This window comes from Vitis vinifera, chromosome 14 (assembly GCF_030704535.1).
Source record: "Vitis vinifera cultivar Pinot Noir 40024 chromosome 14, ASM3070453v1".
NCBI classification, from domain to species: domain Eukaryota; kingdom Viridiplantae; phylum Streptophyta; class Magnoliopsida; order Vitales; family Vitaceae; genus Vitis; species Vitis vinifera.
Window position 1 is genome coordinate 25,219,581 of NC_081818.1, and position 60,948 is coordinate 25,280,528.

General features: G+C 36.7%; 7 protein-coding genes across 13 annotated transcripts; 3 read left to right on the forward strand and 4 right to left on the reverse strand.

Moving 5' to 3' along the window:
- Positions 1–2,881: 2,881 nt before the first annotated feature.
- LOC100263422 (GRAS family protein RAM1) lies at positions 2,882–4,975 on the reverse strand. The gene is made up of 2 exons (XM_002274798.2): positions 4,091–4,975; positions 2,882–4,003 (listed from the first exon to the last, which is right to left on the reverse strand). Exons 1-2 carry the CDS (start codon positions 4,973–4,975, stop codon positions 2,882–2,884), a joined length of 2,007 nt encoding a protein of 668 aa, XP_002274834.2.
- A 3,919-nt stretch (positions 4,976–8,894) lies between these two features.
- Positions 8,895–10,262, forward strand: LOC100265200 (pollen-specific protein-like At4g18596). Its single transcript, XM_002272559.4, has 2 exons — positions 8,895–9,197; positions 9,301–10,262. The coding sequence occupies exons 1-2, from the start codon at positions 8,993–8,995 to the stop codon at positions 9,636–9,638; spliced, it is 543 nt and encodes a 180-aa protein (XP_002272595.1). The 5' UTR covers positions 8,895–8,992; the 3' UTR covers positions 9,639–10,262.
- A 2,112-nt stretch (positions 10,263–12,374) lies between these two features.
- LOC100242912 (actin-related protein 2) lies at positions 12,375–20,930 on the reverse strand. The gene is made up of 15 exons (XM_002272449.5): positions 20,636–20,930; positions 19,902–20,012; positions 19,356–19,490; positions 18,656–18,727; positions 18,463–18,541; positions 18,126–18,175; positions 17,156–17,259; positions 16,971–17,039; positions 16,828–16,891; positions 16,461–16,529; positions 14,918–15,001; positions 14,189–14,247; positions 13,864–13,930; positions 12,927–13,010; positions 12,375–12,751 (listed from the first exon to the last, which is right to left on the reverse strand). Exons 1-15 carry the CDS (start codon positions 20,675–20,677, stop codon positions 12,671–12,673), a joined length of 1,170 nt encoding a protein of 389 aa, XP_002272485.1. The 5' UTR covers positions 20,678–20,930; the 3' UTR covers positions 12,375–12,670.
- Positions 20,931–25,127: 4,197 nt separating this feature from the next.
- LOC100246265 (large ribosomal subunit protein eL8y) lies at positions 25,128–28,586 on the forward strand. The gene is made up of 7 exons (XM_002274741.5): positions 25,128–25,297; positions 25,624–25,674; positions 25,776–25,977; positions 27,673–27,842; positions 27,947–28,075; positions 28,166–28,258; positions 28,355–28,586. The coding sequence occupies exons 1-7, from the start codon at positions 25,295–25,297 to the stop codon at positions 28,484–28,486; spliced, it is 780 nt and encodes a 259-aa protein (XP_002274777.2). The 5' UTR covers positions 25,128–25,294; the 3' UTR covers positions 28,487–28,586.
- Positions 28,587–30,698: 2,112 nt separating this feature from the next.
- On the forward strand, positions 30,699–42,080 carry LOC100256726 (uncharacterized). Of its 3 annotated transcripts, none has more exons than XM_010662424.3 (11): positions 30,699–31,046; positions 32,167–32,229; positions 32,429–32,523; positions 35,071–35,922; positions 36,043–36,142; positions 36,390–36,494; positions 36,641–37,441; positions 37,550–39,856; positions 39,941–40,013; positions 41,104–41,237; positions 41,448–42,080. In XM_010662424.3, the coding sequence occupies exons 1-11, from the start codon at positions 30,971–30,973 to the stop codon at positions 41,777–41,779; spliced, it is 4,938 nt and encodes a 1,645-aa protein (XP_010660726.1). In that variant the 5' UTR covers positions 30,699–30,970; the 3' UTR covers positions 41,780–42,080. The 3 variants fall into 3 exon arrangements, with proteins under 3 accessions (XP_010660726.1, XP_002274725.3, XP_010660728.1); XM_010662426.3 differs by having other exon boundaries at positions 30,719–31,046; positions 39,953–40,013; XM_002274689.5 differs by lacking the exon at positions 32,167–32,229.
- A 4,420-nt stretch (positions 42,081–46,500) lies between these two features.
- On the reverse strand, positions 46,501–55,073 carry LOC100267007 (pentatricopeptide repeat-containing protein At5g14080). Of its 4 annotated transcripts, XR_787605.2 has the most exons (4): positions 53,864–55,073; positions 53,215–53,638; positions 52,646–53,054; positions 46,501–47,058 (listed from the first exon to the last, which is right to left on the reverse strand). XR_787605.2 is itself a non-coding variant. In XM_059742846.1 (3 exons), the coding sequence occupies exons 1-3, from the start codon at positions 54,866–54,868 to the stop codon at positions 52,726–52,728; spliced, it is 1,758 nt and encodes a 585-aa protein (XP_059598829.1). In that variant the 5' UTR covers positions 54,869–55,073; the 3' UTR covers positions 47,182–52,725. The 4 variants fall into 4 exon arrangements, 2 of the variants coding, with proteins under 2 accessions (XP_059598829.1, XP_002274670.1); XR_787602.3 differs by having other exon boundaries at positions 53,215–55,072; XM_059742846.1 differs by lacking the exon at positions 46,501–47,058 and having other exon boundaries at positions 47,182–53,054.
- Positions 55,074–55,641: 568 nt separating this feature from the next.
- On the reverse strand, positions 55,642–59,682 carry LOC100248040 (ACT domain-containing protein ACR6). Of its 2 annotated transcripts, none has more exons than XM_002271988.5 (7): positions 59,281–59,682; positions 58,441–58,486; positions 58,190–58,304; positions 58,026–58,093; positions 56,823–57,425; positions 56,463–56,567; positions 55,642–56,379 (listed from the first exon to the last, which is right to left on the reverse strand). In XM_002271988.5, the coding sequence occupies exons 1-7, from the start codon at positions 59,325–59,327 to the stop codon at positions 56,041–56,043; spliced, it is 1,323 nt and encodes a 440-aa protein (XP_002272024.1). In that variant the 5' UTR covers positions 59,328–59,682; the 3' UTR covers positions 55,642–56,040. The 2 variants fall into 2 exon arrangements, with proteins under 2 accessions (XP_002272024.1, XP_019080912.1); XM_019225367.2 differs by lacking the exon at positions 59,281–59,682 and adding an exon at positions 58,568–59,214.
- Between the last annotated feature and the right edge of the window lie 1,266 nt (positions 59,683–60,948).

The window sequence follows — 60,948 nt, forward strand, 5'->3', positions numbered from 1 at the left end:
TTTTTCTCTCTTTTCTCAAGTCGATATTGCCTTCCCTTCGTGTCTGCTACCCGGGCTTCCATGTAGAAAGGAAAATCCTTCAACACGTAGTGTTCATCGAGCACCAGTATTCTGGGTGCAAAACGAGGAAGGGTATGGACAACGTACAACTCTAAGTCTTGGACCAATGCTAGCAAATTCTGATTGGTCAACAGGGTCTCATGATTTTGCTAACCAGAAAAAATCACAAACTATTTGTTCAGCCAATCAAAAAAAGTTTTGTCCACCCACTCTACCAGCTGATCTCTCTTCCATTTTCCTGTATACACCAAATAAGGCATGTCAGCAACAATCCTATAATTATAAATGAGAGAACAAGAGAACAACAATTTTCTCTACCCGGAATCCCCAACGAACAATGTGGTTTAAAAGCACGAGTTGGATGCTCATATGAACCAGCCTAAGGGCCTGAAACAACAACGTGTCCTTTTGTCACGCTCTTGGTGGAATCTGGAAGTCTGGTCACCAACTGTAGTGACGGAATATGAGCACACAAACTGAAAACTTTTTTCTAACTCATCTTGATTGAGTAGACGAACAGAACCTCTAACAAAGAAAGGTTTAAGTGGTATAGCATATTCAGGATGCTACACCCCATTAGTATCCTCACCGCGTTCGGATAGAGGAAGGCTGAGGGAATCTTTGTAAAGTGGAAAAACGACTTGAAGAGGGAAGGAAGAAGAAAACGGAGCCCAACATTAAACTGCTCCTTGTTGAAAACGATAGCATTAAAGGACTCATCCTCAGTTGACACAGGACCGCCATCCATCAAACAAATAGCAATCCCACACAGCATACGAAAGCGCTCCCTAAACTCACGTTCAGTAAGAAGTTCGATGAGTTTATCCTCATTCGTCCGTCTGACGCCTTCTCTTAGCCGGACATTTTTTTTGGTTTTACCAACCTCACTGGTAGAAGTAATACCCCCTCGTGCTGATATGCTGAAGTGATGGGCCGAGTAAGATCTACACGACATAACGACCGAATGTTAGAAATTAGTCACTCGGCCTTCCTGCTTGTAAGCGATACTTCAGCTATGTAGAGGCCAGCCTACACTAGCTCAAAGCCCATACCCGGACAGAGCCATTAGCTCAGCCTGCAGGGCAGACCCTAGCTAAGGGTCATTCTTTTAACCATACCCCACATGGATCTTGAACCAAATAAAGGTCAGAAGCCTCAAAGAGCAAACGCTACCAAGCTTATCACCGATGACAGTCTCTCTTACCCAGAAAAATATCGGAACGACCCTACATCCTACCAATTGCAACACTCATATTGCGCCCCAAAAAACCACAAACTCAAAATAATCCCCAATAACAACCAGATATGCTGTGAAAATAAAGAAGTCAAATACGAGGGAATAAAGCCTTACCTCAAGAACACCACTGACAAAAACTAGGATTGTGTAAGAAAGATGTATGGCCACCGAAGTTGCAATGAGAATAGATTGCAAATGCTGCCGGAAAAGATAAATGGTGAATACAACAAAAGGGCAGTGGCTAGAGTTGCAGGTTGCAGAGAGTAGGGAAAATAATGGCAGAAGGAAGAAAAACCTTAGAAGGGTGAAACGTCCAAAAGGTATTCCCAAAGGTTTAGGGTCCCTTATTTATAAGGGACCAAAACCCTAGGGATCCCAAAAAACAACCGTTAAGGGACACACCCTGAAGTGACACGCCGCCTAACAAAACACCTTGGTGGAAGTAGCCCTCTTGTAAACATCTGACACGTGTCTCACCCACACTAGGGGACTCTAAGGGACAATTTCAGCTAGTCTACCCCTGCCCGAACACAAGCGTAAGTGCTGAAGGGGGTATTGTAGGGGCTTTATCCCACACGTCCACCCACAAGTACTTCCACGCGTCTGTCCACATGACATCACCCCAACTAGGCCACGTGTCAGTTCTTCATCACTACCCGAACAACCTCCAAGGCATCCAGAGACATCATGTTCAAACTATTTGCGCTGCTAAAGCGGCCCACATCTCCTTGATAGCCTCAAATCTTCTCTAATATACGAGACCATGGTTAGTTGACACCAAATTGATTAATGGGACTCTTCCCATCCTCACGTCTGCTTCAATAGATAGGCATGCTCAATCTCAGGCCATCAACAAGGTTGAAGGGACAGTAAGTTGTGTTATGACGTGTCGTCTAACACAACCCTCAACCGCCTGCAAATGTGATGATTGTCTTGTCACTACTGTACAACCATCGTTACAAGGGTCAACTCAGCACTACAGAGTCTGGCTCCATATTTGAACATTATAAAAACCTTACTGAAAGAGAACGGAGAGGATGACACTGTGAGTTCTATGATTGTTCTCTCTCTCTCTCTCTCCCTAGGGGTCTCTATTCACTCCAAAAATTTAACTTGAGCTTCGGAGGGTGTGTCCGGACAACCCGTCCAGACATCTTTGTGTAGGGAAGTATAAAGCCTAGATTCCAGTACCGGAGCGGGAGCTTTCTCTGCCTCGTCTAAGGGAGGAATCCATCCTCAGTTGACCAGATTCCGATATCAACACATTGGATATGGCCTAGGGTTTCAATTTTCGACCCCTTTCTGCAGATTTGGTCAAAAATTCAGAATAATAGAATCCAAAGGCTATTTAAATAAATTAATTAACATTTGACCTAATCCTAAGGTCATTTTCTTACATTTTAAAAAACAAAAGAAATAAATTAATTCTCTTTCTTCCCCACATACCTTGCTCTCCTGTCTGTCTTCTCTGTTGGCATTCTTTTAATGGGATTTTGCATGGGTTTACAGGTAGACAATATAGACTATTAGCTAGGGAAACAAAAACCAAAGACACATACACGTAAAAGGAAAAACAACAAAGGATCAGCATCGCCAAGCCGAAGCAGCAAGAATGGCTCTATCTTGCCACCCCAAGAGCAAGCAGCCCTTGTCCTCCGTCAACCTGTATCCATCGCATGAGTAAAGTCCCAACAGTATTTTGGATTGTGTCACCGCATTTGCACTCAGTGGTACCCCCTGAAAACCCTTCCCTTCCATTAGTTTCCTCCACTTCTCCAACCTCTCGTGCCTCATCACCCTCTCTGCCCCCTCACACGCCACTATGTTCCTTATCACTGGTGCGAATATGTACTGCTCCAGCTTCGCCCTCTGTGCGGAGTCTGGTGGGAATGTTGCATCCAAGGAGTCGAAAATTGCAGAGTAATAGTGTAATGCTTCCAGGAATCTGCCCAGGAAGTAAGGCCCGTTATGGCTTGCTTCTTGTTCCACTATGGTTACGATATTGGGCGCTTGGTCTCGGATCATGGCCAGCAGGTTCCCCAGGAAATTTGTTGGGACGCGGTGGAGGCGGTTAGCGGAGTTCACAGCAAGAGCCTCGCCGACCCGCCGGTTGAACATGTGGGGCTTAAGGTCCTCGAGTTCCTCTCCAACCGGGTGGAACTCAAATGGGACATGGAGAGAATGGGCTAATTCAGTTAAACAACGACCCGTCTCCCTCACGCTTTCTGGAGAGCATCCGACGCCTGTTATACGGAGAAATGGAGCGCCACCGGGTCGGGCGGCTAGGGCCTGTATGAAGGCTGGCCACTGGTATCCTTGGAGGATATCGAGGTCGATGACATGAACACGTTCTTCAGCTTCAAAGGCTTCAAAAATGGCTTGGTTAGCAGTGAAGTGGGCGAACTTGATGTAGGGGCAGGCTTGATAGAGAATCTGGTAAATCTTGAGGATTTCTAACGAGTTTGGTGGGAAGGGATTGAAGGGCTTTGTGGTGGAGGTACTGGGTTTCGGGGTTAGAGTTGCTGCAAGCCTTGCGCTCAAGGCTTCGGTGAAGCACGAGGCTACTCTTTGCATGGAGTCTCCAAGGGGAGTAACCACCCGATTGAGGTGGTGCAGGTACCTCCTTGCCAACATGTAGTCCTCTTTGGCGACTGCTTCTGCGCAAGCAAGAAGAAAGTGCACCAGTTGGAGGCCACTATCATGTTCCTGTACAAACCACTTCAACAAGTCAGCAAAACAAAAGAGAACAGAGGATTATCTGCTGACTTATTAAGTTTTCAGAGAGAAAGATACCTGCTCAGACCCAAGAGGATGAGGCACCATCAAGCCATGGTTAGGGTTCTGGATCTCCTGCAATTGCTGCTGCTTCTGCTGAAGTTGCTGCTCTTGCTGGTGTTCTTCTTGCAGTTGCTGTGACAATGATGCAGTGCTTGACATAGAGCCCATCTGATACATATCTTTCTCCTGGGTTAGTTGAGAACCTCCAGTGGCCGAGGATTCACTCACTGGTCCAGAAAACCTCCAAGTGTTCTGAAGTGGCAAATCCAACGCTGTCGGATGAATTGTTATTGGCATATCCAGGTACTGTGCCAAACTTGAAGCACCGGAAATTCCCACAGCCGGTATCTTCATCATGGGGTATGAAGATGCTCCAACTCCATCTCTCTGGTAATCATCCAAAAGACTATCGAGAGGTGGCAGTGAAAGGGTATCAGGCTGAATATACTGATATGTGGGAGAGTTGAAAACCTTATGGAGTGGACTCTGTCCTTTCCCTTTGTGGGTGCTGCTGAAAGATCCTAGTTGAGATGAATTGCGAGGAGGAGAGCACCCCAGAAGGCTCTGCCCTTGCATTGATTGAACATGGTTGTAATTGTAATTCATTGGTGAACTCCTGACCGGGGACGAGATCATGAAATCAGAGTCGAAGTGATCAGTGAAAAAGGCCTCCCACATTGAACTGTCAGGTGACTGGACTTCAGCATCTCCATCCACATCAAACTTGAGTCCATGCAAGTTGAGGCTGGACGGGGCCAAGCTGTTTGATTCCAAATCAGACGAGAGAGGAGCCTTTCTTGACTCCAAAATCGACTTATTCGGGGAAGTTGGCTGCTGCAGTTTCGTGCATGAGCTCTCGCTGTTCAGAGACCCCATGCTTCCACAGAGAGAATTGATCATGCTTTTCCCGATCAGAAAAAGCAATTGTTCCCAGCACCCACTGGCCAGAAATGAGAATTCTCACAATACTGTTCAGCTATCTCAAACCGGAAGAAATGAAAACTTCAAATGCTCTCACATTAATATCTTCTTATAGCATAAAACCATAGGCCTCATGCTATAGAGGAAAAGCAAAACCTGTGGATCTCTCTTCTTATTTGGCCTTTTAGCCTCCTTGTCCACATTGCCCGAGAAAAGGAAAGAGATTTACAGACAAATAGCATTTCAATTTTATATGTTTGGAGGTATTTGATTTGAACCACCTCCATTGTTCCACCTCTACTAAGTTTAGCTGTTTTCTATAGGTGTGGTTTGTCATATTGGTACCTGCTTTAACTGTTTCTGGGAATGCCTCAGATTTGGAGTAGAAGAAGACAATTTTGTTGGTTGGGGGCCCACTTTCCTTGGGCCGGCCCAGCTTGGAACAAGGCAGATGGAATGAATAGACTTTTTCTTGTATGTATAATAGTATGAGTTGTGAATTTGGTATTGGTGATTGGTGTTTGGTTCAAAGAGAATCCATTGAGTGGAGAAAACCAGAAGAAAATTGAAGTTAGAAAAAAAAAATGACCTAATTGGACTTGGGAGATGTGGTGCCAAAATGGTAAAACCACTCCAACTATGCATAATTACAAAAGGGCACATTAGCCCTTTTATGCTGAGAAAATTATTGCTATTCAATATGAACACACCTCTTCCCAACATTTTTGGAATATGCTAGGTGCATGACCACCTAGACATATAGTTGGGTACAGGAGAAATGAAATATCACACCAAGGTCTTAGGGTCTTAGGGGCCACAAAATGTAACAAAAATGTGAATCAAAGGCCAAATATGATAATATCAATGAGTAAAGTCCCAGTTTGCAAGAGATTCTGCATGGAATTTAAGGGAAAGTAATGGGCAATAAGTGAAAAGGAGATGAGGATGAGATGCAGGAAAGTAGGAGGAAGAAAGGAGACAAAGAAGAAGACATAGAGGAGATCGTCGGATATGGCGTCGGTGGCGCCGCCTACTCCTTTGGATTTGCCGAAGGAATGAAGCGCTTGTCTCCACCCCTTTCCCTTCCAAGGCGGCATCTCTCTGTCTCTCTCTTTCTCAGTCAGGGAAACCATATCCACTCCACCGTTGATTTCAGTCCCATGTCTCTTTGCTATTTGCGGGAGCCAATGTCACGATGTGGCTTCTTCCAAATGTAGCTGTGCCCAATCACAATGATTTGGTCTTCCTTGTTCTTTTCATTTTTGTGTCAAACACATGTAGCCATGGATCCATGCATAGTTTCCTCCTTCAATCCATGAAAACATACGTTATTAATGCTCGTTTATTTTCTTCACAAGTTTTAAACGTTGTTTAATGGCTAATCTAGTTTCATTTTGAAACCTCGACAATATCATGAACTTTTTTCCTCAGCTATTTAATCAAGTTCATCCCATGCTGTGATGCCAATTGTAACTTTTAATGTAAATATCTTCTTTCTACACTATCAATCGGTTTTTACGATTTTAAAAACTATCAACACGATTAAGAAGAATACATTTAGAGCTGATGCAAGATATCACAATTATCTCTTTTTATAGACACAATATTCTCAAACGAATAACTGTTATAAGGTCGGGCAAATAGTTTTGACCCGAATCAAGGATCGAGCTTAATAATATTTTTCACGACTCATTCTCTTTTCTATGATGTACATTAAATCCCCAATGGGTTTCAATTATTTTAAAATATATTTACATTATTAATATAATGTCAACAACTTCTTTTTCTCATCGGATGCCGATATTACACGTTTCATTCAAGTTTCAAACATTAGTTAATTAAAAAATTCATTCATTTAATCATTGTCTAACATCATATATATAGGTCACATGATAAGACATGATATCCTTATGGCTTCACACAAGTTGTAACCAGTAAAATTTAAACAAGTATTTTAAATAATTGCTAATCAAATTTTGTCTGCAGATACATGATATGATTTGTAATTCTTTAATAATCAAATATAATAATCATTTGTGTCCTTTCAAAGAAACCCCAAATCAGAAAGTTTCTTGTCACGAAAAAATATCACCACTCACCCTCAAAAAGATTAGTCGGATTCCATTTCCCAATCACCGTCTATCATGCCACTAAGTGTGAATAATTGGTGGCACAATTGCGAATCCATCACATCCAGTATAGAGTTTTATGATTGTTAGTTTAGTATTATCCTTGATTTTTTTTTGCACCATTATTGCTACTGCAACTTCATCTTCTTCCACAGCAATTCAATGTCAACTCACTTGTGACATGGCAGAAGCTACTGTGATTAGAGGGAGGGAGAAGTACTTATTTATATGTTGTGTCAAATGATGGGGTCCTGTCCAGTAGCAGTGGCTAACAGCGGGTCTGCAACCTCATTAGCAAGAAGAGAAAACATGTACACAGTCTTGGTATACTTCCTTGATGGGTACATGCTCAGCCCGGAATGTTGTGATTTCTTATAAATGTTGCCTGCTACAACACTGCTTTGAACACCATTTTTTTGTTACTTGTACTCTGTTCTAAGGGCAATTGCAATCTCACTCCAAACTTAATGCTCTTTGCGAATTGTTTTGAGTTTTGGAGTAAATGACTCCAAGGCCCAGAGGGAGGCTTCTACTTTAGTCATACCTTGAATCAATAGATTGGTGGCTGCAGTCAGTAGTCAGTAGTCAGTAGTCAGCAGATGAGCATTAGTTACAGTGATAACTGATAAGGGTCAATGGTGATGGGTGGGCTTGGAGAGTTGACATTAGTAATGGGTTTCAGTTGCACATTTCAGAGGTCCAGGAGTCACATGGATTCGTTAATGCGATGTTGACATTAGATTGTGGGAAATTGAGATTGAGGCCTCAATATAAATGTGAAGGAAACCCTTCAGAACAAGGCCGGTCACCAGCCCACTTGCCTACTGGCCATGGTACAAATTTTTCATGTACCATTGACCAGCGTTGGAAGGAGTCTGCCCAAGGCTAAACTGAGCAAGACCAGCTTTTTATGACTCATTTTGGAATGCAGCTGCTTTTGAGCAATATCTCTGAACTGGAATTTTGGTAGTATGACTGATTTTACCCAACCCCAAAACAATAAACAAATCCAACTCTGCCTCCTAACCCAAAACAAACTGATGTTTCTTCATATAAAACCCCAGCAACTTGAACAGAAATAGGCATAGAGCTTTGCTTTTCTTAGTTGATTAGCAGGGCTTGCACAATTTGGAACAGGATAAAAGCATATGTAGCAACCTGAAAACCGATTCCTAATAACCAAATATGGGAAGAACTTAGTAATCAAAGCTTGAGGCACTTTGAGATGTGTATAAAATGGGATGCGGAAACTACTGGAAGACGCTATAAATGTTTGAGAAACATGGAAACCAAAAATCCTGACACACCATATACTTTATCCTTGTGGTCCAATTTGATTGCCAAAGAAGACAAGGAAAAGATCCAAAACATGGAGACTGTTTTGGCTCAAACTAACTTGTAAGATTCCAAGATTTGTTTTGTTATTTATTGCTTGCTTATAGCTTTTCAGCAATATTTTCATTCAACCAGAGAGGAGAAGGAAAAAAAGGGGGAAGGGGAGGGGAGAGTGAAAATAATTTATGTTATGTTAATGCAAACACCCCATTATGTGGTAAGTCTTTAAATAGTTAGAACTTCTATTTGCTAAGCTACCAACATGAATCTTGGAAAGAAGCTACACTCACATAACTCTCTTTCCTTCCCTCATTCCTTCTCTGTCTTAACTCCACAACCTGCCAAAGGACATTCACATGTCTTTGTTTGTTCTGAAAAGTTAAATGATGAAGTCCCTCAAGTCTTTAATTACAGTTGGTTCTCCACCAACTGCTGCTTCTCATTATCCACACCAACACATCATCTCCAACTATATAATGACCCAGTGGAAGCTAGCTACTAGAAAGGGTACTAGTTATTCATACAGAATCATATGTGGAAGGGTCTTGCTACTCTCTCACGGTTCTTTACCATGGCTCCAGTGATTCTGTTTCTTCTTTCCTCTTTGTTTGCTCAGTCACTATTTTTGAAAGTTGAACCAGAAAAACCGCACAACTCCCACATCACTGTAATGGGGATTGTTTACTGTGATATCTGCTCCAACAACACATTCTCCAGAAACAGCTACTTCTTACCAGGTGATAAATCTCAAATACCCATAAACTAGTTTCAAATTTTGGCTTCATCTTTAGAGAAATATAGGTTATGATTTTTCATTTTTGTTCTCAACTGTCTAAGCAGGTGTAGAAGTTAATATAGAGTGCAAATTCCAAGCAATTTCACCAAGAACCACAGAACAGATATCATTCTCAGTCACAAGAACCACAGACAAGTTTGGTGTTTACAAGTTGGAAATACCATCAGTTGAAGGAATTGAATGTGCAAGCGATTCAGCAATAGAGTCTTCCTGCCAAGCAAGCTTGATGTGGAGTTCATCTTCTTCATGCAATGTTCCTGGTCACAAAACCACAACTGATGAAATTGCAATTAAATCAAAACAAGCCAACGTCTGTATTTACAGCCTCAATGCATTGAATTACAGGCCATCAGAAAGAGATACTGCCTTATGTGGAAATTAGAGAGAGGACTTTCTCAAGCTCAAACCCTCCTCTGCCTCCCTTCCCTAGTTACAGACTTTTCCCACCATGCTTGCTTAAATTCATTTGCTTCAAAATGCTTTCCACCAGACCACCTCTTATTTCATTACCCTTCCCTTCTTTTCCATATTCCCCTCAATCTCAACTCCAAACCACCATCCTTGTGATCATCATTATGCCTCTTACTATATATAGCCTCATCATGGTCCTAGAAATCCAGAGCCTTGGATATCCTTTACATATATATATATATATATATATATATATATATATATATATATATATCCCTTCATCCACTCCATTTATGTACCATAAAAGCTGGGGATTAGTGAGATTTCTTTTCAATTTCATTTACAGCATTAAGCAAGCACCGTTCACCTAACCCCATCCCTTCCTTCCACTTCAACTACAAAAGTGGGATTAGTGAGATCAGTTCAGTTTCTTGACTGCAGTGCTTGTATAATTACATGAGCTACACTACTTATGCTGTCAGAAAATGTTAAGCCTGCACGGTGTGGAGTGAAGAATTTGTAAGTTTGTCTCTGTGGAGAATATGTAAGGTTTGTATGTTCAAGCAAACTTGATATTTACTTCTTTTTTTAATGAGTCTAGATTGTTGGGACAATTCATGAGATTTATACAAGGAATGTAGAAACAACGGAAGAAGGGAACTTACAAAAGGATGCCCAAACTCCCAAGAAGAAGAATGTTTTACTCTTTACCATTTCACCCACACCAGATTCACAAAGCTTTACAAAATTGCTGTAGGTACCCCCATCAGAGTGGTGTCATGATGACTATTTTGTCTTGAAATGAAAGGAATATGGTGAATTAGGTAGGATGGTGGTTGGAATGGTGTAGATTTACTCTTATCCAAGTCTAGGTAATTACTCTAGACTTGCTCTCTTCAATTATTATGGACACCAGTTGTCAATGCCACTTATGGGCCCAGCTGTAGTACATGAGCCCTGCTGATGCCTCCCATCCATAATCTCCCTAACGGCAGAAGTTAGCAAACCCAGAAGCACATTAATGCTTTTCCTCTCCCTCCCATGAGATAAGAACAAGAGCACTTCCTTCTCAAGCAAAGTCAGTGGCCCTTATAGGATTGGTTCTCCCCATCCACAGTCTCTGGCATGGAAAGACAGCCTAGACCAAGTAGTGATCAGAAGTGTGGATGCAATGAACGCCTAGCTATTACTAGTTCAAAAAATAGCGGGTTTTCCAGTACTTCACCTGCCTGGTATAGAGAATTTGTTAACACAATTCCGTTGCAAGAGCAGCCTTCATAGTGGTGGGTATGTTTGGTCTGTTGATCAGCCTGCAACGTTAAAGCTTCACTTCAAGCTCTCCATACAAGGGCTTCAAAAATAGTACACTAGGTAAGACACCCATCTTCCATGGCTTTCATCATGAGTTCTTCAAGCTTTTCAGTGCTAAAACAAGAATGACAGTTACTCACAAATTCCATATCCCCAACCCCATCAAACATACAATGGTTCATGCAGAGTCCAAAAACAAATTTGTTCTCCAAACTCCACAACCTGAATAACAAGTCAAAGAAAGAAGATATATACATGGTGGAGTGAAGATGCAAAATGCAGCAGAATATGATTATATTTTTATATAGCCCTTTGAAATGGAATGTTTCTTGATTCTGAGAAAACAGGCCCTATGAGACGGGACCGAGAGTACACATAGAAAGTGAAGGGAAACAGAATTCTGAAAATAGTGGAAACAAGGACGGTAACGGAAATCTAAGCAATCGGGAACACGTGCCTTGCACGTAAACAAAATCCAAAATTGAAACATGGTCCCAAGTCCAACAAGGAGCCTGAGGCGAGTGGGGGAGTGATAGCCGGTGGACTGGCATCCCAACTTTCCTTATTCGAGCTTTTCATATCAAATTAAACCATTATTAGACCAATAATGAATCAGACCAGTGCGTCTTTGTCTCCCTCATTATTGTTCTTCGATCAACAGGAAAATCAGGCCATTTCTGTCTTTCTTTCTTTCTTCACCATTATAATATTGGATCAACAAGAAAACAGAGGCCCCATTGCTTTTTCCTCCATGACTATCATTGGGTTAAAAAGAAAATAGTCGAAGTTGGATACAATCATACAAGTATATGACAAATAAAGACTCCATTCAACCAATAATCACCTCTCAAAATGGATGATGCACCAAGCTTATTGGGCCATTTTAAGGGCCTCAACTCTTGACAATCATGAGTTATTTGCTTACCTTCCGCTTCACGTACAGCTTATGAGGCTTGGGTCTCCCCAATAAAAGCCTTAAACATGGTGCCTATCATGAAGACAACAAACATATAGGAGCCTCATGTCTTTATAATGGCTTTAAAACGTGTGTACCCCGTTAAAAGGTGCGCGTACCATATAATGGGATTTCAGAGTATAAACACAACATTCTCTCATTTCCCAATCACTCTCGTACGAGTACATCCTTGCATTCCACAAAATTTTGATACCACTTAGAACACTCAAACTCTCGTATCAAGGTCAAGTATCAACTCTAATACCATACCACCTACTTGTTTCATCCTATATAAATGTTGTTTGTCTTGTGTCAAATTAATCCTCACAATTTCATAACGCATTTACTCGATTAAAAAGAGTCCACCATGAGAACAAATTTTTCATGAGAACAAATAAGGTGAGTGAAGAAGAGAGAAAAAAGAGAAAAACAAAGTCATCCTCGATCCAAAAGATAAGAAGGCTGAAAATCCAAAAAAATTCAAGGGCACACAACCAACATGGGTACAACATGGCATGGCGTTGGCAATCATTAACTGGAACACAGCATGGACCACTGAAAACTTCCCAGTATGTGTATGGACCAGCCAGCTCCACAGGGATGTGATTGTTGTAAATGAATGTAATCCTTACAGATAGGGGCAGCACCCTTAAGATACAGATATCAGGCTTACCTTGCTTCAGCCTGTACCTATTACAATAACTCAAAACAAAGAGATGGCATACTGCAAAGAAAAGTCATGCAGCGCCACACTTGCTAAGACAGGCAGTGCCCTCTTCCAAATAGTCTTGTCTGCTAATCCAAAACTCTGGTGCATCCTACATTGGTTCACCAGCAAAATCAAATAAATGATCAAGCAATTAAAACATCAAAAGGTCGGTTTTCTGCTGGCCAGACTTGAAAGCAGGGAAGAGAAGATTTAGTACAGCATAAACCCATTCAGTTAAATTATGGAGCAGAAATACAAGCAGTAAAGGTTTGAGCAAAAGGCACCTTCATAATTCCTGCAAGGACTGCACCTCCAAGGTACACCATATGCTTTCTTCGTGGTGGATCCTCTATCCGCAATCGCAGTTTCTGTTCCTCACCAAAGCAAAACATTCAGAAAAAAAATTCAGACAGAAAATTATAGAAGTGAAACAGCGAGAATCAATATATAATCCCAAATTGTACAAGTGAAGCAGCCAGAATCAATACTTCAAACCAAAGTAAAATCATCAATAATTTATGAAAAAGTTTACTGCTACAGAATGTAGAGATGAACTGTCATTAAGTATGCTAGCCAACCATAATAAGCTGCAGCTATGTGTTATCATAAGCCATAGGATCATGTGCTGCAGGCAAGTCCATGAGAAAAAGAAGTCCAGAATTTGGAGGCTTAGGAATCTGCTGCATGTCTTGACCTCTCAAAAGTTTATCTGAATGGTTAAGGCATGAATCTAGGCATCCACTTACTTATGGACAAAACCAAGATAGTAGTTGGATACTCAACTTGAATCATGAGTTAAGCAGGATTTGCAGTGAAGGTGCTAAGATGCATAAATGTTTTTCAATCTTCATCTTATTTATGTTAAGAGGAAAAACAAAAGTACCTATAGAAAAAGGTAAAAAAATAAAAGTAAAATTCTAGGCAAAGAAGCCCTGTTGCGCTGAATGTCAGAATATCCAAGACGAAGAAGGGAAATACCATTTAATTTCTGATGTATTGACAGCATGAAACTTCATTCATGCTTAGAATTCCATGGATGTTTTTTCTATTTCGCTAAGTAACTTACATATCAGGCCATGTTAGGTTAGATACAAAGAAAGGTCAACAGTAGAATATAAAAAGTTCATTATTAAACTATATGAAGACGACGAAAATCAAGAATCTGATGCCTATTTACTTATTTATCTTCCCAAAGCATAGCACAAAGTATTTGGAATTTACCTTCAACCCATCTTTGTTCCCCTTCAAAACTACTTCAAGATAACGATCTAGAATTTCTTTCTCCAGACTGTAGAAAAACGAATACAACTTTACTAACATCCAATCCATAAATCATGAAAAGCATAGCCATTATTGTAAATGCAGTAATACACCCACAAGAAATGATGTGTTTGGCTTGGTCAAATATTCATTATCCTTGAATAAGTTGGTCAAATATTCATTATCCATGTATATGTAATAAGTTGCCTCACATATGCTTGTGTCGTGTATGAAACCAGAACAGAGCAATAAAATATTTGATGCAAAGAGGATGTTAATACACTACCGGCTAGGTAATCCAGGATACATAGTACTTCCCCCACTTAAAACTATATGCTGGTAAAGCTGCAAAAGACAAAATAGAATAGAGTAAACAAAGAGATACCAACAAATCCACATTGACAAAAATATAGCGAGAGAATAAAGCATGCACACAGCCACATGGTTAAATAGCCTGCCTCAACTGATGCAGGGGATGTAATCATCAGATCTTCAATTGATGGGACATCTTTACGATGGTCAACTTAGAAAGTGCACAGGCAAACAATCCTAACCTTTGGTCAATCAACTTCAATATATGCAGGATATATGCAGGCATGCAACATCTAAAAATAAGACTGTCAGATCCATTCTACATGCAGGGTAAAGCACATAGATCCACTAAAGAAACCACAGCAGATAAGAAAATACACCAATTTGTGATGGCAGTATCCAAGATCTGAAGCCTATACTACTTAGAGGAAGATCGGGATGAAAAAAAATGAAAGAAAGAAAGAAAGAAATCTACCAAAGAAACTGATGGAAATTTAAAGAAAATACCAAGGTCAGTCCTTGTATAAGTTTTGTTGGAATGAAATAATAGATTATCTAAAGCATAGTTCCTTTTTCTAACTTTTATCACATTAAAATTCAGTTGAAACCAAGAGCCATTCATTCCACAATATTTAAAAATTTAATGATCAATCACAGAAAGACACACAGGAAATATTATTTTTTTTAGAAATGATCTCAGTACCATCATACGATTGTCAATATCCATTTCTTGGATACAGCGAAATACCATGTCTGCCATTCCATCACCTTCAACATCTATGAGTTCCTGCAAGAAAAAAGAACATCTAAACACCCACAATTCTCTACCTATTCAAAACTATTACTGTGACTGCATGCCTTCATGGTTACAGCCTTACAGGATAAAAATCTGTTAAAGAGCTCCAGTAACCAGAATTTAAGGGTGAGATGGCTCCAATGAGATTATGAATGCTTTTATCAGAGACTGTAATAACAATAATATTAACATGCACCAGGGTTGCCAACTTCAAAAAGAATACATAACTATCATAAGTTACAAGTCAAAGCCTTTTATGATGGAAGAACTTTCCTTTTTGATAGGTTGTTCCATAATATTAAAAAAAAAAAAAAACCTGAGGAATAACATATCAAACAAAAGAATTTTCCTTAGTAAAAACTATCAGGAGTTACTATAGTAATCAGCTTGGTAAGCATGTGTTTGTAGAGACCCTTTGATCTACTAATTTGATCTCAGAGTTTCTCTGCCTCAACAATTTAAAATAGGATAATTAGAAAAAATAGCAACAAAAGTGTAAGCTTTTTTCCCCTTTTCAGGAGCAGAAATAAAAGTGTAACTAGTGATGATACTCATCAACTTTAGCATATTAATTTCATGTTATTGAAAGTGTATAGACAATGTCACTCTGCTTCTTGTTAAGGTCACCTCTAGGTTTTATCTATGGTATAACTCATCAAAAAAAAAAAAAAATTACCAGTGGTATAAGCACTGGACTAAACCTAGCCTCATCACAACAATGAAGGGTTGGTCAGAAGCAGTTTTTCACTATTGAGCACTATCTAGGGCCATATATCCTGAAAAATGTGTATCAACTGCATTTAATGTAAACAATTACTGCCTGCATTTAATGTATTGTAAACATGAAAATTTTGCATACATTCAAGACAAATACAAAAACATTAAATGATTTGCAGTTAGAAAGGCAAGCTTGGTTTCCTATTCATCAGGCATTTGATATATTTATTTGGTTGCTAAGTCATTGCAGTTTAACAGGATAAACCTAATTTGATGCATATGGTCCATATTACTGCTAACATAAGCTCTAATAAATTGTCAGACTAACAGTAATTGCAATAATTGTCATCCTGTAAGATACTCATGCGGTCAGTTTGCACTGTATTGAATGCCCAACAAAGTAACATAAATGATTATCTCTTAAACAAATAACAACTGAACTATAGAAAAGCATTACAATAACATAAAAAGATGTAGCATATAAAGACAAAGGAGTATAACAGAAACTATTTTCTTTTTTACTTTTTGATTGCAAACGACAGAAAAACTATTTCCATGATAACCCTCAATAGGATGTGCCATGACATGGGCAGTTTAGCATTTATGTGATAAACCGCTAATACTAAGATAGACCCAGAAATTGTATAGAATTGGAGCACTTGAAGATAGATTGAATATATAGAACATAGAAGAATATATAGAACACAGAAAACCAAGGGAAATTCAAGCTTACTGGAGTAAAAAGTGCTTCAGGGGCTTGAAACCGTTCAGTGCCAACTTTAATGACCCTTCCATCTGGCAGCTGATTAAATAACCAATGACTATAAGAAATTAAATGAATAATTATTTATTGAAGCTAAAATGTTTTAAATCCACAATCACCAGTAGAAGACTACAATTATGATATTGCTGGTATAATATTCAGCATGGCAAGCATACATGTATCACTACCATAAATAAGCAGATAAAAACATAAATAATCCTAGGAAGTTTAGGATCAAAGTTTCTTCACTTATGCTATGCCTAAAAGAATGACAAACCAAACTTTCCTCTGAAAAAGACCCTATGAAGATTTATTAGACACTAAAGAATTAACTTACAGTATAATTTTTAACAAGGATGGTGGTCTCAAGTCCCAATTGGTATTCCCTTTTGTAATCATAACTGCAAGAAACAAGATATATCACACAGTAATACAATAACTTCCACGATAGCAGACTAAGATGTCAAGTTCTTTGTTCACCTTATATAGCAGAGCTTCTCTTTGATTTCTCTGACTGTCTCAAAATCAGCAGTACGATTCATGGCATACCTTTAGAATAGAAAGTTCAGTGTTACAATCAGAAAAGAAATATCATTTGAAGAACATGAATAGTGAAAGTCATATTGAAACTAGTAACATATTTTAGCAAAAACATTGTCACTTACCCTCTCCGTGAGAGCAAATCAACAAGATAAGATGTTATGTGCCTGCCAGCGACATTCATTCGCTTGGTAAGATGAGGGAATGAGTATCCATCGACAACTGGAACCTGGAGGGTATTTTCAAAAGTAATTATACTTAAGGGTTAACCTACAAGTGATACAGTGCAACACTAAAAAGTTTTGTGGTGCTAAAAGTTCTTTCATGATTTTTAATGTTCATCTGTCCTGGATTAATCAACTGTAGAACTACCAGTTCTAATGTATGAAATGATGCAACATCTTTTCACCCTAATCCATACCCAGCCACCAAACAAGTATATGTTTTTTCTATGAGTCAAAGGAGACAAAAAAAAGTAAAAAATGAAAAAAGAGAGAGAGAGAGAGAGAGAGAGAGAGAGAGTTGAAATGATGCAACATGTTCACATCGCAATCCATATCCAGCCACCCAAAGACAGGTTGAATTGTCTCCACAACATAATATAAAAGATATAACAACTTCATCAGATGACTATATTTGAGGTCTCAACTAAAAATGACTACCTATCAACACTGAGGTTTCACAAATACAAGTTTTCCTTTATTTTGTAAAGATGATTCAACCTCAAGGTTGCCATGCAGAGAAGAATCCAATTTAGAAAACACTACAACCAAATTTGGTTGGCACATTAAGTAGAATTATTCCATTTTGATCCTAAAAGAATTTGAAAGAAAAATCCCACCTTCTGAAATGGAGCCATAAACAAGTATAGTAGAAGTTTTAAACCATGTCCTTTCATAAAGGACTGAAAACGAAATTTTGATTCAAATGCTACAGAAAACAATTGAACTTATTCCAAATGCTAAAAGAACGCAATAAAACACTTTCATTCTTGTGGGACATATCAACCCAAGCAAATAAATTTGGATCCCAAAGAAAAACAACTAAAAATTATTATGGTACGTCTCATTTAGAAATGGTTCTTGCATAATTTACCACATGAGTGACACCATCACCAGAGTCGATAACTAGTCCAGTCAGCAAACCTGAGTAAAGTCAAGGTAATGTTGAAGAAAAATCAATCTTATATTGGATCAAGATACTTGCGCATTTAAATTTAATAACAACAATAGCAATAGCAATAGCAATAGTCATCATAATGAAGATGATGATTATTTTCAAAATAGGATTCAAAAAAGCTATTACAGGTGATTTCACTGTTCATGGCTATAGTTTCAAATAGAACTTTTATAGTGCCTTAGTAAAAGATCCATGTGATATTTGTGAGAAATGAAATTTTGAACTTTTGACCTTGAATCTTCTTTATAAGCACCTTGAGCATACAATGTTAAAACAGCTTGGATTTGAATGAACACACCAGCAAAGTTGTATTTCTCAAACATGGTCTCAACCTGTAATGTCAAGTCAAACTCAAACTTAAAGGGACAAAATATATAGTAATTGAAAATAGCAGTCATAATTTGGGACACATTATAACAAAATTATTTTTGAAGTGGATCACAAACCATTCTTTCACGGTTTTTTGAGGGGTTAAGGGGCGGGTCTGTGAGTAAAATCTTGCATTCTGTTGGATCTATCTGTTGAAAGAAAATGTGAAATAAAGTCAGTTATGTTCGGATGAAATGTGTATGTGGTTGCATAGAATTGAAGTGGAGGCCCACTATCTAAATCAACTTCTGGTGCTCTACATTCCAATAATTTGACATAAAATTTAAATTCAATGGTCCATAAATCCACAAAAACTAATTCATAGGCTATGTTTGGTTCCCGGAAAATTTGAGGAAAAATGCGAGGGAAAGAAAATACAAAGGAAAAGTAGAAGGAAAGAAAAAGTGAAGGAAAATAAAAAAATAGATTAAAAGTTGATAAATTATTTTTTTTGTTACTTCAAACTCATTTTATTTATTTTAACTCATCAATATAAAGATTAAATAATTTAAAAATACATAAGTTTTTAATTAGTTTTAATTATATTTGATTTTCTTTGATATTTTTCATAGGACAACCAAACATGAGAAAATCATTTTCCTTAACATTTTTTTTCTTTCCTTTGTACTTTCCGGGAACCAAACATAGCCATATGGAAAGTGAATTTTTCAAATTCCATAGAACAAGTACAATCAATGCAACCATACACATCCTACAGAAAAGGAATGAACACTTAATTATCAGTTGGCATAGAAATCAGCAGCCCTTGAAAAGTACCTTCAATTCTTTGAAAAATGCATGGTCCCAGATGTGACCCATATCATCCCAGTTTTGCACAATACCATTGTTAACAGGATAAGATATATCCAGTTGATGCCGCAACTCTGCACAACCTTCTCCTACGATAATATCCTATACGAATGAGAAATAAAGAACAGCCCCTCAAATTCAAGAACCAAGTTATAAAGATGGAATGTTAAGCTATGTAGCTCAAGACCAGGATGCCTGAGCCCCCAATATAATGCCCATAAAGAAACTTGACATAACATCTATGTCAGGTAAAATAAATGCTAAGCTTTCAGAGATGTACTAACTTCTCTTATTACTCCATGCTATGATATTAGTAAATGTTGGCTATATGTACATAACTGAAGTTGTTCAGATGAGACTGCAAATAATCACGGTTGCAGATAAATTTAATTGTCCCCTGGGTAAGAGCTCATATAAAACTTTTGCAATGCCGATGGGGATATGCAAATGAACAGAGAGGCTCGTTAACTAGGAGACAAAATGCAAAATTTCTTGGTAGATGAAAATGTTCACCTTGAGCTGCTGTTCCATGAGTGATTCTTCATATCTTAGCAGGGGCCTGCCTACCACACAAGGGAACACAGAGGTAGGGAAGTTCTCGCCAGCAAAACCACATTTGACGTACTGCATGCAATAAATCCAGTTTCAGATACCAATAAATAAATAAATAAATATAGATATTTTCAAGACATGCACCTAAGTTGAATGGCTCAATTGTCGTTTATTTATGTATGAATCCATGATTGAAAATGAGAACCCTCCTCACAAGACGAAGCACAAAAAAAAAAAAAAGGAATTTTATGAAATAGACGATAGAATTAGAATTTTACATTCAAATCTTACATAGAACACAATTGAGCCAACAACATTGTATGTGTGCAACTCAACGGAAACATAACCCAAAACTCAAGAGTTTCTGGAATTCAACCACATCAGATTATTGATCGCAATCAGCAGATCTTATGGTCAAACGGTTAAATCCGATTCCCAAACAGAGGCTATTCATACGAAACAAAATCAAAAGATTAAAGACCTCAAGTGTTTTCTGAACTCAAAATCACCAATTACTCGATTAAACCCCAAATTTTGCAAAGATTTACTTGGCAAAGTCATTGGATTCGAATAATTAGCGGATCGACCGGAGAAATGTAAAATAAAAATGGCCTTCAAAATTTGAACGAAGCACAAAAGAGAAAATTGTAGCAGAAAATAAAATTAAAAAGAAAAAATGGTGAGAGAGGAGCTACTCCGGTGCCATTGTCGCAGACGACGACGTTTCGGTTGTCCATTTACTCCAAAGGTTGCGGAGCAGAGAGTTGTTTCCCCTACCACCTTCGTCGAAGACTTGAACCAGGAGACGCTTGCAAATAAAGCAAGCGATTCCAAGGCAACTCTGCTGATGGCGATGCTATTGGGCTTAGGTTCTTCGCTCCCTCCAGCCCACGCCTAACTACCAAGATTCAAGGAGTCAAATCAGCATATGTTTTGTAAAGCTCTTATAGTATTTAAAGCCCTACGCTTATGCTTGATTCCTTATCCCTTGATTTTTAGATTCAGTTTTCCGAATTTTATTTTATTTTATTTAAAAAAAAAAAAAAAAAAAAAGCCATGTAAGGGAATACTTTAAAATAAATAAATAAATAAATGGGATCCTCTACCTTTGAATGCAATCAATAATTTATTTATTTATGTAATCGGGAGTAACTAATTAGGTTTACAATGAAAACTATAAAGTGATCGCAAAGTATGTCACGGTTTGATTGATCATCTTCTTCCTATTCAAGTTGGGTTGATCTTAACAAAAACGATTTATTTAATTTTATGAATGATTCGCTAAAGAATAACCGTTTTGTTTTTATAGATTTGTTCAAAATCATTTGAATTTTGTTGTATTCTAATAAAAATCTTTTTTTTACACAATGAAAATTTATATTTTCAAATAATATTAGGGGGATTTGCGATCACTCTTGAACCCCACTATTGAATCTAATGAGCTAAAATTAAAGAGTTTTAAGAGGTGGAATAGAATAACTTGATTGAAGGTTAATGATCATAGGTTTGTAATGCATGTATATCCCATAATAAGGTCTTATTTTTCTATACTTTTGGGGTCGATGACTATTCATGATTATTAGCAATACACCTAAGATATATATGGTGGAATAAAATAGATTCATTTTTCAAATCTTGTTTCGATTTAGAGGAGTCATATGAAGAACAAGTTCAAAATCATAGTCAATTCTTGTTAAATCTTGGTATAAACCAGTTGACCAAAATGAGAATCCCAAATTGCACGAGCAATACATTTTACATGTAAAAGATCTTATATCCAAAATTCAAAATTTTCTTGCCAAGCTACATGAATCAAATTTCTAGAAGTTTATTAAAAAATGATTGGTGATGCCTAAAATGAGAGGCAAAAACATGACAACAATATGATAATGTGATATAATGACATTATTGCAATTGTTATTGATTAAGGACCCCCTAAGGAACTCTGAATTTTTTCCTCTTTCCATTGTCATGTCTTACATAATGAATCTAATCTTTGATAAGTATAGTAATAATATTATTAAGAGATTGACTAAAATTCCATTATGGCCCAACTGTAACTTAATGTTCATTATCTAAACTAGTCCTCATGTTCCTCATATGAATCTCTTATTTGTTGAGAGCGTTGCCTAAAGGTAGTGTATAACTCATGATTGTATTATGTTTTTTTTTTTTTTAATTCCCCTCGTTTCAAAACACAACAATTGACTTAAAAAAGATTTTATCATAAACTATTTATTTTCTATCAGTTCCTATAGACTGATCATAAGTTGAAATATAGTTAGAGTTCTTTTGTGTCTTAAACCAATACGAAATACAATTTACCTATATTTCTTTTTTATATAATTCATAGAATACGGTTGAAGCTAAGGATACTTGAGACCTTCACTTTGGTAGGCATAACTCTTCACTCTTTAAAAAGGTTTTCATAAGCATGGTGTACTCATGTCTCTTCCCCTAAAGAAGCTCATGTAAAAAAAAAAAAAAAATCATATTCTAAGGCATGGTTTCAAACAAAAAAGATTTAAAAAAAAATAAAAATCAAACTCCTTATAGAAGCTTGGTTTGTTGGCCTTTTGTGAACCGAACTCTTTACATTTAGATTTCCCCCAAGATTTTGCTTCTTCAAGTCTTAGTTTCGGTAAATGTCAATTAATGCAAAAGGTTCTTGTATGCTTCTAGCTGAAATCTTATTAAAAATAGGAGCCTATGGTTTGATTCAAATCAATATCCATTATTACCACATGTTCATTTTATATTTTTCTCCTTGGTTGATGGTAGTAGGCACAATGCAAATAATCTATGTAGTTTCAATATCTTTTAGTCAATGTAATTTAAAAAATAAATAAATAACCTATTCTTTTGTATCTCTCAATCTACTATTTTGAGATTTTGAAAATAATAATAATAATAATAACAATAATAATAATAATAAATCAAGTTAGATTATTTTGATAACGTCAACTTGCATGAATAAGGGCTTACTCATGTAAGTGCACATGCTTACTTTGACTACACAGACAATGCTCGTGCAAGGAGTTGGAAGTTAATTGATACACAATTTTGCCTACTTTATGTAGACCTGTATGTCTCTACCACATTCAAATTTGGCATGGTAGAGTACCACTAATACACCACCATATGTAGTAAATGATTCTCCACTCACATGACTACACATGTCTTGTGATGTTATGTATGTACACTGATGCACCACATGTTAAACTAGAAAGTAAACTTGGCATGAGTGTTTACCTCCACCTTAATGGATGTCCATTTGTGGCGATTTCTAAAGGAGTGTATCATCACATTCTAATTAGAAGATACTAATTAAGACATCATTCTTTTGCCTACATGAGAAAGGGAGGGGTGGCCGTTTTAAGCTCATAAAGATGATCCCACAAGGTTGGTTTATCTAGATCCCATAAGATGATTTCAACATGCAAGATTGATGTAAGATTGCTCCCTAGAAGGTAGTGTTAACTTAACCCTTTGTATGGGTGGTGTCAATACACACCTTTTTTACTTCATGAAAGGTAGGGGGTACATTGTTTAAGTTTGCATCACCCCGTGGCCTCTCCACTTAGTCTCCCCGTTTTCTCAAAGACATCCCACTTAAGGCATGGTACCCTAATGCTATTACACCATCCGAGTTAGAAGAAGGGTTTAAAAGGTTCTACATGGATCCGGTACACCTCATAGGTGGGTTTAGCCCTCTCACCATTAAGTTCATAAGATAAACTAAGTCTCAATTTAATAAATAGAGTTGGAGGCTTTGTCGAGATGGGATAAATTGCATATGCATTAAACCCTTTTTTACTCAATTGAGACGAAGGAGACATGTCGCTATTAAGGAACCCATTTCCATCTAATGTCGCATGATATTATAAGGATTAATTTCATTCATCTCCCCAGAGGTTTTAACTAATTACATTTGGTCCTCAAAATTTCATCAAATACCTCTTTTATTTTAAGTGAAATGATAAATGAGTGAAAGTAATAAATGAAAAAGATAAAGAAAATATTTGACGAAATTTCAAATCAATGAGGTATTAGGCGTATTCAACCAAAACTTTAAGAGATGCGAACGAAATTAATCTAGTATTATAAGTATATAAATTTAATACAAGAGTTGATTAATATGAATTTATGAAGGTCTTTTATTGGTTAGGCTTAACAACTAATAAGGTTTAAATTTGAGTCTCTAAATAACTAATTCATAGGTTCATTTATTCAGAAAAAAGAGAAGGACTAAGGTGGTGTTTGTTTTTTTACTTAATTCTAAATAAAACCTTAATACTTAATAGTATTAAATATTAGGTTGTTTGTTTTTGTAGTATTTTATTTTTATTAAATATTAAAAAGTAAAAAATACCATTGTGTTATTTTTTCTATTTAAAAAAAGCCACATATTTTGGCTTTTTTTATTTAGTAAAAAGTTTATAATAAGTCATGAAAAAGTAAAAAAAACAAACAACCTAAATTCTAAAACTAAATGGTTTTCAGCAAAAAGCCAAAAAAACAAACACCACCTAAGACTACTCTTGACATAAGATCCTTAAGAGACCTTTCCAAAGGCCCTCTTAAAGTGCTCCATGGCGTTTCATCCTAATTAGGGACCAATATCATTCACTTCTCCCACCCCTCCTCTTAATTTTTTTTCTACTAAGCTATTGACGCCTCATTTTCCCCATAGCTTATCTCATATGGTACTAAGACCTTACCATCAACATTCTTTAAGGGAATTTAGGTGGTAAATCTCTATTAGGATTATAAGATTATCCAAAGAACTCGTTTAATCATATAATAAGGAAAATATGTAAGAGTAATAGAGTCCACACCACATATAAACATACCTAGACTTCATACATACAAAATTTTTGACTTATTTTAATTTTTTCACAAAATAAATATAACAAGAAAGAAGTATCTCTCAGACATATAGAAAATATTTAGAATCCGTTTAGTAGTGATTTTAAGAAGCACATCTAACATTTTTAGTATTTGAAAATTTTTATATTTCAAGTATTAGAATGGTTAAAAATATTTTTTAAAATCACTGTCACTCTTAATATATCACTTAACCTTTCAAATTTGTTACATATATATACATAGTGAGTAAATAAAATATCTTACTTCATTCCTGGCGTTAATTATAATCATATTGAGATGAGGAATATTCTACAAGCCAAAATGGTGCGTTTTGGGATTCATAAAAGAGCGCAGGAGGACTAGAACGACGTCGTTCCACTGTTTACAACATCCACTATATAGTCCCCAACTCGCTATATCGTGTGGGGGACGGCTGGTTTAGGTTTTAGGGTTTCTCCTTCGCCGTTCGCTAACCCTTATCACAGATGGTATGTTAGTCCGCTCGCTATCTATCTCATTGTTCATTGATTTGTGCTCTTCTCTTTCTTTTCAATTCAAATGACTTAGGAACATATCAGCCAGAACAGAACAGCCCTCTCTTTTATCGATTTCTAGATATAGGCTTATCCTATTTGTTAATATTCATTTCCTAACTTATTGTGGTGTTTTGGTGGATCAAGATGTTTATCTTAAGTATTTCTTCTTGTAAATGTTGCAAAATCCTAATTTTTTTTCGCCAGTTTTGCTATATGATTTGGGAAATTTATTTTTGCTTTAATGCGGTTTTTTTTTTTTTTGAATTTTTAATTTGAAGGCTCCAAAGAAAGGAGTAAAAGCACCAGCAGCATTAGCCAAGAAGAAACAGGTATTTCGTTTTTTTTTTTTTTCCCTTGTGATTTTCATTGCCATTTTTTTTTATTTTATAATTTACTTATTTATTTTTAATGCAATCATATTTGTTTTTAGGAGAAGGTAGTGAATCCCTTGTTCGAGAAACGTCCAAAGCAGTTTGGAATAGGAGGGGCATTGCCTCCAAAGAGGGATCTTAGCCGGTTTGTGAAATTTCCGAAGCATGTTCAGATTCAGAGGAAGAGACGAATCCTCAAGCAGCGGTTGAAGGTTCCCCCAGCTCTGAACCAATTTACCAAGACCCTTGACAAGAACCTTGGTAAGATTTTAGTTGTTAGAGCTTGTATTTGAGTTGAGAATAGCTTTTTAGTTGAAGCCCATGTTGATTGAATTGTTGTTTTGAACAAACTAGTTTGATCTTTTGGATGTGATGAATAGCCCTTGTTTGGCCGTAATTTGAGGTGCAGCTTCAACAACTAGTGCATTGTGGTTCACATGTTTGCATGATTCAATTATGCAATCCTTACATTTAGAAGACTTAGAGGGTGTTTGGTAAATCAGCTTAATAAGTTAAAATGACTTAATAACATAATTTAAGTTATTAAATAGATTAAGTATGCTTGTTACAATAACTTAATATTATAACTTAAAGTTAAAAATGAATTTAAGTATTTAGTCAAAATAATTAATTTATTCTTACTTTATTTAGTCAAAATAATTAATTTATTCTTACTTAAATTTAAAATTATGTTTACAAAAAAATAAAAATAAAAATTGAGATTAATATAAATTAAGTCATTAAATCACTTTTAAGTCATTAAGTTGATTTACCAAACATCCTCTTACGGTCCCTTCTTTATGTAAGCAATGTTCTTGAATTCAAGGATACTAGTAATCTGCCCACTAATAAAAAAATAAGGATACTAGTAATCTGCCCATTAGAAGTAAACTTTCAATAACATATCAGAAATAATCTGGGTTAAGGTTTCCCCCCAAGGCATTATACATTTATGCAATATCTTCTGGTAGGAATTAACTATGGTGAAAAGTCCTCAAGGTTGTTATGGTTAAGTCCAAGTTGGTGTTGTTATCGTTAACAAATAATGTACATATAATGATATAATAAATAGAAGGACCAAAAGCATCAAAATCAAGAGTGCATTTGTAGGCCTGAAGACCAGCCAAGGCCTGAGCCTAGGTTGGTAGTTACCTCAATATCTCAGGCCAACACTGCGAGACCTAGTTCCTCTTCTACTTAAACTTTGACTAACCTGAATTCCCCTTAACCTATCTCAGACCTGTGGTTGTGCGGGGTCTTGGTATAGTTATGCTTATGGGTCCCTGCTTGCATTTGTTGAGAAAAACTCTTGATGCTTATGTTTCTTTTTTACGGAATTCTTGTTTTCCCTCTTTGGCATTTTTTCCACCTTAAATTCATAAACAATATTATAGAATGGTGCTCAGTTTTAGCATAGTTGTAAAAGGCGCGTTAAAGTGTGCCTAGGCTCAAGGCACAACCATTCCCTAATTATAGCACCTTGCTTACAAAGGCGTGCACCTTGTTGGAGGGGTATGCCTAATCCACTTTACTTTTCCTTTTAAAAACATTTTTATTCTTGAAATTTCTAATTGGATATTGAAATTTATATGATTTCATTATGTTTTTGTTTTTCGATAATTGAAGAACCTTCCATGGCCAAGCCCTTAGGACTCTCCATGACCAATCCAATTTATATAATTGAAGTTTCATTATATATTTCATAATGTTTTTGTTGGATGTTTCTTTTAAATCTTAAATTTTTTGTTAATTGGATTGGATTTTAGATCATATTGTCCAAAAGTGACATGCATCATAAGTAGCATTTCACTTCGCTCAGGAACACACCTTGTATTGTGCCTTGCACCTAAGCCATATAAGACTTTTGCACCTTAGGTGCGCCTTATGCCTTCTAAAATTATGGGTTTTAGACATAAAGATACATTCACAACTGACTTTGTCTGAACTCCTCTGCAGCAACAAGCCTGTTCAAGATGCTTCTTAAGTACAGGCCTGAAGACAAAGCAGCAAAGAAGGAGCGTCTCTTGAAAAGGGCTCAGGCTGAGGCTGAAGGGAAAACCGCTGAGACCAAGAAGCCTATTGTTGTGAAATATGGTCTCAATCATGTGACCTACCTTATTGAGCAGGTTTTGGTTTACCTTTGTCATTCAAAGAGATCCTTTTATCGCTATCTCTTTCATAGGATGCTTCTATTCGAAATGACAGCTATTTGAGTGTATTTTCCTTGCAGAACAAAGCACAATTAGTAGTTATTGCGCATGATGTGGACCCTATAGAGTTGGTTGTTTGGCTTCCTGCATTATGCAGGAAGATGGAAATCCCATACTGCATTGTCAAGGGAAAATCTCGCTTGGGATCGGTAATTGTGCCCTATTTTTGTATTTCCTTAAATCCCTATTCAAAAGCAGAGCTTTGGATCCATTGCTAATTTATATTATCTTTATGACAGATTGTTCACAAGAAAACTGCCTCTGTTTTGTGCTTGACCACAGTCAAGAACGAAGATAAATTGGAGTTCAGCAAAATCTTGGAGGCTATCAAGGTAGCATAGAATTAAATATCTCTTCTAGATGTTGTAATCTATGGGGCCTAATTGGAGGTATTGTTTCATTTGACATGTTTCTTTTTGTTGTTTCAGGCAAACTTCAATGATAAGTACGATGAAAATAGGAAGAAGTGGGGTGGTGGGATCATGGGTTCCAAGTCCCAGGCTAGAACTAAGGCTAAAGAGAGGCTTGTTGCCAAGGAAGCCGCCCAGAGGATGACCTAGGAGGCAGTGCCCTGTATTGCTGTTTACTTAGAATATGAGAGTTTTGATGGTTTATTTGTAGAATTTTGGTTATTTCAATTCATTTGGATTTTAACTGCGAGGTTCTGTTTTTTGGAAAAGGCGGATAATGGTCTTGCTCACTCTTTGAACTTGCATCTGTCTTGTTATATCTGTTTGGGCTAAACTTATATGGCGGTGCTCTATTTGGAAGAATTACCTAGAAAATCTCATCAATGGCTGATGACACTGTGTTATGAAGTGGGGAACTTTTGCCCCATAGCTCCGGAGTAGCTCGTGATCACATACTATCAGTCCGTAGATAATGTTGCAGTGAATGGGTTATGGTTATGAGAAATTATTTGAGTGATTTTAGTATTTTGTTTTTCAACACTACTAAGTTAAAAATGTCTCTAGCCTCTCCATCAGAATTGATTTTCTTTGAGCTATAACAGTTGTGTTTTCAGAGTGAATTTATAGGAATCTTCCATTTGGCAATGACATTGTTGATTGGGCCATCCTTTGCAACCAATATAATCCAATTTGGATCTGAATCCTGTCCCTTTTTTCCTTTTACTTTTATTTTGTATGATTAAGAGGATGTATGTATTTTTAGCTTTTTATTGAAAGTAATTTGTTTTTAAACTTTAAATCTTTTGTTTTTTTTTATTTTTTCATGACTTATTATAAATTTTTAATTTGAATATAAAAAATCAAAATATTTGATTTTTTCTAAATAAAAAAAGTAATATACTGATTTTTTTTATCTATGTTCAATATAAATAAAATATTATAAAAATAATTAATTTAATATTTAACACTATTAAGCATTAGAGTTTTATTTAAAATTAACTAAAAAAAACAAACACCATCTCAATGTGGTCTATGTTATTATAATGATAACTATGGTATTTGTTATCATAATGATAAATATGGTATATGGTATATGTTATGTTATGATAATGATAGTATTATTAATTTTACTTTATTAGGTGCTATTATTATGTTACAATTGTTAATTATTATTATTATTATTTTAATTTTTAAATGGTAACATGTTTATAATTAATCAACTACTCTAAATTAGCCTCTAATATAAAAAAATATCCACTTATAATTATCACAAAAAATATGTATACATTATTTCTAAAATAATATTTGATTTCAATATATGCATGTTAATATTTGATTTATAATATTAAATTCCTTTTATACTTTGGTTCCACAAAATTATTTATGTGATTTTATTTGTTCTTAATTCTTTAGAAAATTGTGTTCATTTCTTTTTGAGAAAATTTTGAAAACACATTTTTTTTCTATTTTTTGGGCTTAATTTTTTTTAAATTAAAATGAAAATATCAATAAATTATTTTTATATATTTCTTCATACTAATTTTTTTTAATTCATTTATATAAAAATTAGATAGTTTAAAAAATATATAAATTTTTATTTGATTTTTTTTTTTCATTTTTTAAAAATAAAATCAGATAATTTATTTTTTCCTACTCTCTAATATAAGGTTTTTATTTTCTTTCGTTGGAGGTATGATTAAAAGAGCTACTTCTATTTTTTCCTACTCTAAGATTATGTTTGGTTCCCAAAAAGTACAAAGAAAAGAAAAAAAATGTTAAGAAAAATGATTTTCTTATGTTTGGTTGTCCTATGAAAAATATCAAAGAAAATCAAATATAATTTTTAAAACTAATTAAAAACTTATATATTTTAAATTTATTTAATCTTTATATTAATGAGTTAAAATAAATAAAATGAGTTTGAAGTAACAAAAAAAATAATTTATCAACTTTTAATCTATTTTTTTATTTTCCTTCTACTTTTCCTTTGTATTTTCTTTCCCTTATATTTTCCCTTAAATTTTCTGGGAACCAAACATAGCCTAAAGTAATAGCTTGAAATATAATCCTTGCTATTTGAATTAATTTATTTTGAATTTTATTTTTGTTTTCGAGTGAAAAAAAATGGCATCTTCCATATTTTATTCGATCGTTAAGGAAAATATAGTACGCATCGAGGTTGTATCATGGGAATATGCTAAACTTCATCAGAGGGCCAAGCAAGTAATTTTACCAACTCTTTGCTTATGTGGCAGTAGTGGATTGGACCAAAAGAATGAGTTTGGGAATTCCGCGTTACACCAAAGCGATAGTTCGATATTGCAATTTGTATATATTTTTCCAAATTTAATTATATCTACGTATATATAGTTTTTTATTTCCAAGCTTGTAAAAAATCACAGTGATGTTTTGGCTGTTATGATCATTCACCCAAACCCTCCTCAACCTCTCTGCGCCCTCCTCTCTCCGCTTCGAAGCCCCGCAATTCCTCCGATCGAACCCTAGAAATCTCTTCTGCATCGATCAATTTCCGTTCCATTCCCTTTCTCTTTCTTCTCCATCTCCCTGCCGTAGTTTGCGTTATTCGCTACTCCGAGATCTCTCGGGGCCCTTGCAATTGGTGCGTGGTCGACGATGGCTGACGGAACGATTGATTTTCCGGACGATCTCCTCTCCACCAAAGCGCCCGATGAACACTGGACCGACAAAGGTATTCTTAGGGCTTTGAATTCTTATGTGCCTTTTCTTTTGGCATTGTTACGTGGGTTCTTGATTTTGTGGTCCCTTCCATATATGGTTACTATCAAGTTATATCCACTCGATCTGCAGTGTCTGATATCTGTAATTCTCGATAGTTGAAAGATTTTATTACCTGTTTTATTGTTATTGGGTTTTCCCCCCTGCTGTTGTGTTGGTAGTTGTGATCGTCTGATAGGGTTTTTTTAGTGGGCACACTAGTGCGAGTTATAAGGTGAAATTGTTTTGTCGATTGGATATGTGGTTCCCTGTTTTAGGGTTTTGCAGATCTTGTATTGCGGATAATATTTGTTCGATTTGACTTGTATGTTTTCACGGTACTTTAGATAAAAATCTCCTTAATTTTATGTGCTTTTAGTTGATGCCATAAATTTTCTTGCCTGCTTCTACTAGAAGATTCAGTTTTAAATGTGTTTGGCTGAATTTCAGATAAAGTGCTAAGTGATGCTAGGTGGGTGTTGGTTTTAGGCTTTAAATGTTGATGTTAAATCTGTAAGTGATGGATATTTTGGAGATGCTGCCATAATTCTTCCTTATTTCCTTTTTCACACCATAGTACTCTAAAGCAAGAGCTCTGCTGATTCTACATATTTTTTCTTTGCATTCATGTAAAATCATGACTTTAATTTTGTTATTCTTATTATTTGGTTAATGAGTATTCATTGAATGCATTGGATAAAAATGTTTGTGTCATGTAGCTTGACTCCTGGTTGTTGCCCTTTTTCTGTGAGGGACCCTCTGTTCTGGCTGCTGGAGGGTCAGACTTATAAGTAAAAACGCAGGGGAAAGTTTAATTTTCTTCCATACTTCACAAGAAGCAACTAGCTTGGAACTCCATTTTCTGGAAAATTGCATCCTTTCTTTGTGTTGGGGTTTATGGACGGATGGAATTGTTGAATTTTTAATAGGCCCAAATTCTTCAACCAGTTACATTTTCTTAAAATTTGTTATGAAAATATTGCTCTTATGATATTCTATGAACACATTCCTGTGGGCCCTTGCTTTTGAATCAACTTGTAGGCAATTTCAGAACCAAATGATCCCAGTTTCTAATTGGGTCTTGTGCTATGTAGATGAAGTATTGGGAGGAAAGGGTGATGGGAAGGTGCTTATGGGACTACTTGATGGGTTGAAAGGTGGTTATTTTGCATCTAAAGTTTCTAGTCTATATGTTCACTGCTACTTAACTCGTAAAAGCCTTATGCCGACTTTAAACGATATGCATTTTTTTTTTTTAAACTTTCTCATTTGCATGTGCACTCATTATGTGCTTCTAAAAGGAAGTGAATCCTAATATAATCGCTGTTATTCTTTATTTTTTGGTTACAAATGCAGATCAAGCAACATCAGAGAGTAGCATACCTCTGTCCCCACAGTGGCTTTATGCCAAGCCAGTTGAGGCAAAGATATTGATTGGTGGCACATCAGGGGTATGGACCTATCAAGCTATTTTCAATCTCTTCATTCTGCATTGGAAAAAGTGGTGGAAGATAGGCTGGTTTATAGGAACTTGATTAATGTCTTAGTTAAAGTTATTTCTCTGCAAGTATGGCTTGTTTTCTCCAATCCTTTTATTGCCATCCTTCCTCATCTTCTTAAACAACCGTGGCATTGTATTTTGCAGGACCGCATGTTGTTGGCATATCTTTAACTGAATTTATGTTGACACCATGTTATTTTTGCAAGTGCATTTTTTTCCATTTATTTTACACTCCTTGATGCATAAAAAATTTAGCAAAAAGGTGGGTAATTTAAAAATGATTTTGTTTGTGTGTGCATGTGTATGGATGGGTATTCTATTTTGCCATTAATGTGATTTTAATAATGTATTTGTTTATTGATCTTTTGGGGACACTTTGTCTGGTTTGATGAATCCAACTTTCTGTAACAAGATTTGCCTTACCAACTCATAGTTGTAAAAGGGTGCCTAACCACAAAAGTGTACAAAGGACAGCAAGGCACACATTGTGAGCCTTGCTTTACATCAAGTAAGAGGCACTACTTCTAGCTCAAGGCAAGCCTTTCAATTTCTCTTGATTTTTTTTTTTCTTTTAATTTTATAGTTTTTGGACCTTTTGATTCCCTTTTTAACCGTCCAATGGGACCATCTCCATATATTCTGTTGTGTCATACGACACACCTTTGCAATTCCCATTTAAAAATAACACAGGCCAATCTCACTGTTCTCTCTGGCCATCCAATAAATTCTATAATGTTATATGACATACCATAGCAATCCTTGTCTTGCAACTTCAGGTAAAATATATTTAAATGATTTTCTATATTTTCCCATGAAACTATCTTGCATTTTTTTAATGAATTTTCTCACTGAGATTGCATTAGTTGTTAAAGGCAAGCCTAAGTGCGCCTAAGGCACAACAACTTCCTAGCTATTGTGCCTTGTTCAAGAGGCACTCCTCATTTTTTTTATTTTTTCTTTAACATTTTTGTTCTTAAAATTTCTAATTTTATATTGAAATTGAAATTTATAGGGTTAAATTTTTTGGATCATATTTTATACAATTGACATGCACCTAGGTTGTGCCTTACTTTGCTCAAGTGTGCACCTTGGATTGCTTTGAAGCCTAAGCCTTAGGAGACTTGTGCACCCTAGATAGGCCTTGTGCCTTGTACCATAGTTGTTCCCCCCCCTTTTTTTTTTTTTTTGGGATAGGTAATCTTGTACCATAGTTGTTAAGAACTTATGATGCACAATATGATATATTTTTTATGAACATTGATATGTATCACAATATGTGTCATACCTTAATTGTATCTTACAAGACATATACGATACACAATACGATACAAAGTATAACAATACAATGATAACACATCCTTAGCTATTTTTCATAATTTTTAAGAAAAGCCAAATTCAAAATTTTTTTTTCTTGAAAAAATTATTATATTAATTGTTTAAAATATACGGTAAAGTTAGAAGTTGAGCACAAAAGGGAAAAAGAGGTAAAATAATCTTATATAAAAAGCACATGCTCTCTCTCTCTTCCCCCCCCCCCCCCCCCCCCCCACACACACACCCAATAACTAATCTAAGGTTTAACCACATCTGAGTAGAAACATTGAGAATTTGAGTTACAAAATTCTAAATCATATTATTTAAGATAATTCAATGCAGTCAGAAGTACATGTTGAAGCTATTACATTGGTGAATCAGGGGAATAATTTGACTGGAATTTCATTGGAAATGAGTTCTGGTGCATTTTGGATGTGGATTGCCAAGGTTTGACTGGGCTATCATCTGTGCTTGAGCACACATGAGCATATGCAAGCAGTTTGTACAATGGAACAGGCTTCTTTCCGAGCATTTTTCCCTTATTGAGGCCTTAATGCTAGTCCATTATTTCTTCTCCAAAAAATGGATGTTAATCTGTTATTTTCAAATAATTCTATTAGCCTTGGTTGCTGTGATTCTTACTGTTTACTAATGTCATCTGTGAACTTTTAGTTAACATCTCTCTCTCTCTCTCTCTCCTCCTCTCAATCATTAAATTTCAGTAGAAATATATGTCTAAGTTTGGTTGCATGGCAGATGTGCTTTGAGGAGTTGCAATCTTTTGGTGCATACCTTTTGATACACCATATTCTTGTTATTCAGTGTGAAATTAATACTATTAACTTCAATATTTTACAAGAGCCTTTAGTTGTATGCTTCCCATTGTTGACGCAATTCTGTAGTGTCAGTTAATAGTCTTCTTATACATGAACAAACACTGGAAGTGCATTGATTATGAAAGTTCCTGATGCTGTATTCCTTTCTTTTTATTTCTTTATGATTTCCATTTCTTGAATAGTGAGCCAACCCTATGAAGCAAACTGGTTAGCCTCATGTTGCCATGAATCTTTTTTATATCCCAAGCTTTCTGCAGCATGCAACATCATTCATTTCTTGTCTGCTTATCTAATAGAACTTTTATAATGCGTTGCTTCCCCTTCCGTCCAAAACCAAAAAATGGCAGGAAATGCGAGCACCAAACCCTATACCCCATGGAAACTCCACTGATCCCAATCAGAAAGATGGCTGGCGTTTAGATGGATCTCAGGACAAGAAAGACTGGAGGAGGACTGCTGCTGACATTGAAAGCAGTCGTCGCTGGCGTGAAGAGGAGAGAGAAACAGGCTTACTTGGTAGACGAGATCGTAGAAAAGAAGAACGTCGTGCTGATGTCATTCCTACAAGAGAAACTGCTGAGAGTAGAGCTTTAACTTCTTCCGATCGCTGGCATGATAATAACCGTAGTTCTGTGCATGAACCTCGGAGAGATAACAAGTGGTCATCAAGGTGGGGTCCTGAAGATAAAGAGAAGGATTCTCGAACTGAGAAGAGGACAGATGTGGAAAAGGAAGACCCTCATGTTGACAAGCAATCTTTTAGTGCCAACCGCACAGCCGCAGAGCGTGACAATGATTCACGTGATAAATGGAGACCACGGCATCGTATGGAAGTTCATGTAGGTGGATCAGCTACATATCGTTCTGCACCAGGATTTGGATTGGAGAGAGGACGAGTGGAGGGTTCAAATGTGCGATTTGCTCCTGGACGAGGAAAGCCAAATGCTAGTGGACTTCTACAAATTGGCAGGCCTCTTTCTGCTGGTTCTAGTGGTTTTGTTCCGGGAGATAAGAATGACAATGTATTTGGGAAATCTGCGTATTGTTACCCAAGGGGAAAGCTTCTGGACATTTACCGCAAGCAAAATACAGTTCCTGCTTTTGATACCATACCTGTTGAGATGGAGCAAGTGCCCTCAATAACACAAGTAGACTCAATTGGGCCATTGGCTTTTGTGGCGCCTGATTCTGATGAAGAGGTACTAGATATATGCCTGCATATGTGTGTGTGTGTTTTTTTACCCCTTCTTTTGAAGATTTTCTGATGATGCTTTTCGCAACTAGTTGCTACTTTAAGATTGATTTTCTGATGGTTGCAGGCTGTTCTTGGAGACATATGGAATGGAAAAATCACTACCAGTGGAGTATTCTACAGCTCATTTAGAGAGAAGAATGTGGGATCAGATGAAAACCTTACAGGTAATAGCAGTTTCTATCTCTTTGTGCCCTGTCTAATTTTAAATTGATAGTTCTTAGGCATCTTTTGTATACCTTCCATGTACTTGGGGCATGCTCCCCTCATTTTGATTGACACGTCTAATATATTCTTGTTTGTCTATTAAAAACAAAAAACAAAAAAGAAAGAAAAAGAAAAAGATTAAATGGATAGGGTTTTTTTTTCTCATCTAGAGGGTGTTTTCCTTTTTTTTTTTCTTTTTTTTTTCAGGCATTGGTGACTTAACACTGACTGAAGGGAAACAGGTTTCCTTGAATAATACTGAATTTGATTATGAATCTTTGGGAAAGACTGCTGATGATCAAGCATATCAAGGTAATGTTGCCGACATCTTAGATATTCATTGTTTCCAGATGGATATAGCTGAGGGTAAGAAAAAGCTATAGCCTCTGGTAATTTTGGTTTTCTTGAGTTGAAAGTATGATAGGTTAAAAATTCCATTCATCTTTTTTTTCTTCCAGGAGATCCACATAAAGAAGGTGAACAGGATTTTGTGTCCCCAATTGGTGTGGCAGTGACTGATGATTTGACTCCTGCAGTTTCAAATAGATATGATTTCAGCAGTTTGAGGGAGCTTGACAGTACTGGACATAATGAACTGAAGCCTCTTCAAAATCAGCAGTGGACAGATTCTGCTCCAAAACACTTGAAGTTGGAACACACTGAGGCAGCTTTGTCTTCTGAAATCAGTACCCAGCTTCCTGATGATTCAAGTTCTTTATTTGACTTCTCTTCTATAGAGAAAATTTCTAGTAGCAACCAGGACCTTTTAAAGGGCAATAATGTGGCCTTCTCATTAGAAAGGACTATCCCACCTGAGGAGTTAAGTTTATGTTATTGTGATCCTCAAGGGGTAACTCAGGGACCTTTTCTGGGAATTGACATCATTTCATGGTTTGAGCAAGGATTTTTTGGAGCTGACTTACCTGTACGATTGTCAGATGCTCCTGATGGGTCTCCTTTTCAAGAACTTGGCGAGATCATGCCACATCTGAAAAATAAAGCTAGGTCTGCCTCCAGCTCTGATCTAGTTACCAAGTCAGAAAAATCTGATGCTTTTGGAGATGGATTGGGAGAGAGTATTCCTGACCTTGCTTCAGCCAAGGTTTCAGCTGTCTTGAATGATCAGCAGTGGGAATCTTCTGTATTTGAGGATAGCTCAGGTGTTTATGTTCAGCCAAGAATACCTAAACAGGAGTGTCCTGTTGAACCCCAGTATACTGAAGATCAAGGCTTCCAAAATTTTTTTGCACTTGATGAGAGTGAGTTACTCTGTTTGATTATGCTGGCCATTTATTAAATGTATGTGCATGTGCATGCATGTGTTCTTTTATATTACTACCTGAATGTTTTTCTTTTCTCTCATATAGAAGTCGCCTTTCTTGGAGAGTCTGCAACTAGCAGTGGCAATATGAGGAAACTCTCTGCTAATGTTCATGGTTCATTTCCTGATTTGAGCAGCCGCCCATCTTTTGCAAATGAATTTGCAGAAACTGGTGTGCCTATGGATAATGATGATAAGTTGCATCCCTTTGGTCTGTTAATGTCTGAGCTCAGAGGCTCCCACATGAGGTCTAGTCAGTCATCAAATTTACCTTCAAATATAGGTGATCAGAGTCACTTTATAGATACCTTGCATGAGAGAGATGTCCTGTTGCCCAGACAGAGTTCATTAGGTGCTGTGTCTGATCAATCTCTTGTTGCAGAGACATGGTCTGATGATTATAGAAGAAATATATGTTCTAACTCCAGTGTTCATCAAGGTGCCATAGATGCCCGGCATTTATCTCGCATGGAGCAAGAATTCAGTGGCTATGACTTGGCAGAGCACCTGATGTCACAAAAGTTGCAAAAGGAACAACTTCAACCACAGAACCGTCCATCTCCTCATCCCACATCTCATTTTATTGGATCAGGTGTGGAGCAATTTCCTGGTTTTTCTTTTAGTCAGAGCAAGAACCCTGTTCTCCAACAGTCAGTCCACCATCCAGCACAAGATATGGAACATCTTTTGGAGCTTAAGTTACAACAGCAGCGAGAGTTTGAGCTTCATCAACGACATCAGTTTCATCAACAGCAGCTTCATCACCACCAAATGAAATTGCAGCAGCAGCAGCAGCAGCTGCAGCAGTCTCATATTCAACAATTGCTTCTTGAACAGTTGCAGCATCATCACATGTCTGATCCGGGTTTTGGGCAGTCAAAGATGGACCTTATGGGAGACAACATGCTTGATCAGGCTTTGTTGAGGAAAAGCCTTCTCCATGAATTGCAGCAGAATTCGTTTGCTTCAAGGCACCTGGATCCATCTCTAGAACAGATCATTCAAGCAAAGATTGGTCAGAATGCACATAGAGGACGACCAAATGATTTATTGGAGCTCATATCACAGGTGAAGCATGGGAATGCATTCCCTTCAGAACAGCAGCTTCGTTTTCACCAAGAACAGTTGCATGCAAGGCAGTTATCTCTGGCATTGAGGCAGCAGATGGGGATTGAGGGAGAGAGGCGTGCTGGTGGGCTCTGGCCAGTTGATGAAGCTGATCAATTCATCAGGACTTCTGCTGGCCGTCACCAAGCTCATCTGGCAGGGTTGAACCCTTTAGAATTTTACCAGCAACAGCAGAGGCTTTCCTCCCATGAAGAACAACTAAGCCAACTTAAACGGAATCTTGCTGTACAGGAGCAACTACAACGAGGGTTTTATGAGCCTACTTCTGTTGCATTTGAGAGGCCGATGCCTTCTGGTGCTCCTGGGATGAACTTGGATAATGTAAATGCTCGTTTTCAAGGTCTAGACATTCAAGATCGGCATCCTTATATGCATTCCATTGACCCCATGGGTTCTTTCTCTTCTGGTATCCCATCTCAACACCACCAAGTTTCAGACTGGTTACATGCTTCTCATCCAGATGCAATTGAGTCCCGCTCCAGGAACAATGGGCGGTCAGAAAATAGTTGGCTAGAACCAGGGATGAAACAATTACATTTTGAAGCTGAGCGACGGAAGATGGAGCCTGAAGTTTCTGTAGCTTCTACAGATTCAAGTTTATGGGCTTTGGCTGGAGATGATGAGGAAAAATCAAAGAGAGTTTTGATGGACATGCTCCACCAAAAACTGAATCTTCAATCTACACAGTCATCAGAAGTGGACCATCAACATTCTATATCATCTTATAAAAGTCGGGATTCGTTTGGACTATTTCCTGAGTCAAGTTCTTCAAATCTTCCTCCTAATCTTCTACCAGATCAAATAGTCAGTCTAAACAACACATTAACAGAAGGGTCCCCAAATTCCAATTCAAGCAACTTGCGGCAAAATCATTTACTTAATGTTTATGCGAATGAACAATTTAACAATTTGGAAAACAGGGAAAGATTTCCCCTTAGATCTAATTCTGGAGCATTAGGAGAACAGCCATTATTTTCAAGCACACTAGAGACTTCTCAGATTGGTTTTGTGGACTCTAGCTCGATTGGGAATTCATCAATGGGCAAAGAATTCTCAGAGCTGGAGGGAAAGAAAGGGAAGAAGCGTGGGTCCAAAAGCAGAACGGAAATGAGCCGGTCAGTTTCAGAGATTGAAGGTAACTTAGCTGAGCAAGCTGAAGATGCCATGGATCATGGGGAGCTGCTAGTAAATGCCCATAGCAGGCATACATCAGTGAGCAATGCTGGTAATTTGTCAAACGTTCCCCATTTTCATTACTGATATTATTTTGGGTTTACTAAATATTTGAAAGCACATTTTAATGGTGTAGGTGGAAATGCAGGCTTATACAACCATGACATTGGATTAGATAAAGCATGCCAAGATGATGTTTCTAATGATAGGTAGGTCTTTTTCTTCTTTATTGCACTGCAAGATTATTTTGAAACAGTTGTGATACCCTGAATAAGACGAGGTTTGTTATCATTTTTCTAGTCTAGAGGTATCATTACATTGAAGTGGGGGATATTTGCATGTTTGAAAGTGTTTCAAACTAGGGTATTACTATTCTTGCTTTGTTACTTCATAGGATCTCGGAAAAATATGAAGGGTTTCCTTGAATCCAACCCTACTTGTTCTTATAGGCATGTAGGGTATCTGACTGCCTACTGGATGGAGTCAGAGAACCATGAAATATTGCCCTGTTAAGGGGACATTTTGAAGATGCTATGGATGTGTTTTTGATTGATTTTGCATCTCATGTCCTTTGAAGGCTGACATTCATCCTCCTGAATGGAGTTGGTTTATATTTGATAATTGAGTTATTGCAAAGAATTGAAGATACTTCAAAAAATGATGAAAGGAAAAATAATAATTGATTTCACTACTTGAAATTTTAAAATGATCCTAGACAGAATGCAAATTTATCTCCATTTCAGATAAATTGGAAAATGAAGCGAACTCATTTCATTTTATGGAAAACATTGGATTGGCATTTTCTTTAGACTTTCAAATGCCTCCTAAGGTGGTATTCCATGAGAAGTATTAGCCTCAAGAGTTGGGAAGTCAGGCAATGTCTAGTTTGTGGCTGTGTACCTACTCACTAGCGGATTTAAATTCCTTTTAAAAGACAATGGATGGATTTGCTTTCCTGCTATTTCTAGTAAGCTCTTATTTCATGTTAAACATCTAAGTCTCGTCTACTTTTATAACTGATTTAAGTTATCTTAAGTATCTTATATAATACCTAGGAGCTAGTTATGTGATACAAGTTCAACAGCTCTGCTGTGTCGCATTGTTGAGACAAGATTTGGTTTAATAACAAAAATTCATAATGGTACTGTGATGATCTTTATAATTTGTTTTAAGTGAGGTTTTGACATTTGAATGGTCATAATGTACTGTTGTCATGAAGACTTGTAAATTTATAGAAGTAGAGCATTATTCTTCCCTCCAGATTTCAAATATTTGCATTCTTTCTTTCCTTTTTGGCAGGCTATCATCTATTGTATCCAATGAGCTTGATAATTCAATGCTTAAACGCCCACCAGTTTCTCGAGTCTTGTCTTCAGATGTTCTGTTGGAGGCGGCCCCAGCTCCAGTTGTCAAGCAGAAAAACAATATAGATGGTATACCCTAGCTATTAATCCCATTTGTTTTCTGTTTGGTAATTGTGCTTGCTTTAAAAGTGCACTGGAAGAATATTTTGACTTGAAATTTATTTTGGGAGTTGAAATTAAATGCTGGGGGTTGTGTTATTCAATGAGTTAATTTTGTTTGGTGGTAATGAGCTCAAACTATTGTGGCTGATTAGCTTGTTCCAACACTGGTAATTTCAGATGGGAGACAGAATTCTGCTGGGAATCCAATGACGAACAGGATGGCTGAAACTCAGACATCTGCCAAGAAAGACATGCGGTTTAGGCGGACCTCATCTTGTACTGATGCTGCTGTATCTGAAACTTCATTCATAGACATGCTAAAAAAACCTGTTCCAGAGGCAGATGCCACCAATGGGGCTGCTTTGGAGTCATCTGATTGTAGCGTGCAATCTGGACGAAGTGGCAAAAAGAAAGGAAAGAAAGGAAGACAACTTGATCCTGCTCTTCTCGGATTCAAAGTGTCCAGCAACCGGATCTTGATGGGTGAGATCCAACGTCTGGAAGATTGATGCTCACTGGTTGTGCTCTCTATTGTGAATTCTTTCCCCCATTTTTTTGAACATACTAGATTTTTAAAGTCTCTCATGTAAAAGTTGTTCATATACTAACTTATTTTTGGCCTTTTTTTTTTCCCATCTTTTTGGCCTCTTTATTGGGTTAGGAGACCGGGCAGATGCCAGATGCAATTTTGTAGTGTCCTGTCGTTGGCTATGATATGTATAGTGCATGCAGATGATATTGTAGACGAGTGAGAAAAATGTTGATAGGAGAGATTGATGAATAAAAGATTTGTTATAAACTTACAGCCAACCTCTTGTCTACGTGGTTGTTGGTTTGTTTGCTTAAATTATCTGGGTTAATATAATCTCAATGCTTCTTGGGGACTGGAGTGCTGGGGTGTGTATATCAAATTCAAAATGAACTAAATCGGTTGTTTTGAGCAATACATGATATGGAACATTGGATGCCTATTTTTTGTGATATAAAAAAATATTAATATCGAGAAGCAGTTGCGGGGTGATGTTTGTAAGATGATGTCTTTATTATTTGCCAAGTTCAAACTGTACATGAATTATGATGGGACATTCAGTAATCATCAGCCCAATATGTGCGCATAAAATCGTTGGTTGGGATTGGAGGTGAGCTCACATTCACCCTCTCTTCGTCTTTCTGTCTTTGTGTGTTGTGTATGATTTTTGTTCCTCTCTCTCCGGTGGGTTGTGAAAAGAGAGGTTGCAGGGATGGGGCCCATAATAATGGAACCCGATGAGGCAGCCGCCTATGGTGGCAACGTAAACCTAACTAGGACCCTTTGCACATCAGCAGGAAGGATTCAATCAAGCGGTATTTTTATGGGCACAAATCCATTGCATTACTCCCTCCCTTTTTTGTTGCTGCAGTTGTCCCTCGCTTCTTCTGTCATCCTCCTCCTCTCTAGGCTTTTGAGGCCTCTTGGCCAACCTGTCGTTGTTTCTCAGATTTTGGTACGCCTTCTCTCTTCTCTCATAAATTGTTAAGGACATATCCGTGGCATATCAGACAAAAACACAATGGACATTGACCTGCAAGAGAACAGATAACTGATCATTGATCAGATGTTGGTCTCCCAATTGAACTGATTGCTTGTAACCTAACGTAGCAGGGTGGTATAATACTAGGACCATCGGTTCTGGGGAGGGTCAGTGAATTCACAAAACTAGTGTTCCCATTGAGGGGCTTCATACAGCTGGATTTGCTCTCCATGTTCGCATGTATGTTCTACTTCTTCCTGGTGGGAGTTCAAATAGATCCATGGATACTAAAGAACGTAGACAGAAAGACATTTACAATTGGCGTTTCCACTGGGGTGGTGCCTATGATACTGGCCACCACCAGGGCTTTCATCGTTACAAGCCATCTCAGTTTAGAATGCTGAAGAAAGTGAAGGTAAGGCTGACATTCATTGTTCTATACCTGCTGAGCAATATCAGACAAACAGTTACCCAATACTCCCAAATAAAAATGGCATAAGGTGCTGCTACTCATTAGGCCATTAATATGAAGCAATCACACAGAGAAACAGTTGGCAGGCAGTCTTTAGAATCTCTAAATGGCATTATACTTGATATTATTGTTACCGCAATGAATCTGAGAATTGTTTATCAAACTGCCTGCAGGCAATAGACCATGAAAGTTTTGAGGTGATGTGCACATCCATGCTGGTGGTTGCAGGGTCTATCACACCTATTATAAAATACCTTTATGATCCCTCAAGGAGGTACTTATTCTACAAGAGAACTGTCATGCACTCCAAACCCAATGCTGAACTTCGAGTTTTAGTGTGCATGCATGATGAAGAAAATGTCCACACCACCATTAACCTCCTCCAAGCCTTATATCCAACAAATAGGAGCCCCATGGCTATCTATGTTCTCCACCTTGTGGAGCTTGTTGGCCGTGCCAAACCCCTCCTCATTCCCCACAAGCTGACCAGAAAATCCTCCTCCAAGGCCACCATGTCGCAGCGCATTGTCAATGCCTTCAGATTCTAATAGGAAAGCAATCATCGTGTAGCCTCAGTGCAACCCTTCACTGCAATTTCTCCCTATGCAAGCATGCATAATGAAGTAAGCGCAATTGCGCTTGACAGGAAGATTTCTCTCATAATAGTTCCTTTCAACAGGAGATTTAATGCCAATGGAGGTTTGGAGTTGTTCAAAAAGGCCGTTAGGACAATGAACAATGTGGTCCGTGAAAAGGCACCTTGCTCTGTCGCAATCCTTGTTGACCGGGCCCCCTCAGCAGCTCAAGCTCAAGGCATGTGATAGCAGACTGGGCTTTGTATTGTGTTGCTGTTCTCTTCTTGGGTGGAGCTGATGATAGGGAGGCGTTATCTGTAGTGGCAAGAATGGCAGGACACCCAAAAATTGACTTAACAATGGTTCGGCTACTTAAGGATGGAGAAGTTACCGGTGAAGCGGAAGCTTGACAATGAACTAGTGAGTGAATTTAGAGTCATTACAGCTGGAAACCATCGAGTAATGTACATAGAGGAGGTTGTGGTGGATGGTTCAGGGACAGTTGCTGTGATCAGATCAGTTACAAACTTCTCATGGTGGGAAGACACCATGATGAACAGTCCCCACTCACAGCAGGGTTTACAGATTGGAACGAACATTCAAATTTGGGAACAATCGGAGAGATGCTGGCTTCCACGGAATAGTGATGAATGGGGGGAGAACCAGACAAAGCTTTGAAGGACAAGATGTGACAGAGGAGGAAGCAGAATATATTCCAATTACGATGAGTGGTAGCTATCTTTATAATCATACGATGTAGCCACACTCTGTTCTGTATGATAGAAGATGGTAGCTGTCTTTATATTTATATAACGTAGACACTCTTTAGATAAGCGCATTCAGAAAGAAATTCAACAAACTCCTATTTTAATTATACCAGCTTAGAGCTTTTCACAAACAACATGGAAATTGATCTTAGTATGCTTTGTAGGTTCATGAAATTCTGGATTGGCTGCAATGTGAAGAGCTGCTTGGTTGGCATGTGGAATTTTTAAGTCTGCCATAGGTGAATAAGCCGTGCGACTTCACAACAAGTAGTAGCAATCACTTAGCGTTCGGCCTCTGCAGATGATTGAGAAACAGTATTCTGTGTTTTGGACTTCCATGAAATTGGAGATGAACCAAGAAATATGCAATAATCAGCAAAAAATGGTCATGTTTCTGAACAACTAGACTAATCAGAAACACAGAAGGCATTTAATTGGGCTTTACTAGTTGAGGAAAATAGGATGCCTTGGTCAGGTGATTGCTTGATATATTGAAGCAATCAATCAGGGGTGTCTAGCTGTGGTTGCCTGTTGGCTTATCCCTGAATCGACTTTGAACTTGGACAGCAAAAGCAATGTCAGGATGAATTATGGTAAGTAAAAAAAAATCTCCAATTAGGCATTGATAGATAGATGGATCTGGTAAAAGTTCACCATCAGTAAAGCTGAAGATTCTGTTCTATGGGAGTTGTGTAAGGTTGAGAACCAAGGAAGCCAATAATTTCCAATATATCAAGAGCATATTTTCTTTGAGAAAGAGATATACCATATTTAGAAGGAGCCACTTCTAAACCCACGAAATATTTAAGTGGTCTAAGACCTCTCAAGGCAAAATGATGAAGAAGATAATCCTTTACAAAGGAGAAAGCAGAAGAATCATTGCTGCAAACAAGGATACCATCCACATAAATTAGAATAGCAACAAAAGAAGTAGTAGCTATTTTAGTAAAGAGGGAACAGTCAGATGTTGATTGTAGAAATCCTACACCAAGTAAAGCAACAGATAATTTGGCAAACCATTGGCAAGATGCTTGCTTGAGGAAATATAAAGATTTATGAAGCTTGCAAACACCAATCTCCCTCATTCAATGAAAACCGAGTGGAAGTTGCACGTAAACACTCTCATCCAAGTCACCATAAAGAAAAACATTATTGACATCAAATAACTTGTCATTGGTGAAGACGTTCAGAACAACCAAGTGTGTGAGATTGCTGAGAAGTAGAAGGTGCTGTAGAGGGATGGGGAAATAAGTCACATTCCTTTGATAGAGACAGAAGCACATGGTCACAAGTTGAGGTCTGGGGTATTTGGCTAAGAGGAAAAAGTGTCCTCATGAAATATGATATCACATAAAACAAAACTTTTCTTATTTTCAAGATCATAAATTTTATACTGCTTTTGACCGTATGGATATCCAATCAAGACAGGATGCTTAGAAAATGGGTGAAATTTGGTTTGCTTTAAAGCATGAGTAGAAGGATAGCAAAGACATCCAAAGACTATTAAATGAATGTAAGAAGTTTGAGACCAAAGAGTCTTTCATAAGGAGTTTAACCAGAAAATATAGTACATGGGGCTCGATTGATCATATGTGTAGATATAAGAATCTAACCACCCCAAAATTTAAGAGGTGGGTGACCTTGAAAGCGCAATGTGTGATCCACATATAAAACATGTTGATGTTTATGTTCTACTACATTTTATTGATGAGTGTCCACACAACTATGTTGGTGTATAATTCCATTTTCTTGAAAAAAAATGCTACCCATGAGAATGAATTTGTTTCATTGCATTGTTAAATATTTTAAATGCAAATACCAAGAACTAAATGAGAAAAAAGATCTCAACGTTTATTGGATAAATGTCCTAAACGCTCATGCCAAAATCAATTGAAGGAAACGAAATGATAGAATGACAAGCTGGATTAAATGAAAAGTGAAATAAACCATTCAACCTGATCTCTACCCAAGGGTGAGTTTACAAACAGAAACAAGATTCAAATAAAAAGATGGTACGCAAAGAACATCACATTGAATAAGTGAAGGAATTAATGAAATGGTACCTATATTTGTTAGAGGAGCTTATCTACCATGCAGAAGTATGATAGCAATAAAACCTTTGATGGATGAAAGAAGAGACAGGATTTACAATGTAATGAGTGGCACCACTATCAATTATCCAATTGGAATTGTGGAAAAAGAAAAACTCAAAGATGTACTTGAAAGATTAGTGGTTGGCTAGCTGCTACCTTACTTGATTCACCCTAGTAGGAGGCTTAAGGAGAGTAACTGTTGAACTTGTTCTGCTGTGAAGGGCAATCCGGAGATGTTATCCTCTATATTGGGCTTGGCAAGGGTGTTCTGGGATGCTTGATTTACAGCTGGTTGAAATGATTCCTTGTGAAATCGATGTCCAGGGGGATAGCCATGAAGTTTGTAGCATTTCTTGACTGCATGACCGACCTAATTGCATTGAGTACAAGTAGGTTATTGTCTTTTACCACCCTTGGAATCCCACTTATTATTATTATGAGAACCTTCTCTTTGAGAAAAAAAATTTCCACTTTGTTGTGACAAGCAGTGATCTAAATGCTTGAATGCTCAGTTGGGGCAATATTTCATTATCTCTTTTCTTGCAAAATAAGAGAATGTGCACATTTAACTAATGGAAAAGAATCCATTAACAAAATTTGTACATGGATTACCAAATATGAGTCATGAAGACCCATTAGGAATTACAAAGAACAAATGGGAAAAACCTGTAGATTTGTTAGTTCATTGCATAAAACTTTAGGTTTAGTATAATAACTAGTAACACGTAATTGATCTTGTCTTAAAGATATAATTGCCTTTTCTATTTCAAAATGACAAGGAGCATCAAGTTGAGAAAAATATTCCTTTAAGATCAGACTAAATTTGTAAGCACATTCTCCATAAATCACTCAGCTGGGTAACTCCTTGGAAAGATCCAAGAGTTCACTATGTTATTACTGTGAACCCATTGATTGACATTCAACTATTCATCTCTACTCGTTTATTTATTGATCCATGAATAAACCCAATTTTGTTCTTGGCACTTAGAGCCATAATCATGGCTCTGTCCCATGTTAAATAATTTTCACCAATCAATGGTTGAGAAACAAGATTAGAACCTAAATTATCAGAATGATGCAGATGAAATGGATGATTAATATCAACAGTTGCGTAGATATCTACTGTGATTGATGAACATGGAAGACGAAGATGAAAAAAATAAATCCCTTTTTACCACAGATGAATCTGGAGTTGCAGAACTACCAAAGTAAGTAAATGACAGCAAAGTGTCAACTGGCAGAAAGAAGAAAATGTTCTGACACCATATGAAGAAATATTGTATTTGGAATATTGTGATGTGATATTTCATTACCAGAATTATATATATTTATATATTTTCTATTTTGATAGGTAAGTTTTTGTCCCCATTGGGACTTGAACCTAGAACCTCCCACAAACCCTCCCCATTCCTTTATATATAATATATATATATATATAAGTACATGGTCAACTTCACGGATTACAATTAATACAAAGAATCTCTCTACAAAGGGGAGAAGGTAGGTCAATAGTAGAGGCAAATATGGAATTTGATATTAATCAATGATATAAATCCCTAATAATAAATGAAAATTGAATTCTTAAGGCAACAAAATAAAGCAATGTTGGACAAAATATGTAACAACAACTACAGCCAATAATACTTCACACAACCTGCAAAGGTGACTTAGAAAATAATATCAATTAAATTAGCGGATCTGGGTTGGATTTATGATGTAGGACAACCCTAGGATGGTTGCCTACAATTAAATAAGGTGGGCTATAGCTTTGATCGTTTAAGATTTATGAAGAGAATGGAGAACAAAATTATGTCAACAAGGAAAAGTAAAATGAAAGAGAGAAAAAAGAACAAGGTAAAGAAGAGAAAAATAGGAAATCTTCTAATCTCACTAAGGACTTCTACGAGGCTCACTTAGAAGAAAAACAATAAAGTCTCATCATTGAAAATAATATATATATATATATAAATTGTAAAGTATGTAGATAAATTTGTATTATTCAGCATTTATTCATTAAACTTGTTTTATAGCAGTTGGCCCTATCTATAGGCTTTAGGAAAAGCTAAAAACCTCAACAAAACTATAAAAAATCAAACCAAACCGTTTGCCGTTTGCTCTTCTATTCCTCAAATTGACTCTGTACCCAACAAGTAGTTCCCTGTCCACTAGATTAGATCGGTCAAGTTTTGATGGAGATAGAGTCGTCCTTTTCTCTATCTCATAAAGTTGATTAGAGGCATTTTACCTATTACAAAAATGGTGTGATTTGACTTTTTTTATTTACCGTTCTTAGTCTTTTGAAAAATATGGATGATTCGGGATAGAGTAGTTAGCCCTATCTATAGGCTTTAGAAAAAGCTAATACCCCAATAAAACTATGAACAAACAAACAAAACCTTTACATAATAACTTATCAAAGCTCTTATTTCTTCCAAATATAATAAAATTAAAAGGAAAAATAAAAACCTTCTTTTTAGAATTATAAACTTAAACTTTATCTTGTAATAAAACTTTCTAATAAAAAAGATTTGTAGATTATAAAAATGACTCAAGTAAAAAAGACTTTTCTGTTAAAGTTTAGAAACTTCTTTTTAGGAGAAATTTGGAAACTTCCCAAATTCTAGTATCTTCCTTTTTCTTCCATTTCTTTTTTTTTTGTTTTGTGAATAAATATTGAAGATTCATCCCTATCAATCTAATTGCACTTGTAGCAATTTGCCCAATCCTTTGTTAAATGGATCATATTCACATTAGAGGTTTCAACCTATTTAACATATTTAATTAGTTATGATTCAACCTATACATGGACCCTTTTAACAATGGTGTCATATTAACATGATTATTGCTCAATTGTATGATCCATTTAACCATATAATTTCTATATTCTTTTAAAAAAGAATTGTATTAGTAAGTCACGTTAATTTTATTATGTTTTTATAATAAGTTAATTGAGAAAACATTTTCAATTGTAATTTCTATGTGTTTAGATTGTTGAACATGTTAAATGGGTCATGATTAAGTTACAATAATGTCTAATTAACATATAATTTAACAAGTTATGTAAACCAAACCCAATCCAACCGTTTGTTATGTTTATAGAGATCGTATTTTGTTATCTATATAACAAACATGTAGTATTTTGTTCGTTAGAATTGCAACCCAAATAAGTTTTATATATATTATTGACCTACTACCTAACAATTTAAGTTTTTAGGTCAATTGATAGCTTCACATTGTATTAGATCCGTAGTTATTTGGAAGTCATGAGTTTGAACCTCATCACGTGCTTATTTCTTCCAATTTATTAAGCCCACATGCAAGTCTAAAAGAAGGTTGCTCATGAGATAAAATTAAGGCTATAGCTTGTTGATGTCCTATCTAGCAAAATCCACATGGACACAACTTACCATGTGTCTAATATATCCAATGTGAGCTCCATCATAACATGATCGATTACAGAACATCATGTGTCTTAGTATGTAGTAAAACATGCTCAAGATCACTCTCCACTAACATGACATGTAACGTATCTCACCTTTGATCTCCAATGTATGGACAAATCCATATTCTCCTTACATAGTTCCTATGCCATAATGTTATATCATCTGGTCTCTCGTACCTCCAAATATATTCCTGAGCTACCCAGATGCCCACAGAATATGGATGCTCACCTATGGTGGATGGGGGTCTCTATTACTATACTCCTTGGTGAAGGAGACACTACGTGCACCAGAGAAGGTTGATTGTTTCATCCCTGCTATAGGAAGGATACTTCCTCCATAATATTTGTAGCTAGATGATTTGCTACATCTCCCTCAAAATTTCATCCTTGACATAGCGCTGTGATGCTTATATGTTTGTCTGAGTTTGGAATAGGGCTCATAAAATGAATTTGGTGCATCTCAATGGTGGAATCAACCTTCCAATCATTGAGCACTTTTGGACTAGTTTAAGGGTCTTGGTTTGGTGTCTAGAGGTTTACCGAGGTTGGATTAACAAATATCAAACTTATCTTGACCAAAATTAGAGATAAGGGACCGGTGTATCTTTATGACACATGTCATCCCCAAAATGTTCTATGTAATAATTGATCCATTAACATGAGAGTTACTATTTTGGAGCACTATAAGAAGGTTCCATTTCCTACCAAACAAAAAATAAAAAATAAAAAATGTTTTTCCTACTTTTTTAGGTTCTCTCTTTGATTCCACTGCCATTCTTTTCTTTCTCACCTCTTACTCTACTCCACTCTTACCTCAGACTACTAAACAACTCACCAATATGGTTGGCCTCCTACAAATAAGAACCATATTGAAACAAGCTTAAATGAGTTTGATATATTAAGCTAGTTTAATAATGTCAAAAGATTTGCTTCAGTTATGAAGGAGTTTTACCTAGGTTGAGCCATTTTTAATAACTGACATAACATGAATTGGACATGAACACAACCGATTTTTGCCCCTTTGTATAACATTTTTGTTCTCATTCATAGAATAAGTATAAGTGTAAAGCATAAATTCTGTTAAATTTTTCACTTAGTCAAGACTTATTTTCAAAATTAATAAAGAAAAAAAAAGTGAGCTTATAATAAGGGTGTGAAATTTCCCTTACCTGTCATAAAAGCATACTCTCATTTATAAGAAAGCATCAATAGTGAAGGAAAAATAAAAAATTTAAGAAACACACATTTAAGGTTCCAATGAGTTAGGGCTAAGACTTTGCTTAGAATTATGATACCTCACTTTACCTTTCAGTAAAGAAGCTTAAAATTGCAGTTTGTAGGGCATAAGGAGAGGAAAAAAATTTAAAGTGACTTTACTTGTGTTATTGGGTCTCATTAGTGGAAAAAGAAAAATGAGAAGATAATAGCCTCCTCCAAAACCAAAATGTTCACCTCAAAACAGGTGAGACTTGGAGAAAAATGTAAAGAGAGGATGAAGAAGGTCATGTGGTCCTTAGATCTACTCCTTCCACACTGAACCAACAACACCGTCCCCTCCCTTCCCATATGCATGTATAATTTTTGCCATGTGAGCCTGCTTAGCTTAGAGGTTAGTTTAATGCATTTGCAATATCATTGGTTAGTTTTGAATTGCTGTTTTTTTCTCCATTTGTTGGAATTTTTACGTGATTGATACAGTTACTTGGAAATTAAAGCATATTGAAAAGGCTTATTCTCCTTTCTTCAAAGTTCACCAACAGAAAAATACTTCTAGTTTTGAGGTAACCTTTTTTTTCTTTTCCAAATTTTTTCATTTTTTTGAGTATATGTTTAGCATCATGCATCATCCAATTGAGTAAATGAGCCGACTCATTTAAATGATGAGCTGAGTTCAATATATGATTTGTATTTAAAGCACTAATCAGAATGTCTAAAAACATAGAGCTGTTTGTTTGACCCAGTAAGCTTGCCACCCACTAGATCTTTGGGTCTTTCTGAACTAATAAATTTTTCCTATGTCTAAACTTCCTATGTTTTTGTGCATTTTGACTGTTTGATTGGGTCATTACCAATGCTTATCCTTTTTTCTATTGGATAGAACATGGCATTCAGGATTTGTAGCCACCATGCTTCAGTTTCTAGGACATACTAGAGAGATCTAACAAGGGAGAGCCAAATTGGTTTTGGCATGCAAAGGAATAGGGATTTAGCGATGGACAAGCCTAATATAAACTCAGAGAGCAGTAAAACAGAAGTAGAATAAAAAAAATTGCAAAAAAATTTGATTGCAGGCATTTATTGGAAACAGTGCTGTACAAAGCGAAGGGACAGAGTATATAAACTTTAGGAGTATAAGTTCACATAGTTGCAGATAGAAACCCATAGAATGGTGTTTTATGAATATGAATCAGTTGTTTTTTTATTATTTTATTTTATTATTTATTTATTTATTTTTTTTTTTGTGTATACACATGGAATACCCTACTCAATTCATAAATGGGGAAGAGCAAATTACCTGCTGTAAACCTGGATTTGTTGACCCCTTATCACCATACTTAGGAGCCAATATTTATGGTTAAAAGTAAGACACAACCTTCAATTTGTTCCCAAACTATGGCCAGTGAACAATTGGTTGCTAAGTTCTTTCCAACTATCATTGTAAGGAAGTGGAGACTTCTCCTGCATTGCTAGAAGCATTTGTAGGATTGGCTCTGGTTTTGAAGAAGAAGCAAGCAATGCAAAAAGCTCTGTAGATATTGTTGGCAACATTGAAGGCAAGGTATCTCCAACCCATTTTATATGTTCAATGGCAGTTGAAATCTCACTAGCATCAGCTAAATATTTCAGGAAAATCACATGGGAGTCTGAATGTCCTACATCATAAGTGAGACCACAGAGCAACTTGGAAGCAAAAAGAAAATTACCTGCAAGGAGCATATGGAATTAACTAAATTAATAACATATTCAGCAACCTTTCAACATGTAAAACATCACATAGAAGAAACAAATGGTTAAACACCACTAACACGAACCATAACATTGAACTTTTTCACATATATCTTTCCATACATATAAAGACTGTACCTTCTTTGCAGATGTAAAGAATAAATGTATTTAATATTGTTTGCGCAAGCATTACATCCTGTTCAACAGACTTCTTGAAAACTTCAAAAGCAGATTCAAATTTCTTCTCCTGACAAAGCCCCTCAAGCAGGGATGTGTAGGTTGTAGCATCAGGGTTTACTCCTTTCTCCAACATATGTTGAAAGAGCCACTGAGCCTCTTGAATTTGGCCTATTTCTGAGAACTTTTGGATAAGGATGTTGTAAGTCTTCAAATTTACACCATATCCACTTGCAAACATCTCATCCCAAAGCCTTTTTGCAGGGCGCAATAGATCCTCTCTACAGCATGCTTCCATTAGACAATTATAGGATGAGATATCTGGATCCAGCCCATTCTTCTTCATCTCCTGAAGAACCCCATAAGCTTCTCTCACTCTCCCAGCCTTGCACAAGAATGAAACCATCACACTGTAAGTCTCCAAATCTGAGAAGTAGTTTCTAGAAGACAAAATATGAAAAACCTCCAGTAATTCATCGGCTTTTCCACGCTTACAAAGATTTCTACCCAAATTGCTCAAAGTTAGCAGAGTTGGAAAACTTTCTTTTGAAATCATGAACTTGAAAAACAACATTGCAGAACCAGGATCAATAGATGAAACAGATCCTACCAATGCATTAAGAACATCATTCCCAATTGGGAAATTCCCATTTATAATCACTTCACCCAATTCCTTTGCTTCAGGTATCCGTCTCTCTGAAATCAAAACAAAGATAAACTCCCTATAATCATTCTCCCTTGGAGCTACCCCAAGCTTTCTCTTCTTCTTCAAGACCTTCTCTACTTCAGCCAAACTTCCCTTCAATCTAAATGCCTCAGTAACAATCCGATACGCCATAAAATCAGGTTTATATTCCCTGCTCCTTAACTCCTCCAGTAACTCAAAAGCTTCTGACACCCTGGAGACCTGACAAAGCCCGTGAATGATTAAAAGTGCAATAATGGACCCGTTAATTTCGGAAGCATGCTTTATAACCTCGTCTAACAGACTTAAAGTAGTACCCAACTCAGCATTTCTACAAAACCTCCATATGAAAACACCAAATCCAAGAGAATTCAAAGGGACACCGTGATGAATCATTTCATCAAACACTCTTTGGGCATAAACAACACACCCATCAGATGCAAGAGCAGCAACAAGGGAGTTGCACGTATCTGGTCCAATCTCGCGACTAAGCGCGCTAACTTCATTAAATATCAAGAAAGCATTCTGGGTTCTCTTCCCTATAATATGTGAGGCAATCACTGATCGATAAACCGAAGAATCAAGCACAATTTTCTGGGCTTTCACATCTTTCAAGAGCCTTTCAACCGCATTGAATTGGCGGGAAATGGAGAGAGACTTAAGGACTGATTGATAGCTGATGGAAGTGTGAGCAAACCCTGGTTTCTGAGAAGCCCAATAGAAGAAACCGAGAGCGAGTGAATGATGGTGAAGGAGGAAGGGGTCGATGACTCGGGCGACGAGTGAGGGACTCAGCAATTCGTGGCACCCGAGTCGATGTAGAGTCTGCTCCAGTGAAGGGCTCCATGATCGAGTGGGTCTCGACTGGTTTGAAGCTGCGATTAGAGCTCGGCTTATTCGAATTGCCGCCTCAATCGCCGAAGGTTTCATCGTAGAGAGTGGTCGTTGCTTCCCGCCAAGTTGTGATTCCCACTATTTCCCACTACGAACTTGTAAGGGCTGTTTGGAAACAGACAAAGTACCCATACATTAGATTATTCTTTCAATATTGTTTTTTGAAATTAAATAGGATTTCAATTGAAGATCTATTTGGTAACTTTTCAAAAACAGTTCTAAAAAATTATTTTTGAAACAATTTTCTGGACTTAGTTTTCCTAAAAATATTATACACATAAATTATACATAATATACAAATTCTTAAATTATTTTCCATATTTTCTATAATATTGAAGGTTCTTCTCGATATTTTCAATTATTATTAAAAAACAAATTTATTTTTAAAACTCAATATGTTTTTAGACCAAATTCTTAAAAAACGGAAATTAATTTTTATTCTAATACATAAAAAATAATTTCCAAATAAACCCTTAAGCAGCTATTTTTGTCTTTTTATTTTAAAAAACTTATTCTTAAAAGTTATTTTTGAAGAACAAGAAGCACAGATAGGTTTATTCTTCTAAAATAAATTCCTTATTGTAGTAATAGTAATTAAAATGATTGTTTATTCAATTGAATTGCCTTTTCTTGTCAAAATGTTTTTACTTATAAAATTCAGAGTGAAAATCCAATAGACTAAGATAGCTACAACCTCTTCAATAGTTGTGTTACTCTGCTTTCTATGGAGGCTTCAAGACCTCAACAGAGCATTTTTACCATGCCCCACATAAGAAGGAAGAAAAAAAAAAGAAGGGAAGAACCCATCATTAAATGAACCAGGGCTTCAAATTTAGTTTTGATTGGATGAATTCAATTTGCAAGAAGCCAAAGATAACATCCAATCACTAAATTTAGAGGCATCAGTACAATCTTGTTTTATTTTTATTTTGTTTGTACAAGGCAAGTAATATCACACTGTACACAGCTTACTAAAAGACACAAGGATATACAGAGACCAGTAGGCATTTTTACAGTATAGTATTTGTGTCTGAGTTACTTCTATCCAGTATCAGGACATAGCAGTAAACCCTCTGCAACAAGAGGAAGGGGAGACTATTTACATTGTCCTTTAGTCTCTTTGTATATCGTTTCTTTTTTCCAGAAGAAGCATCTGATATGTCTGCACAGTTTCTACTTATGGAAGTGTATGTATGGGAAGGAAGGTATTAAGAGTAGGATCTGATCAATTTGAAATTCTGAAGAGTTCGACATTTGAAGATGTTCCCAAAGAGGAAACTCATTGTTGTCTCTTGGGGGGCCTTTGGTGAAAGATTGGAGTTCTTCACCTGCAGGATGGAGTGCCCAATTTGTTGGCGAATTGAATCAATAATTTGGGGGTTGACTGGATTACCAGTCACATCTGTGACATAGAAGGTGTCTTTGGCTTTCCCACCTTCTGTTGATATTTCTGCTCTTTTAATACATAAACTGTTCTCCCTGAATACCCTGGTGATATCAGACAGAAGTCCAAACCGATCTTCAGTGCGGAGTTCTAGCTCCAGTCCCTACAAAATGAGGAAATATGTGTTAGCATGACCACAGGTGGGTCTCCTGAAACAAAATACTCTTGACTCAATCAGTTGCTTACCTCAGATGCTCGCCTTTCAATTGCTGCTTCAAGACACTCTATGACACGTTCTCGCTCAGCATCTGAGCTCATAGGGAGTCCATCAACATGCCTGATATAATATTCCTATATCAAACCAAAATTTGTTTTCAGTCAAACACATTCAAAAGGTGGTAGCAATTCAACATAGCCATTCTGCAAAAATGTATGCAGCAAGTTGACTTTCTGACTCCCTTAAGGTTTAAAATAGTTGTGTTCCCAATTCTACCAAGATTTGCAAACTTGTTGAACCATAGAATTTTCATTTGTTGAGTCATGTTATCAACTTGTTTTGCCCAAACTTCATTTCCAATAATAAATTTTTGTGAAATTTGACCTTACCTGATAAGCTTCCATCCGCCCTGTGTGGACCACTCCATGAAAAACTACATACTGCATGTCTGTTAGAGTGCAGACAGTATCAAACAACAACTTTGGCCGATCTTTTGACCTCATAGTAATCACAGTATAATCCTTCTCAATACAATCCAATACAGTTACATGGGGCCTTGAGCTCTTATCTTTCCCAAGTTCTGCTCTTTCCACTCTTTGATAGTCGCGGTCTGCAAACATAATCTGATGTAACCTTCTCTCCCTATGTGTAAACCCAGGGGGTGAAAGTGTCATTTTTGCTGTCTTCAAGTCATTGTTTCCTTTCAGAACATTGCAAAGAAGTTCCTTTATTTTTGAGAGTCGATTAGGGTCTTCAATCGCACACCCTGTGGAATCATCTGTAACATGAACAACAGCTGCTGCTCTAGCATTGTGTGTCCATATCTCAGCATTCACCACATTACAGTGAAGGTCTGCAAGAACTGCACACACTTCGGACAGTAGACCAGGCCTGTCTGTACCACTCAATTCAATTGAGGTGTGATCTTCAGAGGGCATCACCCCAACAGTCCCTCTCATTGGAGGCACAAAGCTGGCATCTCTTTCAAGTGTCTGCAAACGTACAGATAAGACCAGAAACATTTAAGTTTTGGAACTCTAGCTAAATAAAGGACATTTAGGGATGCCGGGGAAAAGAACAATCTCAGTGGGTAATGATTGAAAACTACTTCTGGTTGTTTGAATGGGAGAGGTTGAAAACTGAGAAAATATGAACTGAACACCAATAACAAGGCCACTGTTTCAGTTGGATGTGTTGAAATTTCTGTGGAGGCTTTGTTTATGGACTTCATTTTAAAAACCTGGTTCATAGATTCGATTTTTCCTCTTCTTCCCCTCATTGCAGCAGGAGAAACAGCCTACTTGAGGAGTAATATATGCAAAACAATGGTTCTTGTAACTAAAAACATTCTTGGCTAAAGAGACTTCAAAATCTTAGCCGAAAAGACAATGCATGATAATGTAAAATCTTTAATCATCTAACAGGAAAAATAAAAATCTTTCACTTTTTTTATCCTTTTCCTTTCATGGCATAAGATTTGCATAGGTCACAACCAATTCAATGACGGTTCAGCATCTGTTATGCGGCAAGTAAAAATCAAAGGGATTCCTTGATTAGAAAAAACAAAGAAAAACAGAAGGAAAACTGCTTACTTTTGTGATATAATTGATGACCCCTTTGTCTCTGATTTTGTTTCCATCTCCATCGACCACATTGAACACTGAACATATGAAATTTCAAAGAGAGGAAAGGATGAGGAATCTAGGAAAAGCATTCTTTTTAATACTGATTTAGGTAATTGAACAAAGAACCATACCATCCATGAACCATCCCCCATCAGATGAGATGTATGCTTTGGTTATAACAAGGTTCATGTCTGTTAGAACTTGGACTACTTCCAGGAGAATTCCATGTTTGTTAACACTGTCAACCTAAACAAGATAATACATGTAGTCATAAAACCCGAGAAATTATAGAAGATAAACCAACTGAAATGCACCCTCAAGATATTTCAACCTACTGGAAAATGCCCAAATGAGAAAATCAGCAGCAAAACACCAGCCTTACCTGAATAACAGTGGCTTCCTCGCTGGCATCATTGTCAATTACAACTCTGCAATAACATGACCCAGATTAGATGATGGAGTTTCTCTCTTTCAAGAAATAAATTTCTCATGGAGCTGACATAACAAACCATAACAGTGAATGATCAATCAATATTCAGAGGAAGATGGAGGAGAAGAAGACAATAAAGGAGCACAGTTCAACCCCACAGGCAAAATTGCAGGAATAGTTCAATTTTAAAAGCAAAATTGCAAGATTTCAAAGCCTTGAAACAATCCCACCCCACAATTAGGAAAGGAAAAAACTAGAAGATTTCACAAAGACTTCTGCTTAGACTCTGGAAGCTAAAAAAAAAAAAAGGAAAAAAAGAAAAGAAAAGAAAAGAAAAAGGAACAACCCAAACAGGGACGATTTGATTTCCATAAGAAATCTGAAAACAACATAAAACTTGTAGAAAACTCAACCCTCTGTTTGGTTGCAGAGAAAACAAAGGGAAGGAAAAGAAAAGAAACGAAAATTCCAGACTCATGTTTAAACATTCGATCCAACTAAAGCAAATAAACTGATTTTCTTATGTGGTAAGAATCGAAAAGCCCAAGTTGAACAAATTTCCCTTCTTCCCCCACATTTCATCCGCAACCAAAGGTAGCCTGAGCTTATCTTCCCCATCCCATTCATCACCTTGTGATAAAACCAGAAAAGGCAAAAAGGAAACCAGAAAAAGCTACAGCCACAAAAATCTCAACCATAACACCATAATCACCCAAAAAAAACACCCATGAGACAAACTCAGAGAAATCAAAGAGAAAAATAGAAAAAAACGGACAGGTGTGAGCAAAATACCTGGGTGGGTTCATCCTCCTGATAAGCTTAGCATACTCATCATCCATGGCCGAAAGTAAATTTGCGCAAACCACGCAATAACTCGGTGTAAAATAGGGAGATGGAGCACCCACAAAGCCAAAATCCCAAAAGAAAACGATAGTGTTGAGATTCTATACGCTATAGAATGATGTCTCCAACATTGAAGGAAACAAGTCTGGATAGAGAGAGAGAGAGAGAGTGAATTACTGAAGACGATAGGGAGAGAGAAAAAGGTCGATTTGAAGGTAAAAGGCAAGAATGACCTCAGACCGTTAGATTTGCCCGGAGGCGTTTTTATATCAATTTACCGGTTATGATTGGTCAGACTGGCGGTTACTTTCTGCCCGCGGTTTCAGAGTGAACTGCGTCCACTTACCCTTTTCGCTAATAATTTTTTGGGGGTGTGTTTATGTGTTAAGTATCCGTACGGGAGGGTGGAGGATTCGAGGCCACGTGATGGTGAGGGAGGTGAATGGCACGTGGCAGGTACAGATCGGTCGGATGTTTGCCGGTATTTTGGCGGCAATTCCAGCGTGATCCACTGGTTTCCTGCCCACGTTAATTCAAGTGCCTAACTACTCGGTCTTGGCCCCTCTACCCAAAATACCCTTCATCCCACCCCAACCCAAGGGCAGTTTAGCACTTAATTAGATAGCTTTATTTTTAATTTAAAAGGATAAATAAATAAACACGTGCTTCTTTAGATTTGAAAGATATTTTTCTGTCGGTCATGGAACAGCCTAGAAGGTGTGATCTTTCCATCAATCTTCAAATTTTATTATTATACATAATGGAAAGTTTTCTAATTCTAAAATATTTTTAGAATAATCATAATTTCAAAACTTGTTAACAAATATTCTAAAAAATTCTAAATTTAGAGATAAACATAATTTTAAATTTTAATAAAAATAATTTTTTAAAAATAAAAATATAATAGAAAATACAAAATATTCTCTTCCTAATTCTTATCCTAAGCATCTTAAAAACTTACCTTAAATTTTATAATTTTGAATAACTCAAATCTCTATATAACCCCGTATTTAAATTTAATGAAATCATGTTTCCATAAAGAAGTAAATTGCATCTTATTAGTAATAAATAAATAAAATATCCTAACAAGATTCATTTTTTTTTAAATAGTTTTAAAAATTATTGTCTTTTTAAAAATAAACCTATATAAGAATAAAAAATAAAAAATGCATATAAAATATACAAACTCAATTAAGATTGGTAACATGGCATGAGGCAGAGGGCAGAGGGCAACCCCAAATTGTAAATAGACTCTAAGTGGAGGTAGGCTCTCAAACACCATCAACCCTAACCTACCCATAAACCTATTCTCATTATTACCACTTGATTTTTATATATATATATTGGATTGCTAAAATAATGATAAGTTGAAGACAAACCTAGTGAAATGTGATCCATTAGTTTATTGTCACTCCCTCTATGCTCCTTGTTCTAATTGATGACCACCAAGGGTGACACTTGAACCCTAATCCCGAAATTTTCTCATACCAAATTGGGAAACACATGGACTTGTCTATCCCACTCTCCTGACAAAAATATCTTTTTTTCTTTTTTTGGGTATGGAAGGGGAGGGTATTATAGTCATTTCAAGTAGTAAAATTATTGTTGGGTAATAGT

Coding starts and splice junctions, on each gene's coding strand:
- LOC100265200 (XM_002272559.4), top strand. CDS start 8,993: ATGTGGAAGGGTCTTGCTACTCTCTCACGGTTCTTTACCATGGCTCCA. Junction 9,198..9,300: donor AAACAGCTACTTCTTACCAG/GTGATAAATCTC, acceptor CTGTCTAAGCAG/GTGTAGAAGTTAATATAGAG.
- LOC100248040 (XM_002271988.5), bottom strand. CDS start 59,327: ATGGATGATGAGTATGCTAAGCTTATCAGGAGGATGAACCCACCCAG. Junction 57,426..58,025: donor TCATCAATTATATCACAAAA/GTAAGCAGTTTT, acceptor GTACGTTTGCAG/ACACTTGAAAGAGATGCCAG. Junction 56,380..56,462: donor TTGAAAGGCGAGCATCTGAG/GTAAGCAACTGA, acceptor CTCATTTTGTAG/GGACTGGAGCTAGAACTCCG.
- LOC100256726 (XM_010662424.3), top strand. CDS start 30,971: ATGGCTGACGGAACGATTGATTTTCCGGACGATCTCCTCTCCACCAAA. Junction 32,524..35,070: donor TGATTGGTGGCACATCAGGG/GTATGGACCTAT, acceptor AAAAAATGGCAG/GAAATGCGAGCACCAAACCC. Junction 36,495..36,640: donor TGATGATCAAGCATATCAAG/GTAATGTTGCCG, acceptor TTTTTCTTCCAG/GAGATCCACATAAAGAAGGT.
- LOC100246265 (XM_002274741.5), top strand. Junction 25,675..25,775: donor CATTAGCCAAGAAGAAACAG/GTATTTCGTTTT, acceptor ATTTGTTTTTAG/GAGAAGGTAGTGAATCCCTT. Junction 25,978..27,672: donor GACCCTTGACAAGAACCTTG/GTAAGATTTTAG, acceptor ACTCCTCTGCAG/CAACAAGCCTGTTCAAGATG.
- LOC100267007 (XM_002274634.4), bottom strand. CDS start 54,868: ATGAAACCTTCGGCGATTGAGGCGGCAATTCGAATAAGCCGAGCTCTA. Junction 53,055..53,214: donor TCTTTACATCTGCAAAGAAG/GTACAGTCTTTA, acceptor TGCTCCTTGCAG/GTAATTTTCTTTTTGCTTCC.
- LOC100242912 (XM_002272449.5), bottom strand. CDS start 20,677: ATGGACAACCGAAACGTCGTCGTCTGCGACAATGGCACCGGA. Junction 18,176..18,462: donor TTTAACATTGTATGCTCAAG/GTGCTTATAAAG, acceptor GACTTTACTCAG/GTTTGCTGACTGGACTAGTT. Junction 15,002..16,460: donor CTGAAGCACTTTTTACTCCA/GTAAGCTTGAAT, acceptor TTTTTCTTGCAG/GAACTCATAGATGTTGAAGG.
- LOC100263422 (XM_002274798.2), bottom strand. CDS start 4,975: ATGATCAATTCTCTCTGTGGAAGCATGGGGTCTCTGAACAGCGAGAGC. Junction 4,004..4,090: donor ATCCTCTTGGGTCTGAGCAG/GTATCTTTCTCT, acceptor TGGTTTGTACAG/GAACATGATAGTGGCCTCCA.